The sequence below is a fragment of the Nicotiana tabacum genome, chromosome 1 (assembly GCF_000715075.1).
Source record: "Nicotiana tabacum cultivar K326 chromosome 1, ASM71507v2, whole genome shotgun sequence".
NCBI classification, from domain to species: Eukaryota; Viridiplantae; Streptophyta; class Magnoliopsida; order Solanales; family Solanaceae; genus Nicotiana; species Nicotiana tabacum.
The window spans coordinates 8,399,102-8,471,190 of record NC_134080.1 but is presented as its reverse complement, the minus strand read 5'-3'; the positions used below and the strand labels follow the sequence as shown (position 1 = coordinate 8,471,190).

The 72,089-nt window shown below is 34.7% G+C and overlaps 4 protein-coding genes and 1 long non-coding RNA gene across 6 annotated transcripts; 1 reads left to right on the top strand and 4 right to left on the bottom strand.

The window, feature by feature from the left end:
• Positions 1-441: 441 nt before the first annotated feature.
• LOC107824302 (uncharacterized) lies at positions 442-4,881 on the bottom strand. The gene is made up of 3 exons (XM_016651049.2): positions 3,622-4,881; positions 1,333-1,875; positions 442-796 (listed from the first exon to the last, which is right to left on the bottom strand). Exons 1-3 carry the CDS (start codon positions 4,528-4,530, stop codon positions 698-700), a joined length of 1,551 nt encoding a protein of 516 aa, XP_016506535.2. The 5' UTR covers positions 4,531-4,881; the 3' UTR covers positions 442-697.
• A 40,322-nt stretch (positions 4,882-45,203) lies between these two features.
• Positions 45,204-47,138, top strand: LOC107824303 (uncharacterized). 2 transcript variants are annotated; one of them, XM_016651052.2, is made up of 6 exons: positions 45,204-45,680; positions 45,764-45,878; positions 45,963-46,044; positions 46,142-46,193; positions 46,325-46,376; positions 46,465-47,138. In XM_016651052.2, the coding sequence occupies exons 1-6, from the start codon at positions 45,324-45,326 to the stop codon at positions 46,632-46,634; spliced, it is 828 nt and encodes a 275-aa protein (XP_016506538.1). In that variant the 5' UTR covers positions 45,204-45,323; the 3' UTR covers positions 46,635-47,138. The 2 variants fall into 2 exon arrangements, with proteins under 2 accessions (XP_016506538.1, XP_016506537.1); XM_016651051.2 differs by having other exon boundaries at positions 46,325-47,071.
• On the bottom strand, positions 46,560-48,021 carry LOC107824304 (uncharacterized). The gene is made up of 3 exons (XR_001656826.2): positions 47,883-48,021; positions 47,671-47,776; positions 46,560-46,990 (listed from the first exon to the last, which is right to left on the bottom strand). It is a non-coding gene; the product is annotated as an uncharacterized LOC107824304 (long non-coding RNA).
• Positions 48,022-53,591: 5,570 nt separating this feature from the next.
• Positions 53,592-53,924, bottom strand: LOC107824300 (uncharacterized). The gene has a single exon (XM_016651047.1). The coding sequence runs from the start codon at positions 53,922-53,924 to the stop codon at positions 53,592-53,594; it is 333 nt and encodes a 110-aa protein (XP_016506533.1).
• Positions 53,925-53,985: 61 nt separating this feature from the next.
• On the bottom strand, positions 53,986-55,024 carry LOC107824301 (uncharacterized). The gene is made up of 4 exons (XM_016651048.2): positions 54,949-55,024; positions 54,841-54,843; positions 54,148-54,758; positions 53,986-54,021 (listed from the first exon to the last, which is right to left on the bottom strand). Exons 1-4 carry the CDS (start codon positions 55,022-55,024, stop codon positions 53,986-53,988), a joined length of 726 nt encoding a protein of 241 aa, XP_016506534.2.
• Positions 55,025-72,089: the final 17,065 nt, after the last annotated feature.

Sequence of the window (72,089 nt, the reverse complement as noted above, 5' to 3'; positions counted from 1 at the left end):
CATTTTAAATGACTTTAGCGTCATCTACATCTTGTACCTTCTTTATATTGTCACATACCACTAGAAATCCTTCCATTTTGAGCACGCCTTACGTTATAGCATTGGCGTAACAGGTCAAATTGCCGTCATGTCACAGATTCGATCCGTGAAAATAACCTCTTGCAAAAATGCAGGATAAGCATGCGTACAATAAACCCTCGGCCCTTCCCGAACCCCGCGCATAGCGGGAGCTTAGTACACTGGGGTGCCCTTACGACATACGCTATACTGAAAAGGTACTTGTTGCCTAAGCATGTTTTGAAAAGATCCATTTTATACAGCACATGCATATAAGCTACCAGAAAAGGAAGAGGGAGCCAACACTAGGAAGGAAGAAAAATAAGACCTCTAAAACTAAATTGCAGAAAATTAAACTGAGAAGACTTTTGGAACCCAGAAAGGGAGATGAAGTTCAGAATTTTACTGAAAGAACTATGCTACACTAGTCGCCATATTAGGACATCTAGTATATACTTGGGATATTTTACATTGGCTCATCTTTTTTTTCTAAATGTAGTGGCTATAAGTTAAATTTGGATGGATCCAAGGAAATTTAACGTGAATTGAACAAATGAAGAAATACATTCGAGAATCAATTGAGAGAAAAATACACGGAGAGAAGGCCGAAGGAGAGGAAAGGCTCGAGAGTCGTACACTGTCATACTTCACTGACCTCACCTTCCCTACAGACACCGACATCCACCACCATGCCTTTCGCCTTTGATCGTAAGACTCTGCAGCAGTTCCTCCTTGGAGACTGCCAAAAATCAATATACACCAGTTTGAAGACAAGCAGTAGCTCTATCCAAATAAAATAACAAAAATGTGACTTCTAGCTATTTGCAAATGCAATCTTATTGTTCAGTTAGCTAATTATATTACAGGCAGAATACATCGACAGCCCCTTTGAAAAGCTTCTGCGTGTGTTCTCAAGCGCCCATTATGTGGATAAGTTAAACCACTTAAAATATGCCACCTCCTTTAATTATATATATCATATATAAGCCATTGTTATAACACAAAAAAAAAACAGTGTCCAATAAGAACACTTCATCATGTGTTCAGGTGCTCAACTGGAACAGTCCTTAGTTCGAGTGTCTAATGAAATATGCTAGCAGGTTTAAGGTGTTATTGATGTATTCCGCCTTATATATATATATATATATGTTTATCAGTTCAAATCAACCCTTTACAGGTATATACTTTTTCCTATATGATACCATACAACGTAGGGTAACATACATCTTTGATGATTTTGAAGCAAAAATAAGTGAATAAACTAAAGGAACTTACCCGATCCCATAGGTGTGGGTCAGGCTTCTTATGAACCTGAATACGATCAACAACAGCAGGGTCTGCCATCTTCCACTTGCATGCTGGATGAGGAACTCGATGACGAGTATACTGGCTAACTGTTTGGTTGTTGTAAGGATCCAATTTAGCATTTGATAAATAAAACACAAAAGGTTTTTGACAAGGGTTCCTCGCAACTGGTCTCGTGTTAAACGCATATGCAGTATAATCTGCTCTTTTATACCAATTTAGGAATGTCCTTGATGGCATTTCTATTTCACGGGGAGACAAAATGCCACGGAATATTTGAACTGCAAACCCCCATGATATCGACACGGTCCAACCATTAGTTCTGTCGTAGCAAATGGATTGTTGCATAAGACCAGCCGAGTCGAGCTTCATTGGAACTGTAAGACGCTGTAAAGCTTGCACTCGAGTCACATTGGGAAAGATTGGCTCCACCACATCAAGATGGTGCAATGTCACTAATGGTGCTATTGGATGTGATGCTAGAAGCCCGAATAAGTTCCCGTACACATCATACTGTGTTGCCATAATAAAGAAAGTCAGAGTCAGATAGGCTTTTATTTAAATCATTAACAAGGTACAAAGCACAGACACAATTACATCTGGACCAGCAACTTCCATGATGCAGTAAACAGAAGAATTAAAAGCTACTGTATTGTCGATAAATTCATAGACGCACAAGCCAAAAACCGAAACAAGAATACACAGATTAGCAGGTCATTTCTGCTTCCAGTGTCAAAACACAAACGACCCAATCTAGGACAAGATAAGCTCCGAACATGGCGACTAATTTAACTTCTTTACACCCTCAATTAAAAAAAGCAAAATCCTGCATTCACCAGCACAAGTACTGTGTTCCGCCCCTAATTACCCAGACTTGGTCATTAACATAAAAATATCTCCTCATAGACAACTCAAACAGAATATCAAAAGAGTAACAAGGAAAAAAACAATACAAGAAACCACATTCTTCCGAGAAAACGGATTTAGCTCAAATCTGCAAATTAAAGGAACCTTTTTTTTCCTTTTTCTTTCTTTTATTGGGAGAATTCACATAAAAATGTCATCTTTAAATTAGTATAGAAGTCTCCAAGCTTCTACTACCACTCTTGCATTCTTCTGTGGGTTTGGCACACATGTGACAATTGATACTGACTTGTCCTAGAATTCACAAAATTAACAGACTCCTCTAGTAACTTAGAGTTAGAGGCGGATCAAGGATTTAAATCCTATGGGTTCAATTTTAATGTTTTTAACATTAAACCCATTATATTTTTAAAGTTATGGGTTCATATCTATTATTTTTGCAATTTAATGAATTTTTACATAGAAATTTTTACTACGCGTCGAAAATTATGGGTTCAGTTGAACCCGTAGTTATTACACTACATCCGCCTCTGCTTACAGTAAGGGGACACACATGTGATGTCTTTTAAGACTCATTAAGAAAACCCCACTACCAATAGTGAAAATGCAGTACTCAACAATGTGAAATGTTGTCAGGTTTTGCTCCCACATTGATAACTATTTCTACATATTCATTGCAATGTGAAAATGGTAAACACAAATCATACAAATGAAACTTCAACGAAGATATATGCACTGAAAGTGTGAAGAATTTTACACCATTATCCCGATTTTAACCGGCTATAGCAGGTCATTACTCTTATTTTCTCGGGTTTCATATCAGACTTGCTATGAAGATTTACCTGTAAGTCAATTTAACCCAGTAAAAAATTAATACATTGATCGTGCATGAAACTTAAAACTCATAAAACATATATTCAAGATTCAACCTAAGCAAATGCAACAATAACAATCCATTATAATCACACAAGTGGGGTCTGGGGAGGGTAGTGTGTACGCATATCTTATTCCTACCCTGTGGGATAGAGAGGCTGCGGAAAATAGACCCTCGGCACAGGGGCGGAGGTAGCGTGGTAGCTACCGGTCCCGTACTTTTTGCTTAAACTCGGTATTTGTAGTGAAAAATTATTAAATATGTAAAAATATTTAATTGTCAACCCATTAACTAAAACGAGCTAGGAATTAGAATCCATAAGCTTAAAATCTTGGCTCCGCCTCTGCCAATAGAACAGTAACAACAACAGAGGCCAAAATGATAGAATCAGAAAAATAAATGGAAAAGGCAATATCAGTAATAAGTAACAATGGCACACACTAAGCAAATGCACTGTCGGCAAAAAGAGTAAAAACCCAAAAAGGAAAAGTTAAAAAACAAAAATAGGAAACCAAACTAACCTGATGAAAACCGAGTTCTTTAGTGAGAGGAACACCAAGTTCAGCCATACAAGCCTGCATTCTATCATCAGAACCATAAAGTCCAGGATACCTTTGAATACACTTATCTTGCATTTTCTCAAGAGCTTTAGCTAAAGGATAACTAATAGCAAATCCACCACCCCCATATGCCATACTATAAGAAAAATAAATATTCTGCAAATGACTCTCACTTAAACTCCCAATATAATAATACTGATTATGATCATACTTATTCAAAATCCTCACTAAATTATCAGTTACAAAAACAGTATCGTCATCTCCCATTACAAACCACCTCACATTTTCCATCCCTAACCTTAAAGTCTCCGAAACAATTCTTGATATTCTTATCGCCGACCGGTGACCTTGTCGGTTCGTGTACGAAAACCGGGAAGTATCGCCGGAGATTCTTAGCTCCGGCAACGCTCCCCGGTCATCTTTTACCGTTTTTACCGGTTTATCTAACCAAACAATACCTCTCATTTTTTCCTCCGGTTTCCACCATAGCTTTATATAATCTTTTCTTTTTTCCCACAACTTTGCTGACGCTGCAATGCCGAAAACTATATGTTCAAGCCCCGTTTTTTCTTCATCGTTAACAATTAAGGGCTGGATCGACTTAGGGGAATTAAAGGAAGAGGAATGAAGGAGTAGACTGTTACGAGTGAAAACGACGTCGTTGCTGTTGCAGGGTTTAGAGGAAACATCAACAAGCTTAAGAGTGTAAACAATATAAGTGGCAGAAACAAAAAGGATAAGCGACACCATTAATTTAGGCAAAGCTCTATTTTGTAAAACAAATGGTGACCCAGAAGAAGAAGAACTTCTCATCTGATGATCCCAACAGATAATTTTTTCTGAATCTTTTTCTTTCTGGGTCACTTTCATTCTCACTCCCTTCACAAAACCCAAAACAATAATCCCTCAAACTAACAATAATTCAGAAAAAACATATGGGTATATTTTTAGCCAAAATTTTAGTATTCCGGTATCAGTATTTTTCTGAAAATTTGAGAAGGTGACTGTTGGATCTGGTAAAAAGAAACAGAAGAAGAGGGGGTTATGAATATGTGAGTAAGAACTAAAGAGATATGGCTGAAAAATAGAACAGGGGTTTCAGAGAAAAAGGAAAACAACATGCATTGGGGAATTGCTGTTATCAAGAAGAAAGAGAGAAGAGAAGAGGCCGCACTCTTTCTGATTTTTCTCAGCTACAGCTAAGAGGGATAGAGTAAGAACGGAAGAGTCCTTTAGCCAAAGTTGTCATCTTTTTGTAAATTTTTCTAGTTTAACATAATATCATCAAAAAAAAAGGAAAAAATAAAATAAAATAAAACACATCCATGTCGAACCACTTTTTTTCATTATTTTCACTTAAGTACACATACTAAATTGACTCACCACTCATAATTATTTAATATTTGATGTTTATTAATTTAACTAATTAAGAGTAATATTGAGGAGAGCCTTGGAACATTGATAAAGTTATTTTCATATGACGTATAAGTTAAAGGTTCGAACTTTAAAGTAAATTACTAATATTTATATCAGGATATTGGCTCAAACCACCTTTGCCAAAAAATTATATTATGTATAAGGTAAAATATTACTTGATATTAATTAAAAATAGACTTTAAATACATTTATTGAATTTTTTGGCTTCGCCACTAGGTAAGATGGGTAAATACTTATCCACATCGGGTGTTTACCAAACTATATTAACTCACCATGGTTAATTAATTTAATTAGATGAGAATACATATAATTTATTGTGGTTAAATGATTGAAGTCCATATGCAAGACACGTATTATGTATCTATTGGTTTGGTGTAAACATTCGATGCGGGTAAGTTTTTATCGGTAAAATGCCTACATCATATCTTATTAAGAATATGGTGCTTTATCAAATACTGCATAAATATGGGATATTTTGTGCACTTAGCTATCCAAAAGTTCATTTAACACCATCATGCTATCGTGGTCACCACGCATAAAAAAAATTTAACACCACACATATTTCACTCTCACTGGTTTTCATACTATGTCTTCGCATTTGGACATAAAAATTGTGAAATTTCAGGAAAAAAAATTAAAAAATTAAGTATAAATAATATTTAAATATTAGAGTTGTGTTTGAATATAAATATAATTTAGAGTTATTTATGAATTTTTGTGAGTGATTTGAAGTAAAACTTTTAAAAAATAGTGTTTTCGAAATTTTTAAATTTTCGAAAAATTTAAAATTCAATTTCAAGTGAAATTTAGATTTTTTATTGCTAAACATTGATTTTGGAAAAAGTAAAAATATTCCAAAAAAAAAAGTGAAAAATCCTTTTGGCCAAACTGGCGCCTTGTGATTTCTATTTTCCACAATTTACGACCTCTGTTTCCTGCAAAAAAAAAATAGTAAAAATTAGAACAGTAGAGTAATTAAATATTTATCATACTTTTTGTCGGGGAACTCTCTCTCACACAGCGAGTGGTGCACTTTGTGTGAGCTGAAAGAGAGAGTTTCAACACTCTAGGGATTTAGATACGCAACTCGTGTCGTCCAATTAATAAATTCAGCGGAAAAAGACGTGGCAGTATTTGAGTATTGGCTACTGGGGTCGGTGGGATTTGATCTCTTGTGAACCCAACCTGCGGAAAAATAAATTTATGGACCTGACAAATGTCGGAATAACTTTATTAAAATAGAAATTTCTTCCGATTAAAAATACTCGTCTGAAAATTTCTGAAAATAGTAAAAATGCAAAAGGACGAGGAACGATTAGTTAATAGATTATGTGAAGCAAAGGCAACTTTCTTTCTTTTTTTTTTCACATGAAGGGTAACTAATTACTACTTACTCTGATTTGGTGCGCATATTAACTAAGTAGCGGTTTGAATATAAATTTTTGAAACTTAAAAAAAAAATTAAGTTATGTTGGAAAATAATTATTAAAAGTTAAAGTTTGGACATGCATTTTACTTTTAAAAAAATCTAAAATTAATCAAATTTCATGAACAAACAATATTTTAAATTTAATAATAATAATAATAATAAATTTATATTCAAATGGGAGCTCAAAAAATTTATAGGAGTTATATGATAAATTGGAATAAAAAAAATACATGGTAAAATTGAGGAAGTGTAACTAACATGCGTATATGTCATGTTTCCATAAGTTTGACGCAAGGAGTTGTGGGGTTTTCATTTCCCACAATAAATTCAGCCAACAAATAAAATTACTTATTGTGGAGCGAAGGGAGCAATTCATGCATTGGAACTGCTATGCAGTGTAAGGAGTGAGTGAGTGATCGTCGGGTTTTACGTGTGAATTATCTCATATTCGACCTCGCTCGAATTCTCTCACATTCGACCCCGCTCGAATTATTTCACATTCGACTCCGCTCGAATTATTTCACATGCGACCCCGCTCGAATTATTTCACATTCGACCTCGCTCGAACTACTTAACATTCGACCGCGCTCGAAATCTTCAAATTTCGACCGCGTCGAACGTTGATATCATCAAAAAAACCGGGGTCCTCCCCACATAGCAAAAAAAAAAACAACACAAATCAGAGATACATAGCAAAAAGAGAGTTGTTCCATTAGAACTGTCATATTACAATACTTTTTACAAAGGGCCCAAAGACGCCCTCACAAAAATAGCATGACAAAACAAAAATAAGTACAACAACTTTACACTGCATGATCCCCATCGGCGTACTCATCATCATACCAAGAATCGGAGGCGAGCATGTCCGCATCATCATCAACAACATCCCCGCCAGGCGTAGTGTAACCACAAGCTTTACGGGTCGTACGTGCTTTAACACGGACACCCTCGAGTTCTGCTTCGAAAACTTTCCCGTCAGCCTTCAGGGACTTATACACATCAAGCTGAGCCTCGGCGTGAACCCACATCTCATACAACTCCAGCGGCACAACGGGGTCGACAGAAGTATGAGATGTAGATGGTTGTGACTGTCGTCGTACTACCTCAGCCTTCGAAGCAACAACCTGATTGTTCAATCTGGACAACTCCGCCTCCAGATCCTGGATCGTCTCTTCTAACCTCGCCACCTTGAGAGCCGACATCTCCACCTCATTATCTCGCTTAGACCTACAAACACGGAGGGCATCATCTAAGGCTGTTGTTTCAGACATGGTGTCCATTTTGCCTTTCTCGGCACGAGTCAATTCCTCAACCTTAATGCTCAACTCACCCCTTAGATCGACATCCTCCGTTTCCCTCTGCCCAAGCTCGGCAGTTAAGGAGGCCACCCGCGCCTGAAGGTCGACATTCTCAGCCATCACCCCCTTGCTCACCTCGAGCTCATCCTCCTTGGCCTTAAGAGCCGCCTCAAGCTCGTCGCACCGACCGATGACCTTTATTAGCTCATTATCCCGCTCCTTTAGCTCCTCAACTTTCCTCACCAAATCCTTCTCCTTCTATTTAAGCCCGTCATGAAACAGCTGAATCTCGCTATCTTGGTTAAAGACGTCGGCTAGCGTTCGATGCTTAGTACGGTACTCTTTATACTTAGAGGACACCTTCTTAAAAATGGCCGTCCTCAACTCCTCCCGTCGGTCATGCTCGATCCCCATGATGAGAGTCTAGCATGCAAAAGAAAGAAGTCAGTATGAGCAGATTACGCATGCGAAGCAAATCCTAACATTAAAAAGCACTTACTCTCAAAGCCATGCCAGAAATGCTCAGCTATAGTTCTGCATCACTCTTCGTCTGTAGCGTCGTGTTCTCTGAAGCCCTGCAAGGGGGCAAATTACGGCACCACCCATTCAGAGTTAGCCAAAAGTTCATAGCCCACGAGAATGATTACGTACCGGTTAGGACCCTCCGTCCTCACCTCCTCGCGAGCATTCCTCTCCAAGAAGGCCTGTACCTCTTCAGGATCGATGTCCGAGCCAAAGTTTTCATCCTCCGCAGGTACCGCTCTATCCCTCTCCACCGCCGATGACGCGCCACCTTCTGCGGTCCTTACAAGCTCCTCATCGTCATGTACCCTCTCGGCCCCAGAGGGCCTCCCCTCCGCAACAGTATCCATCGTCAACATGACCCCTACGTCTGGTGTAAGTGCAGACGCCGCTTCCGGAACAATGAGCTTCTCTAGGTCAATATCACTGATGACAGCCTTCCCGAGCTCCATCCTTCGCCTTTTTCTCAATGGCGACTCCTTTCCATTAGATGACTCATCTACAAGATGATAGATAGGTCGGGAAGAGATCTCATCCCGCATAACAGTCTGAGGGGCGGAATCCCTCATCGACAGAGTTTGAGTACGACCTCCACGAACGGATTCGGTCAAAGCAAACTGCATCCCAGCCGATGCAATAGCTTGGCGAAATGCCGTCACTGGAGCCTTCTTCTTAAAAATTCGTCGACCTATCACCAAAAGAAGGTCGCATCAATGGGCAATGGTAAACAACAGAAAGCTTAAGCAAAAACAACACTTACCAGACGAGACCTTAGGTCCAAAACGCTTGTGAAAAGCAGCCCAATCACGAATCCCTACCATATGAGGCAACACGCAAGCCACCCAATCTTCAATGTCGAAGATAGGAGAGAGTACATGTCTTTCAGCTAAAAAACAAACCACGAGTGAGCTAAAAACGAAAGGACGATAGAAGATGACGAGCACACAATAAAAACACTTACGATTATGATTCTAATGCTCAGGAAACCTAGTCGGGTCCACCACCAAGTGCTCGGTCTTGTTAAAGAAATACTTGTGCCACAACTTCTAATTCGTTCTGTCATCCATCTCGACTACCAGCCCTTTAGTCCTACGATTTCGTAGGTGTATCATAGTACCTCTATAAAAACTAGGTGAAAATAAGTGCAGCAGGTGGCGAATATTAACCTTACAACCAGCCAAATCCGCGTACTTCGTCAGCATCAAGAAAGCTATATACAAGTACGGAGAGAGTTGCTCCATGCAGATGTTGTAAAACCGGCAAAATTCCTCCGCTAGAGGAAGAAGGGGAAGAGTATAACCGATCAAGAATGCGTAGACATAGAAGGCGCAATACCCAGGTCGATGAACCTCCATGATATCACCACCGGCCGAAATTATCTCGACATGGGGAGGGATGCAATACTTGGACCGAAGGTTGGCTATATGAGACGGTTTAGTCTCGAAGAGCACATGAGTGGGAGCAGGAGCAGGCGCTTTTGGAAAATCATTTCTGGCCAAAGGATTTCTAGGAACTATCTCCTCCGCGATAGGGAAGTTGTCATCGTCTTCAGCCACAAATTCCTCACCGCCGGAAAGAGGGGCCACCGATAACGGAGTGGCATCGGAAACTTCGTCATGAATATGAGGGGTTTATGACATATTTTGACAATAAAACGTATCCCGCCAAGCCCAAAGAAGAATATAACGATTGGGTAAGAAAGAGGAATAGAATCGAAGAAGCAGAATTTTAGTTAAGAAATTGGGAAAGAAGATCAAAGAAGAACAGTACTCATTCAAAGTAAAGGATGATGAAAACCTTCCGAAAAATAAAACCTCCACCTATTTATAAGGCTGGCTGGCACCAAAATCGAAGCAGCAATCCGACAATGGCACCAAAATCAAAACGATAGAAGCATAGGTGCTGTCTCGGGAAGAAGAATAATGATGGCGCGCATGGTTGTGATGTCATCCCACACCAGTCGCACCAATCACATCCTTACTCGCCACACCTCCTCTTTTTGACCTGGATTGCTTCGACCTAATTAATACGACTAAATTCCTCCTAAATGGATGATGATCAAGTCCGCTTCTCGAGGGCGTGCAAGATCACGACCTCAACAAGTAGAGGGACTAACTATATTGGTCAAATTTTGGCAACTAGGTAATTGTAGATAAGTCATGTCTAGGACGGAGTCGACCACGACATTGTGACGATGGGTCGTCCTCAGAAGGGTTGCTGCCGAGGACGAGCAACTGGAGTTATAATTGTAACAGTAGGATAGGCTTATAAGAGGAAGCTAGGAATATTCCCTTGGATATTCCTCACATTGTACTTTTTAGGGTTTCTTGGAAATATCCCTTATAAATAGGAAGAGGTAGAAAACAAAAGGGGAATCTTCTCTTTATGAGAAAAAGACATTATAAAAGGTAGACTCAAGAGAATATACGAAAAGTTGTCTTGTTCATTGATTATATTATTCAAGTGCATATTACTCGATCTTGATCCACAAGATCCAAAGATTCCATAATCATCTTCACTTCTCTTATTTCCACGTTGTTGTCAAGGGAAGGAATCATCCAAATCACACAATAATTGGGCAGTAGATTCCTTCTTATTACAATTATTGTCATCTTCTACATTTATTGCATATTTATGTTATCATATTATTAGCATTCATTGAATATAAACTTGATCTTTAACGCTATTAAACGTCGTTCACTACATCGATTCCTCAACACATTTGATCTAGAATTTACTATCCTTAACTAAGATTCATCCTATATCTCATCATTAATTAGTTTAACTAAAAGGTTCAATACTTTTTGGGTTAAACAATTTGGTTGAAAAAAGGATAGTGGGGTGACATCGAAAAATCTAAGATGCATTTCGAACAAAAGGGACATTTCTGTTCAGAATGTGAAAGGACTTGAGGAGTAAATAAAATGCAGCAGAGAACTTGCATTGGATTTTTTGAAGCTGTGCAAACAATTAGCTAATTGAAAGAAATAGAGGTGAAGAGAGAAAATAGAGGAAAATCGCAACAGGTGAGGCAAAACCCTAGTTTTGGAGAATAAAACAAGATTAGATCTTTTTGTGGGCGAATTGGAGGCTATTAGGTCGGGGCTGAAGGGTAGGGTAAAAGGGTACGTACATGGTTTAGGCTATGTAAAATCATGCAACGTGTCCTTAAAAATGGGTCTGTTGGACGAAGGGGCATAAATATTAAAGTATATAACAATATGAGTAGATAGTGAAGAATAGTATAACGGAGGGTACTTATAACTAATTTTTGATAGTACATGAATACATTTAGCCCTTTTCCGTATTAACTAAATAGCGGTTTGAACATATATTTGGTTGATGTCACACCTCCATTTTCCTACCACTGGAAGGGGTATAAGGGAGTTCTTTCCAATTTAAGTGACAATCGAAACGAGATTAATTATTAGAATCAGAGTCATCACTTGGAATAATTTATGGTGTCCCAAGTCACCGATTTAAAATCCCGAATCGAGGAAATTGACTCTAATTACGGTCTGCGAACACAAAAATCCCGGTAAGGAATTCTGTTAACCCGGGAGAAGGTGATAGGCACTCCCGAGTTCCGTGGTTCTAGTACGGTCGCTTTGATCATACTTGGCTTATTAAATTATTTAATTACTGATTTTATAACCTATGTACTTTTTCCTCTTTTAATTAAGAAAGTTATCTTGAAACGGGTCATGCGTATGTGTACCCGTTTGTTTGGCGCGTCAAAAATCATGTTACGCGAACGTGTCCACCATTTATAACGCATTATTACTATAAGAAAATTTGGCCAAAGTTGCGTGAATGCATATTCCGGTTTTGTTTTTAGGAATCGTAGTCATTTCACGCGAACGTGTCCACAACCGTGATAGTATATTAAACGCGCCTAAAGCAAGCTACGAACATTTGTTATTTTACATCTAGGTTAATGCGAGGGCCATATATGATTAAATGGTTGATGGCACATCTCGGACTATATAAACTAAATTTAATTAGTGGCCTATTAAAATAAATTTATTATTAAGAAGAATTTGATCGAAGTTGCGCTAACACATACTCCTAATTGATTTTTTTGGAACCGTAATTATGTCACACGAACATGTACACAATCACAACTGTATTTTAAACGTGCCCAAAGGCTTTCCTACGAGTGTTTATTTCTAACAACTACCTTGCTACCTTGATACATTAACCTAATAATAATGGCACATTCATCGAATCACACTAACGCTTCAACCCCGATGATCAGACCTACTGGAACACATATGAAACAGTGATCGAACGAAAATAAATAAAAGTGAAATCACACATTCCCTTTAAATTAGCGTCTAAACTCAAGCCTGCAGACAACTAAAACTAAATGAGGCATAAAAAAATTATGATATTAATAATAAGAAGAATAAGAATACTAATGATAATAATCATAATTGAATTAATCTACTTAAAAAAATTAACAGGTGTATAAACTCATCCATTTCGCTAATTTCTTTTATTATGTCACCCCATGGTCCTTTTAATTCAATCTTATCTAATGATATAATATATATGTGTGTGCGCGCGCGAGAGTGTGTGTCGGTTGACGCGTGGATCAGCTACCAGTTCGAGTCCGGTCCGGTTCAGTGAGTCAAAATATTATAGCGCGGCCAAGGCCTCTTAAATTAATGGGTTGATCCGGTTAGAATTTTGTGGGTCATGTGCCGGTTAAATTAATGACAGGTCTAGTGCTTATACGAATTATTCTTGTTCAATTTAATGTTTCTACAAAAGGAACGTGCTCTATTTATTTGAATTTTATTGTCAGTTCTAAAAAAGGCAGGCGTTAATGCTTTATCTAGTCTAGTGTAATGTGCTTGAAGCAAAGTTCAAATGTCTCTTATCGAAAAGGGAAAAAAAATAACAAAAACTATGAAATTAATACTTACCCAAGTATAGGTATTGGGATTAGGTTTTTATTTGGCAATATCGCTCATGGGAGAGAAAAAAGTCGAAACAGCTAAAACTATATATGACAGTACCGTTTTGCTTCTATATCTATCCAAACAATATATAACAAAAACAACAACAACCCAGTATAATAGACTTTCGGGCATCCTTCCCTCCAAGAACTTCCCACCTTGCTCTTGGGGAGACTCGAACTCACAACCTCTCGGTTTGAAGTGGGGGTTGCTTACCATCAGAGCAAACCCTCTTGTCTTAATTTCAGGAATATACCACCTTTTTTTTTTTTTTTAATCTGTTATTTTAATTTCAGGAAAAATGATTAAAAATGGATAGAATTTGAAGAATTAGCTCAGCAGATGGGTCGGTTCACTGTGTCATCTAGTCGAATAGTGTTTCTGTTGATAAGTGAATAAAATAAAAAATAAAATAAAAGGACAGCCAAAATTAACGTTGCTGTTGGGTTTTCATTTTCGTAGTTGTCCATATTAACTCTGGTATTGTCCTGTTTTGTGTGGTAACCAGGTAAAAGGAAAGGGGAAAAGGAACAAAAGTGAAAGTTTAATTATTCCTCTTTGAGTAGAAAATAGATGGAAATAAATAAGAGAGAAACATTGATTTTTCTGTTGGAATTACAAATATAGATTCAATAGAAACATTGATTTTTCTGTTGGAATTACAAATATAGATTCAATTAAAAAGAAAAGTTTAAAACTCTATTTATTTCGTTTTTCATTTTTCACGCAAACCACCGAAATTGTCTACTTCAAATCTATATATATATATAAAATTGGGCATAGACAAAATGATGTGGCATAGCTCTTTGGTCAAGAAACACATTTATCTTTATCTCTTTTTTTTGCTTTTTCCCTCTTATTTTTCTTCTTCTTCTTCTATTTTTATGTGCCTTATTTGATAACATCAAATGACTCAATAATTACTGCTTCACTCTAAATTCTCCTTATTGCGCATTTATCTCTTCCTCTTCTTCCTAACAATTATAACGTTTGAAGGTAGTAACAACTCAACAAAATGCTAGAGGCTTTAGACACAAGGTTTTGTCAGCTTCCCAACAAACTTAGTCAAAACTCATCATGTTCCATCAGGTAATTCTAAATTTCATATTTTCGCTACCTTTTATTGAAGAATGTTTAACAAATTTTTTTACATGCATCAAATTGGTATTGCCAATACGGGAAATTCTGCAACTACAGGTGTTATTATACCAAACAAAACTTTCAAACTGTGAATGCTCTCGGAATAGTTCCAGGTATCTTTCTTAAAAATTTCATATATATAAGATACACATATTCAATTTTTACCGTGAATAAATTTGGAACTGTTTAACCCAAAAAATAGTTTTCAAGGTCAAAGCAATAATTTTATATGACGGACCACAAGCAACCGATTCAATCCGAAAGATATAAAATTTCGTTAATACAACGTGATAGAGAAGTGAGAAATAAATTCAATGACAGATAATATAATAAAAATAAAGCAGAGAAGAAAGAATTCTTATTGAATGATCCTTGATAGGATAATGAGCTGAACAGAGCTTGAAGGGCCGAACTATGGCTAACTTGGGAGCAAGATGCTATGAATTACAATGTATAAAATTGTAGAGAAGAAAATTAGATTCCCTTGATGGTGGTAAAAGTATGTCTATTTATAGGGTTAAATCTAAGTAACTAGTCTCCTTGAATTATGGGTCCATTATGAGCATTTACTCAATCTATCCATTACTTTTGGAAAACTTGTAACAGTTCTATAAATGCTGGAATTCCGTAACTGATGAGTTAATTTCATAACTCATGAGTTATTCCGTAATTAATGAGTCAATCTCGTGCTTGTTGAGTCAATCCCGTGCCTGTTGAGTCAATCTCGTGCATGTTGAGTCAATCTCGTGCATGTTTAGTCAATCTCGTAATTGATTGCCTTGTTCTGACTGTTACAATCATTTATTGCATTTATTAATAATTGATTTGTAACTGATGGTGTAATGATGGTAAATCTCATATAATCCGGGATTAATTTATTCTTTCCTCATTTGTAATTATGAGATATTCTCTCACGCCTGATCTGGGCTATTTCATGATGATCAGTTCCGGGCTAACATGCACAATATGAGTATGTTCGGTCCCGGGGGTGTTTCACATATCATCTTTATATGTCATTCTTCACTTTTCTTCAAACTTTACTGACACATGTCGCCATTTAATAGACCCACATGGCAGTTTAATTTTTACTAATACAGATAGTCCCCCCACTTTCCGGTTACTCACTATGATGTGGCCGGAAAGTGGAAGATTTTATCCTTTTCATTCTTGCCTCTGCCTCATTGAAAACCTTGCCAGAAAAACCCAATAGGGACAAAAACCGGACGAAGGAAAAAAGAGTGCAGAACTTAGATATTCAGATGATAACTCCGTCGCTTATGTTCCTTTCGTCAATAATCGGTTGGTTTACCCCTGTCTTGTTTCGGGGTTTGAAGACAAATCTTTGCCTTATGTTTGCAAAGTTTGATATATATATTTCGACTTTATTTTCTGCCTATTTTAATATTTTGGATTTTTGTTTCACCCTTTAACTTTGCATTAAAAATGCTTCAATGCTCCGTTTTACCCTTTAACTTTGCATTAAAAATGCTTTAATGCTCCGTGACCTTTTTGAATAAGCACAAATTATAAAAGAGAGCCCTTTTATGAACGACACTTAATGAAGAAGACGTATTAACTTCATAATAGTGTAAATATACAAAAGAGAGATAGGAATTTTCACATGTTTTTCTTTAACAATGTTTTGAAGAAAGTTTTTGCATTTAAATTTCATAACATTTCACATGTGTTAGTTTATCGTCTATAACTCATTTTGCAACTATTTTTTCTTTTAACAGATTCGATATAAGCTTGCACTCGTAACTGTTTTTCTTTTGCAACAGTTTTTTTTTTAATTAGTACAAGGAGATAACTATTTTTGTTTACAACAGTTTTAAATATAAGGGTATGAATTTTTACCCATAACTATTTTTATTGACAACAATTTTCAAATGAATACAAGGGTAATACTTTTTTATCCGTAACTGTTTTCAGTTACAACAGTTTTTGAGTAAGTACAAAGATATGCATTTTTACCCGTAACTAATATTCTGCCTTTAACCTTTTTTGAAACATTCGTTTATATTTACGAATATGTTTTCAAAGGTTTTCGAGTCAGACTTGTGTTTTTGGCTCGTGACTTTGCTCTTAACGTTCGATTTGTTGGGTAGACCTTAGACTTGACTTGAATTTTGATTTTCCTAGTCTTTTTTACCTTCCATATATATAGTCCCCAAGTGTTAGAGCTTTGAAGTATGAAATCTCGAGCACTTGATTATTCCTTCCACGTGGTCCATTTCCTGAAAAGGAAAAACATACGGGACTCGGAGGTATATATTTAGATGATGACTGCTTAACCCCCTTTTTTTTACCAAAAGGGTTGTAACCTAGACCGGGATTAATACAGTGTTCCTCGTGTCTTTCGGGTCTAATATCATCATTTGGTATTTTAGAGAATTTATCCGAGTACTAATTTTCTTGGCACTTTAGAAAATTATTTGAGTACTCATACTTAGTCTTTTAGACTTAAAATATATATTTGGATGCATCGTTACATGTGCGAATAGGGGTGTCAATGGTTCGGTTCGGCCGGTTATTTTATAAAATTTGTACCATACCAGTTTTTCGGTTATTCTATTATGTATAACCAAAATTAGACTTTTCGAAACCGTCCCAATCATGTCGGTTTCTCTTCGGTATCGGTACGGTTCGGTTAATTTTCGATATTTTTTTTTATATCATGTAAAATTCACCAGTAGAAGTAGAATGCAATAACATACATTATTTTATTGGACTTAGCAAAACTATCTAGACATTTTTACTGTTTAAAGGGTGATGAATTAAAAAAAAAAAGATGGCTAGAGTATAGATCCAGCAACTATTCTACAACAGCGTAAAAGAAATCAAACAAAGGCAAAGAAAATATAAATCACACGAGTTGAAATATATACCAAGCTGGGACTCAAGAATAAAATCTATAGAAGATTAAATATTCAAAAAGATAAATCCAAATTATATGAAAGGAAACATATTCAATACATTGTAGTTTGTTACTCATAATCGCTAGAATACTTTGTGTCTTGCTAATAAAGATACTTGAAATAACTTAGTTTAAGTAGAAGTAGCATAATAGATTTTAAGAATTAGTATTTTGAGTTTAATTACTTGTTGGCTTGTAATAGTTTTCATAATTCCAAGGCCCAAAGAAAATTTAATGCATTATTACTTTTAAACTTACTAAATAAATATATTTTCAACATGTAAAATTTATTCGGTACGGTTCGGTATTTTTTCGGTTTATTTTTATAAAATAAAAAACCTACCCTAATTATCGATGTGGTTACAGATTTATATAAAAACCTACGGTTTCTTAAAAAAAAAACTAAAAATCGGTTCGGTGCGGTACGGTTTGGTCGGTTTAGTCGGTTTTCGAATATCCATTGACACCCCTATGTGCAATGTTGTACCTTTGGGTGTCTAACTTTTATATAAAAGAGGGCTCTTTTATATACTTTAAGCGCTATGAAGAGGACGTCTCCTTTTACTTCATGCGTAAAATAGGATCGATTGATCCGAGTAGACTTTTAGTCTGAGGGAATATTAATCCCGGTAGGATTTACAAGAGTATTAACCCCATTAAAATTTGTGGGAGTATTGACCCGGTAAGACATTGAGTTTGAGGGAGTATTGATCCCAAATAAATATATATCTTAGTAGATTTATCCTGAAGAGACATTTAATCTGATTGAATTTTGAATCTAAATTTGAGTATATGAACATACTTCCAACTAGAGAGGGACACATGTCCGAAATAATATTTGAAATTTACGGGATAATCGATCCGAGTCATAATACAATTAGCCATTAAGAAAGGCTTAGATATTTAGCTTGAATGGTCATTGTTGGACCGAATATAAATTGCGTGTTTGTTCAAAGTGAACTTTATTCTGGTGGCTTATTTTCATACATTTATCTTGACTTAGATGTGTTTGAAGTGTTTATGCTTGATATGAGTAATACAACTAACTGAGTTGAGATGGTAAATAATGTCAGGTCAAACTGACTAATCTTCAAGTATGAGTAATCTCCCTAGTGTTTGAGTTTTGAGGTATGAGAACTCAAACATTGGGATCATAATTTGATAATCCGCGGTTTAATAGTCCTCAGTATGATAGTTAATTTCGATATTGATGGACTTTTAGATGGTCCAGTTCCAACATAAGGACAGTACCGAAGCTCTTTTTATCAAATACTTTGTACTCTGGCCGGGAACTAGGGAGGTTCCAAAATGTTGCCGAGGATCATGCCATATCTTGATTTGAGCTATTCATACTGACTTTGATGAGTTTTTGATTTGAAGCCTTATTATCGGAGTAATTTTCACTACTTTCTTTATAAATTTCTCGCATCATATATTTTGTTTGTTTGGTCCATGTGGCATTTTAGCTTTTGGAGCCTTGAATATTCTCAAATATAATTCTCCTCCAACAAGGCAGGTAGTACGGGATGAGACACACTCAGAGTTAGCGAGAACATGCTTATCTTTGGGTAAAGTCTCATTCTGCAAGTAATAAATGAATTTATTTTGCCAATTCCAAATTAAATTAGTCAGGCTTACCTCATTTTCATTCTAATTGATGATAGATCAGGAGTCGCCTAAATAAGAGATGGCTCGATCCCGAGACTATTTGATCCGGAAACGATGTTTCTCAATAAGTGCCCGGAGTTGCTTTCTAAGTCAGTGATATCAGCAGTAGATCTGAGACTAACACATTCGGCTCGATTTTCTTGGGGTGTATAGTTTTCTTGGATTTGATCAATCGTTAAATCAATATTTTTGCTCTGAGTCCCCAAGCTAATTTAAGCCCTGTAGCATATGCTTCATACTCGGCTTTGTTGTTAGTAATAAAATAACTTTTATGAATTATCTAACTACTTTCCCTGATAGGCATTAAGCATTGTCCCTAACTCGAAAAGTTTAGTACTTGTGGACCTAATTGTGTACAAGGTCCAGATCCCGAGAATTATCCCAGAAATAACATGTTCGGGTAATATGTTCGAGCTAAGATTAATCATGAAATCTGCTAAATTTGTGATTTTATAGTCGTACGTGGCTGATAAACAATATAATATTCACTTAGTTCGACTACTCATTTAGTTAGCCTTCCTGACAGTTCATGTTTATGCAAAATATTGCGTAATGAAAATATAGTGACTACGGGAATTGAATGACATTGAAAATAAAGCTTTAGATTTAGGGCAACTACAATTAATGCCAACTTATCAAAATATAGATATGTAGTTTCCATATCTAAGAGCATTTTATAATAGATAGGAGAATATGTACCTTTATCTTCTTGAATTAAAATTGCATTTACCGAGACATTCGAGACAATTTGGTGTACCAGCAATCATCTTTCTCCTCAGAATTTTGAAAGTAATGATGCGTTGTTGTTAGATAGCATGATCGGATGATTCGACTTTTCGGACTAAACCGATCTTTGGAAGTTCTGTAACTTTATCTTTTATTATTTGACTCTAGTTTCTTCTTTTGCTTGACCGGATTATACCGCGGCTCAATATTGAGCATATAAACCTTTACCTCCGATGGTACACCTGTTATGTTAGCATGGAGGCAAGCAAAGCAATTTTGTTAGCATGTAAAAGTTTAATCAACTTACCTTTAAATTCGGTGTCGAGTCTCGACCAACGCAATCCTTCCTATTTGGGAAGTCAATGATAATTTCTAGTTCTTCAGCATTTGACCTCGTGGCTTCTGATGCCTTTGATTCAATAATTGATTTCGAAAATATTTGTATAATTTTCCAAGGTTATTAATGAACCTTCCTTCCTCGTGGTCTATTCCATCCCGCAGCTATCTCTTCTTTTTCAGTTGTTAGGTGTGGTATCTTTGTAAGCAATCTCGTGGGTGTTTTACCCATGTTCCTCCTAAACTTCATTCTTCTCCTATGAAATTTTACAATTTAGCAAGGTAATTCCTTACCTGTTCGGGTAGATTCGGATCTTTTCCAGCCCGTGAAGAAAATCTCGTATCTCTTTTGCTCGGACCTATTTTTAGATTTTTGCGTTTAGATTCAGATCACCCAAGAATCACATCCACTTGATCTCCGGACCTGTTTTTGACTTTCAATTGAATGAACGTGTCTTCCTCTATTCGAAGTTTTGTATTATATCGAATGTAAATTTTACTCCTTAGTTCCGGGAAGGTCCGACGTTATTCTTCTGACTCTTTCAGTCATATCCAGAATCACCCTGGTTTGGTTTTCGAACCTGTTTTTGGACACTTATTAGTGTCGATTCGACTTATCGTGTCTTCGTTTGTTTAAATTCCGGTGCTGCAAAGGTTATGCATATCATTCTCGCAGGATAGATAGGAATTCCCAGAGGTGTTCTATCCGCTCGTTTTGTTCCTTGATCTTTTTCTGTAAGGTTTAGAACTAAATTTTGCAAATTAAAATTATCTAATGTATCTGAACCTCGTGTTCCGGAACTGTTTCGTACATATCCGTTATAATCAGTTCTGGTACAGATAGTTGCGGTACCAATATATCGATGTACATTCTCTATTTTTCTCTGCTTGTTACTTACATATCATTATCATGACTATTCTTTCCTTTTTATTCTGCATGGTACGCCATCTCCAACTTGGTTGTCCTCAACTGTGTTGATTGGTAAATTTCGGCCATGATGAAGGTTTAAACTGAAAACAAGCGAATATTAACAAAAAATGTTACTAATGAATAGCAAATTTGCTTGAGTTCCCGGTAATAGAACCAAACTGTTTAACCCAAAAAATAGTTTTCAAGGTCAAAGCAATAATTTTATATGACGGGCCACAAGCAACTGATTCAATCCAAAAGATATAAAATTTCGTTAATACAACGTGATAGAGAAGTGAAATAAATTCAATGACAGATAATATAATAAAAATAAAGCAGAGAAGAAAGAATTCTTATTGAATGATCCTTGATATGATAATGAGCTAAACAGAGCTTGAAGGGCCGAACTATGGCTAACTTGGGAGCAAGATGCTATGAATTACAATGTATAAAATTGTTGAGAAGAAAATTAGATTCCCCTGGTGGTGGTAAAAGTATGTCTATTTATAGGGCTAAATCTAAGTAACTAGTCTCCTTGAATTATGAGTCCATTATGAACATTTACTCAATCCATCCATTACTTTTGGAAGACTTGTAACAATTGTGTAAATGCTGGAATTCCGTAACTGATGAGTTAATTCCGTAATTAATGAGTCAATCTTGTGCCTATTGAGTCAATCCCGTGCATGATTGCCTTGTTCTGGCTGTTACGATCATTTATTGCATTTATTAATAATTGAGTTGTAACTGATGGTGTAATGATGGTAAATCCCATATAATCCGGGATTAATTTATTCCTTCCTCATTTGTAATTATGAGATATTCTCCCGCGCCTGATCTGGGTTATTTCATGATGATCAGTTCCGGGCTAACATACACGGTATGAGTATGGTCGGTCCCGGAGGTATTTCTCATATCATCTTTACATGTCATTCTTCACTTTTCTTCAAACTTTACTGACACATGTCGCCATTTAATAGACCCACATGGCAGTCTAATTTTTACTAATACAGGAACATTATTTAGTATCATATAAACTAAATAGTCTTTAGATGAAAGTAATACAAATTTAATCAATTGCTCACCACCAACTTATTTTTTCATTCTTTTTGTCGTTCTTTTGGAATCTTCTTTTTCATGCAGGTTATTTATCTGTTTGTAATTGTAGGCGTAGAATAATACTACAATGGATGTAAATCCATTTATCATAATTTTTTATTTTTTGGTAATCCATTGATGTTTTATTTTTGCCTGACAATAAATGTTCCCAAGTGTTGTTTGATCTATTTTATTTCTCTTATATGGTGGATGTCATTTTATTTATCATGTTTTTGCTTTTTGGTAATTCATTGATGCGTTGCGTTTGACAGGTAATTATGATTTTTAATTGATGTTGTTCTTTATTGTTTCATTCTTCTTTGGGATCTTAGAAGTGAATTTCCAATTTGATTTCTAATGGTATGAATTTTCTTGGAGTGAGAGCATGTTTTCATTGTATTATAAATTTTTATATCAATTATTTTCTATTTCTTTTTATGTAATAATTAATACTTCCCATTCCTTCTATTTTGGAATATATATAATTGTATTATAACTGTAGTCAAATAATTTTGTGGGCCATTACAAAGTTATTTTTAGTTGGAATTTTTACATTCCTATGCCACATAGGAAACCTTATTACCCCCAATATTTAAGGTTTGACTTAATTACACTTAGTATACCAAATTACCAATTCTATACCATAGTGTATTTTAAGGGTACAGTTAATGCAGCATATATCCCTCCTTAATTTAGGGTACCGTATATCCCGCCCCTCCCACGTTTCTCTCTCCCAAACCCTCACCCACATTTATGTACTGTTATTAAACATAAAAATTTATGATTATGGAAATATAGATTTGCAGCATATTGATGTAGAAACACTTAAATCTTACATTGCAATTAGGAGCTACAATCATTCAAGTTCTTGGTTACTGCAGTCAATTACCTTTAAAAATCACTTGAAGGAAAGGAAGTACATTTTTAAGGTTAAATCACCGAATTGCATCAAATACTGGATATCAATAAGTTAATTTTTTCATATAGTCCTACCAAAAAACTTGAGCTGGTCTAATTGATTGATTAATTAGATTCAAGAATATTATCAATTGACTAGTTTTAATGAGTATTTCATATCTTTAAAAATCACTTGAAGGAAAGGAAGTACGTTTTAAAGGTTAAATCACTGAATTGCGTCAAACACTGGATATCAATAAGTTAATTTCTTCGTATAGTCCTACCAAAGATCTTGAGCTGGTTTAATTGATTGATTAATGAGATTCAAGTTCCCGGTGAAAAATCTTGTGAACTGCAATCAATTACCAATACTTTATTTCCCAAAAAAATAAAGACAAAGAAGCTCGTGTTTTAACTTCAATCAGCACCTGATTTGAATTTTCTATTACTCTACATCGAGAATACAAATAATCTACAATTTATCTACAAATTATCTACAAACTGGGTATATTGAATTTTAATATCCCAATTCCTATTCAATTGTAGCTTAATTAAGATTTTCGACATAATTGCGTTTTTTGCAGAAGATTTGTAGAAGTTTTAGTCGTTTTTGATTTGTGAAAACAGAAAACAATGCATCTACAATCAGATACAAATAATATACAATTTATCTACAAAATATCTACAAACTGGGTACATTGAATTTTTATATCCCAATTCCCATTCGATTGTAGTTTAATTGGGATTTTCGACACAATTGTGTTTTTTGCAGAAGATTTGTAGAGGTTTTAGTCGTTTTTGATATGTGAAAACAGATAACAAAGCTTCTACAAAATTAAAATACAAATAATCTATAATTTATCTACAAAATATCTACAAACTGGGTACATTGAATTTTTATATCCCAATTCTCATTCAATTGTAGCATACTTGGAATTTTTGTCATAATTGCGTTTTTTCAGAAGATTTGTAGAAGTTTTAGCCGTTTTTTATTTGTGAAAACAGAAAATAAAGCATCTACAATCAGAACACAAATAATCTACAATTTATCTATAATTTATCTACAATTTCTGCAATATGTCTTCTTCTTCTTCTTCTTCTTCTTCTTCTTCTTCTTCTTCTTCTTCTTCTTCTTCTTCTTCTTCTTCTTCTTCTTCTTCTTCTTCTTCTTCTTCTTCTTCTTCTTCTTCTTCTTCTTCTTCTTCTTCTTCTTCTTCTTCTTCTTCTTCTTCTTCTTCTTCTTCTTCTTCTTCTTCTTCGTCGAGTTACAATCTGAAATTCAGTCAAAACCAAGTTTAATGTTCACCAAAACCCCTCAAAATTGAGATATAAACTCCAAACCATATTCCCGATTATTTTCAACAACACCCAATCCAAACAAATAATGATTTTTGAATACCCAAATTTGAATTCAAAGCTTTCGAGCTTTTTAATGGTTGTCAATTGTGGAATTGCCGCTCTCTTTTCATTTGCTTTGTATTACTGAAATTTGCGATTGAGAAATAGAAAGAGATGTAGAGAGAATGTCGACGAACTAAGCTTTTGCAAAACTGATATCTACAATTTGATTCGAATTTGTTGACGATTTTTTTTTTTGATTTGTGGCTTAAGGAAAAATATCGAAGTACGGAGCTTTTGCAGAAAAGAGTCTATGTAATTTGATTTTAAATTGAAGATATAGGATTTGCGTTTCAAATTTGATCCAGAGGTCGCTAAATCAATTAGAATATTCTATTCCTGATTTGTAGCGCGCCTAATTAGGAAGGAATCAGCTCCTAATAATTAATATTTAATGAATGGTATAATAATTGTAGAAAAACTGTGAACATGACGGATAAATATGAAACTATGCACATTTTTAGTAATAAGGTTTCATATATGGTATATGAAGGAAAAAGTCTCTTTTTAGTTTTATGATCCAATCTTTTTTTTTTTTTAACTTATGGGGTGTTTTTACACATTAGAGATCTATCTTTTACACATAAGAGATTTATCTTTTACAAAAAAAAAATCTAATTTTTTTTTTAATTTCAACTGAAAAAAGCCGTGAAGGCCCATCTCATGTATTTTATTAAAAAGTGTAAGCAGAAACTTAGCTTGAATGTGGTGGAGATGGAAGTAAGAGGTAAATGTGCCGTTATGTTCTTTTGGTTAAATTGGAAGTGACTGAAAAGTGATGTGAGAAAAATTCTTGGATTTACTACTAATTAGTTGCTTCTGGGAAGATTGTGAAGGAAATTAAATGTGTTACAAGCAGGCATTGTACGTAATATGTTGTTTTTCCCGACTTTTTAATAGCCATTTGGACATAAGAATTGTAAAATTCAAAAAAATGGTGAAAATGGTATTTGAAATTTAGAATTGTGTTTGGATATAAATTTCAATTTGGGTTGTTTTTGAAGTTTTGTGAGTGATTTGAGCGAAAATTTTGAAAAACAGTTTTTTGCAGTTTTTCAAATTTTCGAAAACTTCCAAAATGCATGTTCAAGTGAAATTTGGAAATTTTATAAAACAAACGTTGATTTCGAAAAAAAAGGGAAATTTTTTGAAAAAATCTTCCATCAAATTTTATGTCCAAACGGGTACTTAGTTTCGTTGCTTTTCGTTTTATTTTCCTTTATTTATTTGAATAGAAGACAAGTTCATCAAACAAAAGTTCTAATATCTAATAAAATTTAAACACATCAAGTCCTTAGATCATGTATTATGAAATATATAAGACTAAGGGAATCATGTATTAATCTCTCTCCACAAAAAATATGATTTTCCCCTTAAAAGTTTCTTTTTTCATTTTTAAGAATATTTGATAATAAAAAATGTAGTTTTCTAATCTCTAACTTTACAAGAACATTTATCTTGTGATTTTTTTCATCAATATATAAAATTAGTTTTTTTAGTCATACAGCTGAAAAATTCTATCTTTAATTCTTAATAAATTTATAAATAAAATCCTTTCGAAATGGGTTGCTATTTCTGAAATCGCGCAAAGCGCGGCAGATTTCCTAGTTTCTTTTATAATCATGATAGCTGTATTATGCGTACTTTAACTAATTACACGAGAGCAGTATTTATTACCTTCCACCAATATATAAATCAATATATTTATATCAAATGTTGATGTAGGACAAGTAACAATAATAAATTTAGTATAATTTTACAAGCGAGATCTGAATATTACGGTGGGACAAGGTAATTTAAAAATGGATTGACCAACTCCTCTCTCTCTCTTTTATAATATTGTTTCCATTATTTTTCACAAGGTTTATCAGCAGAGGTGGATGCAGTGAGAGAGTTACGGGTTTAATTGAACCCGTAACTTTTGATGCGGCGTAGAAATTTATATATAAAAATTCATTAAAATTATAAAAATAATAGATGTAAACCCATCACTTTAAATATATAACGGGTTCAATATTAAAAATTTTAAAAATTAAACTCACGGAATTAAAATCCTAGTCCGTCTCTGTTTATCAACCCTCTTTTGGAAGTAGGAATTTGATACGTGTCAAGATCTACAGCTTATAGCATGAATATGTTTCAATATAATTATAAAAAAAGATCAGTATGTCACGCACAAGAGACCAAATTATTTTTTGAAGTCGAGTTTTTCTTGGAACTTTAAACCTTTTTTTCTCCTGGCATCTTCGTCTAAATCGTGGGAAAAACACATGAATTTCTGACTACCTTAATTCAATTAAAATAAATAAAAAAAGCAATAGCTCTGTCCAGAAATGTGCTGGACAAACAGTAATTCGACATGATACTATCGAGATAAAATCTAAGTGCTAAACCTTATTTAGATTCAATGGGTTTTTTGAAAGAGTATATCGATACAATTTTAATGAAGTTAAGTCGTTTGTCGACCGATAAATTCATCCCCAATTATATTTAGCCTCACTAGTTAAAGTCAGTTATCCATCGCCCTTCTTTTTTTTGTGGTCAACTTCTATTCTGCTTGTAGAAAATTCATCAAGAAAAGGTCATGACCAAGTTAAACTAAAGGTCATCAAATTTTAGATTTACTAATTAAATTTTGTAGGAATTCTCTAGGGTCTGAGGCAGAATGACTTTTACGATAAAGTTTAGTGACTTTTAAATAACAAAAAATAAATAAGTAATTGTTGTGAGCATTAGTGGCATGACCTTCTGTAATGAATAGACAAACTTCTTATTATATTAATATGAACTAGAACTCAATTACAGATTCGGATAACAATTCAATGCTAACTACTGAATTGTAATGAGAAATACTGGAATGTGAAAGTAGCTAAGGATTAGAAATAAAGAAGGGGAGATGAGAAGCTAAGACTTAGAGAAAGGGGTTGAGAGGAACATATATTTTTCTTCACAATACGCATAATCCATTCTCTCTAACTGCTAGTCCTTTTTAACTATTTTTTAAATGGACCTGGATCCCTCATCCATAAAATAAAAGAGATTTTATACGGTTAAACATTTCTTCAGAATTATTTAAAATTCTGGATCCGCCTCTGGTGATGAGATGCCGGTTTAATAGATAGAGTGACTGAAATGCAAATACATGATAGTCAAAATTGTAAATTAGATAATCTGCTAAGGCTGTGTAAAAAATTTAAATTATTGCCTAGTTATGTTTTTTCCTCAAATTTTACTCAGCCCAATAATTCCTACGGTCTCATTTACTACTTCTAGCTCATAGGCCGTTATTGAAATGCAAATACATGATAATCAAAATTGTAAATTAGATAATCTGCTAAGGCTGTGTAAAAAAATTTAAATTATTGCCTAATTATGTTTTTTCCTCAAATTTTACTCAGCCCAATAATTCCTACGGACTCAGTCTCATGCACTACTTCTAGCCCATAGGCCGTTATTGAATGAGCCTGATTCACAACACCTTCAGTGAAATTAACTCCTTGAAATAATTTAGGAGTTTAATATATTTTATGGCTAATTGAAGACGAAGACGAAGATAAATGATAGAATGCCTTCACAAACTTCATACCTTTTCTTTTGCTAAAAAACCGTTGTCTATTGCAATTTGGTGAGACAAAACAATTATCACATTATGTATGTGTATACGTGTTCGAATATGTAGTATGGGACCTCTACGTTTCTACATTTCTTATTAACATGTGTAACTAATTCAATCATATATGTCTCCGTTTACATAAGATCATGATAAGTGGGCTAATGAAACCAAAGCAGTGCTTAAAAGGTTTCTTCAAACTATTTAATATTGGGCTTTTGGGCCATGCTGAGATGAGTTCTCACCATTTTAAGGTTTTTTGCTACTATTCATGAATACAGTAGCGCGAATACGACGAATATATTGCCGTAATAACTGAATAGTTGCTATAGGAAGTAATTATTGTTAGCGGCCATAGCCATTGAGGAGAGATGATGAGATAGTAGATTGAGAGAGAATGAAGAGCAAATTTGAGGAAAAAAATCTGAGAATGCAAGTTATCTCTTTTCCATTATCTGTACACTGTATATATATGGTAAATTAACTAACTCTTAACTTGATAACTACTTATTCAACAACCTAACTATAGTTAAGTTTACTAACTAACTAAGGTTAGTAATCAGCTTGTATCTTAGTCTAGCTAACACTCTCCCTCAAGCTGATAATCTGAACAAGTTCTCTACCCCAAGCTGGTTCAGTAAGTGATGATGTTGAGCCTTCCCTAAACTCTTGGTAAACAGATCTTCTAATTGATCTTCAGTGTGAATATGCTCAGTTTGTATTAGTCCTTGGTTGATTTTTTCTCTAACAAAATGACAGTCTATGTCAATGTGGTTTGTTCTCTCATGGAATATAAGATTAGCTGCTATTTGTGTTGAAGCTTTGCTGTCTGATATCATCTTCACTGGCACCTGGATGTTGACTCCAAGTTCCTTAAACAAGCCTACCAGCCATGTAATTTCTGTTGCACATGCAGCCATGGTTCTAAACTCAGACTCTGCAGAACTTCTTGAGACAATGTTCTGCTTCTTGGACTTCCAAGATATCAAGGACCTTCCAAGCTTGACTAAGTATCCAGTGATTGATCTTCTTGTTTCTATGCATGCTCCCCAATCAGAGTCACAGTAGGCACTGAGCTGCTCAGTATGTCCTGTAGGCATGATCAATCCCAAACCAGGAGCTTCTTTGATATACCTCACTACCCTTAAAGCTGCTTCCATATGAGATACTTTAGGAGAGTGCATGTATTGACTTAATACCTGATCTGCAAAGGCAATACCGGGACTAGTCATAGTTAGATACAACAACCTTCCAACCAGTCTTTGGTACCTGCTAGGGTCTTCAAGTAGTTTATCCTCAAATGATTCCTTATGATTGATACATTCGTAATACATCACTGATGTAAGTTTCTGGTTCAACTCTAGTAGAGTATTAGCTGGTTTAGCTCCACCTAGTTCTGCCTCAGCAATTAGCTCAAGATCATACTTTCTTTGGCTCATGAAGATGTCCTTTTTTGACCTTGCACATTCAATGCAAATGAAAAACTTTAATTCCCCCAGGTCTTTCATTTTGAACATCTACTATAATTTACACCTAGTGTCACTAATCATACTTGGATTATTACTAGTGATCAATAAGTCATCCACATATACCAAGACTATGACTACATCACCTGCAGTCTTTTTGGTGAATACAGAATAATCATAGTGACTTTGTTCAAATCCCACTGACACTAGTGCTTCAGTCAGTTTCATATTTCGCTGCCTAGGAGCCTGCTTGAGACCATATAGAGATTTGTGTAGTTTGCAGACCTTCTGATTCTCCCTCTGTCTAGTAAACCCTTTAGGAATTACCATATAGACTTCCTCTAGGAGATCACCATTGAGGAAGACATTATGCACATCCAATCTGATATATGAATCATTGTTTTGAAGCTGCAAGTACAATAATGGACCTAACTGTGACCATCTTAGCTACTGGTGAGAAGGTTTTACTGTAGTCTAAGCCTTCCCTTTGACTATAGCCTTTGGCTACTAATGTTGCCTTGAATCTCTCTATCTCCCCAGATGCCTTATGCGTGATCTTGAATATCCACCTGCAACCAATAAGTTTCTTTCCAGGAGGCAGATCCATAACACTCCAGGTGTGGTTATACTCTAAAGTTGCTATCTCCAATTTCATAGTTTCAACCCACTGAGGATTTCTGTCTGCCTCTAAGAATGTTTGAGGTTCAGTGCATATAGAGTAAGCTGATAAGACTTGACTGTAAGATGGAGATACGTGTGAGTAGGATACATGAGCTGAGATTGGATAGGCACATTTGGATCCTTTTGAGTGAACCACATAGTACTGTAGCCATATAGGTGGTCTGTTACTTCTAGAAAATTTTCTAAGTTTATGTGAACTCAGAGGATCAACTACAGTATTTTCACTTGTAGTTGGAACTTCAGTTGTATTTCGAACATGACAGTGATCATCTTCATTGACATCTACTGAAGTTTTTGGTGGGGACTGTCTCACACTTGGAGGAACTGTGAGAGGATGAACTAAGTTGTCAATAGCATCAGGAATAAACTCCAACACAAGAAACACAAGATTAATGATTTGCTTTATATGCTTGAAATGATATATGTCTTCCTGAAATGTAGCATTCCTGTTGACTAGGAATGTTTTCGAGGAAAGATCATATAGAATATACCCTTTTTTGAGTGGACGAATATCCCATGAGAACAGAAAGAATTGCTCTGGATGAAAATTTGTCATTCACTTTAGGACTGGATGCATAGCACAAACAACCAAAGACTCTTAAGTGATTTAAAGAGGGAGGATGCAAATAAAGCATCTCAAAAGGTGTCTTGTACCCAGTTACCTTGGATGGAAGTCGATTGATGAGATAAACAGTTGTAGTTACACATTCTCTCCAGAATCTTAGAGGGATAGAGGCTTGAAATCTGAGAGACCTTGCCATCTCCAGAATTCCACCACTTCATTTTGTTGTAGAGTGTATACACAGGAACTTTGATGCATGATGCCAAGAGTAGTTAACAAGGATGTAAATTCATTGCTGAAGAACTCATTTCCATTGTCAGTTATCATATGCTTTACATTAGTAGAGAACAGATTCTCTACTTTTGCCAGAAAATCTCTCAGCACTACCACAACTTCAAATTTAGAGTTGATAAGGGATATCCAGGTATATCTAGAATAGTCATCAACTAGAGTGTCAAAGAATCTTTTTACATCATAGGTTGGCACCCTATAGGGTCCCCAAATATCAAAATGTACTAATTCAAACAAAGACTTGGTAGTTGAATTATTTAGAGGAAATGACAGTTTTGATTGCTTAGCTAAAGGGCATACATAACAATATTCAGTTGAGCAATCTTTCACATCACTCATTAGATTTAGCCTCTTTATTATATTTATAGGAGCATGTCCTAACATCTTGTGCCACAGACTACTAGATAGGAGGAAAATAGAATTTGAAATAGTACTAGAGCTACATTTAGACTCAGAACTAGAAAAAGAACCAACTGTGCTGAGACACCTTCCTTCAAATAGAATTGAGGAGTTTTGAAGACTTTCTCCATGAAACATATACATTCCATGATTCTCCCTACCAATCCCCTTCACCTGACTACTGTAGAGATCCTGAAAAATACAGAAGTCAGGGAAGAAGGCAACCAGGCGATGAAGCTCCTTTGTGAGTTGTGATACAGAAAATAAGTTGTACTTAAAGTCTGGTATGTACATGACATTAGATATAGTCTAATCCTTAAGAACAATAGCCTTCCCTTTATGAGTAACAGACACCACTTCTCCATTTGGTAAGTGAACTATATTTTTATTTTCTTTGTTAACGGTACTGTGTGAATTAATCATGTCAATTCTAGAAGTCATATAATTTGAGGCACCAATGTCTATGATCCAGTTTATATTGACAAAGTTGGTCATTAGGGCAATCAGAGTACCTGTTGCAACCAACCTACTGGATGATCCCGGAGCTTCCTCATTTCCTTTTGACAACAACTGAAGAATTTGCTGGTACTGTTCCTTAGTAAACAAAGCAAGAGCTGAATGAGGCTGAGGAGGAGGTCCAAAGCTGGGAGCCTGCTGCTGTGGATAGACAATTGATTGTTATGGATACACATAGGAATTTCCTCCTTTGTTCTGTTGATATGCAGCATTGGATTGAGGTAGTGCACACTGTTGTAGTTGAGAGTGCCTGTGAGTATTTTCTCCTACAACAAAGTCTATACCTGAGGCACCATTAGTATACAAACTAGGAGTTGTAGAACCTTTCTTCTTGGACTTGAAATCAGGTGGATATCCTATGAGGTTGTAGAATTTTCTTTGGAGTGTCCCTTGCAATGACAGTCTTCACATTGAATCTGATTCTTCTTAAACTTGTAACTACCTCCTGAGGTTCCATTTCCTCTGTTGCTATACAATGTTGTGCTTTCTATCCCTTCAGTAATTAGCATAGATTGTTGATAGGTTGCAAGACTTCTCTAACTCTCTTGATCAATAAGTAGTGCATAGGCTTTGTTGATGCTAGGTACAAGAGACATCATCATAATTTGGCTTCTGGCTTGGGCGTATGTTTCATTCAAACCTACCAGAAACTGCAGTACCCTATTAGCTTCAAAATGCTGAGAATATTTCTTAGATTCAGGGCAAAGGCAACCAGGACAAGGCATGAGTGCATCAAATTTATCCCACAGATCTTTCAATTTTGAGAAATAATCAGCAATTGACATGGTTCCTAGAGTAAGACTATGGATTTCTCTAGGAAGATATAAGACTCTAAAGCCATTGACTTTATCAAATATCTCCTTGAGATCCTCCTAAACTTTATGAGCATCAGAAGCATACAGAACACTACTCAATAAACCAGGTCTAACTGCATTCATGATCCATGATAGAACAACAACATTAACTTTTTCCCATTGATCATGCAACTCAGGTTCAAACCTAGTTTTAGGAAATCGACCATCAACAAACCTAATTTGCTCTTACCTAAAAAGCCAATTCTCATAGCACGACTCCATAGAGCATAATTGTCCAATCCAGTCAGCTGAAGTGAAATCAATGTGCTTCCTGGAGTATCGGTTGGTTGTAAGAACAAAGGGTAATTGTGATCGATTATTGGAGAACTCGTGGTGCCTGTGCCCAAATCACCGTTTCCAGTGTTAGGAGGAACAGGTACACTACTCGAGGGACTCAACTAATCTCCAATTGCCATTTTCTTGTAGCAGAGTACTCGTAGATCAACTGAATTGGGAACAAATTTTGCAAAATTCTCTCCCAATTCACAAACCCTAGCTCCTTCTAGCTCAGACGAACACTATGACAATTCAACTAGACATTGTTGAATTGAGGTTTCTGAGATGACCGAAGCAGACTAGAGCTGCGATGAGGACATACGCCGGTGGCTCTGATACCATGTTAGCAGCCATAGCCATCGAGGAGAGAATGAGATAGTAGATCGAGAGAGAATGAAAGAGCGGATTTGAGGAAAAAAACTAAGAATGCAACTTATCTCTTTTCCATTATCTGTACACTGTATATACATAGTAATTTAACTAACTCTTAACTTCCTAACCACTTATTCAACAACCTAACTATAGATAAGTTTACTAACTAACTAAGGTTAGTAATCAGCTTGCGTCTTAGTCTAGCTAACAATTAAGTATATGGTAGCTATAGGAAGTTAATAGCCACTAAACAATAGTGATTTCTGAAAATTCCTCTTTAAGGTTTGTGCTGCAATCAAGGGGGGAGCTATATGGTTTGAATGACATCTAATTGAGTCTCTTTTGTCGAAATAAATGTGTTTAAAAAATTATTGAATTCCATGATATGAGGGAAGTTTCTAATGTAGTGGCAAAGGTGACTCAAAAATTTGCTTGAATTCCCATGTTATATAATGCTTGTTTGATAAAATGACTTTTCAGGAGCTGGTATGCTGGACTTCTTAGTTGCTGGATGTATGTTGAAGTGGGCTTGTTAGATGCATGATATTGCAATAAAAAATGTACTCTAGCTAGTTTTCTTGATGTAATTTTGAGCCCAATAATGATAATCATTATAGTAGTTAGACGTACGCAGATATTTTTGTAACCGTGGTTGGTTTTTGTATTACATTATCGTTTGGTAGGGTATATAAGAATAATGCGGAATAAGGTGTATTAGTAATGCATGGGTTAGTAATGCAAACATTAGTTATGCATATATTATTTCTTATCTATTGTTTGGTGTGATGTATTAAAATTATAAATGCATTACATAATTTTAAAGAAAAATAGTTGTTTACGAAAATGCCCTCCATATTATCTAGCTTTAAAGGACTTTTAAAGACAATCTTGTCTTTAACCATACTAATGCAAGCATTAATGTCCTTGGTATTACTAATGTCATGATTTTCTATGCATTACTTATACATAAGATAATACCAAGTATGATTAATAATTAATACAAGTATTAGTTATACACAGGTTAAAAAAATATACCAAACAAGGTATTAGTAATGCATAGAACTAATGCTTGCATTATTTTTTCTAATACCTCCTACCAAACGACCGCTTAGTCTGATCGAATGATACCACTTGATTGAAGACGTATTTCAAATATGTATAGCACTAAATTACGCGTCCGATGACACTACTTTGATTGAAGGTGTCTCTGGCATTGGCAGCTGAACATAAATTTCACTATTGCCTTCTCAATCTCACCCAATTGTTTTCAAAAATTACCTGATTATTTTGGAATACGTAATTTATAGTTTCAGCTTACTTTGTGGTCAGCAGGTCTTTTTCTTTTGTTGTTAATATATCTAAAGCCAGAATATTTATCGTATATTAAATATTTATATCATCCAATATGAGAACTGAGAACACACAAAGAAGGCGTGTGCAACTGTTAATTTTCAGAAATCAAGATTCTTTTTTTTTTGGGATCAAAGAGATCTTTCTACATAATATATCAACATTCCTAACAGAAAATTATTTCATCTCTCTAATAAGTTACAGGGCACAGAAAAGGAAAATAAGAAATGAAACAAATACTACCATTTGTTTAGATATTTTCAAGATTTCTATTTCTTAGCTTTTCCTGATAGAATGGTGATGATGATGATGTGAAGAGGCTTTTGACAGCACAGAAATGATGGAATGAAAAGCATTTGCTGCAATTCTTGATTTTATTTGACCTCTTCTTGGTAAAGCCTTTGTACCCCTAAAACCTTCAATTGCTGCTTCAGAATCTCTATCAATCTTGTGATTCATGATTTCAAGCTCAAATAATTTAGTTCTGAATTGGGATAAGATTGTTATGAGATGGTTTGCTTTTGTTTGAGCCAGTTGGGATCCTTATATAGTAGTGTAGTAACTTAATCCAGACCAGGAAAGAGAAAGTTTTGTCTGGGAGAGGTTTATTTGTCATCCATAGTGTCGGTTACTTGTTCACGTGAATCCAGTATCTTCGTTCAAACTCTGTATATATATTAAGAAATCTAATAAATATTTCGTTACGATCCAAACCCATAGCACATATTGTTTGCTTTGAGTCTAGGTCTGCACTGATTTGTCCTCTTGGGCTACACCACCTCGAGCCCCAAAAGCGCGTGTATCATGTGAACCGATGTGAGATTCGTCTAAGGTGACATATACACTATTTCTTCAGAAGCTTACCAGACTAGAAGCCTGCCAGTCCTGCTTACCCGCTCTCATCAGCCGGTCCTCCGTCATGGACATCACATAGCTAAAAGCATTTGAATGTGAAATCCATTTCTATAATCGTATATTAACTTGAGATCGCTATAGGAATTCATAAATTTGAAATTCTGGATCCGCCCTTAATCTTCAAATGATTTTAAATTGGCGGCGAATTCAGAATTTAAACTTGATGGATTCAAGCCTTTATATTTTAAAATTATAAGTTTTGGATATAACATTTTAATATAATTTTAGCAATTTCTTGTATATTTATATTTCGTGTTAAAAATATTGAATTCAATTGAACCAGCAAATATAGTTTTGGACTATAGGCAGGGGGTTGGGTAGCATGCCAGAAGGATTGTCTGACTATCAAGATTCCTTTCTCCCCAACTGGTGGCATCTAGAAATTGTTAAATTATTTATTTATTCATTGACGTAATAGCTGACAATTTTTTTTATACGTATAATAGTATAAGCCTGACTGAGAAGAACTCGTATGGATTTGACAGATGTACGAGGCTGTTATTAGTATACATTCTGGGTTGTCTGGTTTTTATTTGCTACATTAGACAGAAAGCATGCGGCGGACAATTGAAATAGAAATCTATCGTCTAAGATTTTTTGCTGGTTTTGATTTTCAATATACTCTATTGACAGCTTGGCAATTCAATGGATATACAAAAATTTGGTTATCTTAAGAAACAATTCTTCATTTTTTAAGTGTTATAATTGAAATTGAAACAGCCTAGTCATGACTTGATTCTGTTGCACATGGTCAAAAAGCTTGTCCCCTGTTGCCAACAGAGAATTGTAAAATATTATAGTCACAGAAAAAAAATTCAAAACAATTTACCAATTGTTATAAAACAAAGACCGTAAAGTAAAGACAAGTATATAGAGAAACTGATATATTATTCGAACTCAAACTGATGTACATAATGAACTGAAATCTCTTCTATTTATAGAAGAAAGGAAGCTGCTCTGTAAGCTGCTATTACAAGCTGCTGTGTAAGCTGCTACTACAAGCTGCAGTGTAAGCTACTATATTTATCCATAACGGAGTACTGAATGGATAAGCGTATTATACCCGGTATGGATAATCTTCTACCGGGGATAATGTTTATCCATAACTGGGTACTGAAAAGATAAGCTTATTATACCCGATATGGATAAACTTCTAATGGGGGTAATGTTTATCCATAACCGGGTACCGAAGTGATAAGCTTCTTCAGGAAGCTTATTTCCAATATAGTACTAAATAGATAACATATTTACGGTGGAGTCCCATATGGATAAGCTTCTTCAGGAAGCTTATTTACAACGGAGTACTAAATGAACATCCATAATATAATATATTTATAACACTCCCCCTTGGACGTTCATTAAAAGATAATGTGTCTCATTAAAACCTCACTAAGAAAAACCACGTGGGAAAAAAATTCTAGTGAAGGAAAAAGAGTATACATATTTAGTAATACGCATTGTTAGGTGCCTCATTAAAAATCTTATAAGGAAAACCCCATGGGAAAAAACCTTAGTAAGGGAAAAAGAGTGCATCGCGTATTTTACCCCCCTGATGAAAACCTTGTTTCAAATATTTGAGTCTCCGCATTCCAATCTTGTATACCATCTTCTCAAAAGTTGAAGTTGGCAAAGATTTAGTGAATAAATCTGCTGGATTATCACTTGAACGGATTTGTTGCACATCAATATCACCACTTTTCTGAAGATCGTGTGTGTAGAATAATTTTGGTGAAATGTGCTTCGTTCTATCTCCTTTTATAAATCCTCCCTTCAATTGGGCTATGCATGCAACATTGTCTTCGTATAAAATTGTGGGTCTTTTCTCACATTCCAAACCACATTTTTCTCGAATAAAATGAATTATTGATCTCAACCATACGCATTCCCTACTTGCTTCATGAATAGCTATTATCTCAGCGTGATTTGAAGAAGTAGCAACAATAGATTGCTTTGTGGAGCGCCATGATATGATAGTACCTCCATATGTAAATACGTAGCCGGTTTGAGATCGAGCTTTATGAGGATCAGATAAATAACCTGCATCTGCATAACCAACAAGGTCTGCACTATCTTTGTTAGCATAAAACAAACCCATATCAAGAGTTCCCTTTAAATATCGCAATATATGCTTAATCCCGTTCCAATGTCTCCGTGTAGGAGAAGAACTATATCTTACTAGTAAATTAACAGAAAATGCTATGTCAGACCTTGTAGCATTAGCAAGATACATTAGTGCACCAATTGCACTAAGATAGGGTACTTCGGGACCAAGGAGTTCCTCGTCCTCTTCTGGAGGTCGGAACAAATCCTTATTCACTTCAAGTGATCGAACAACCATTGGTGTACTCAATGGGTGCGCTTTGTCCATGTAAAAACGTTTTAAGACCCTTTCTGTATAGGCAGATTGATGGATAAAGATCTCGTCTGCTAAATGTTTAATTTGCAGACCAAGACAAAGTTTTGTCTTTCCAAGATCTTTCATCTCAAATTCTTTCTTAAGATATTCAATTGTCTTTTGGAGCTCTTCTGGAGTTCCAACAAGATTTATGTCATCAACATAAACAGCAAGTATAACAAATTCTGATGCCATTTTCTTTATAAAAATACATGGACAAATAACATCATTTATGTAACCTTCTTTCAGCAAATATTCACTAAGGCGATTATACTACATGCGCCCAGATTGCTTTAAACCATACAAAGATCTTTATAATTTGATCGAGTACATTTCTCAAGACTTTGAATTATATGCTTCGGGCATTTTCAATCCTTCAAGGATCTTCATATAGATTTAGCCAAATAAGTCATATAGGTTAAGACTTGTATCTAAATGGTACGACATCTTCAAGTGTCTGGACTGCTAGTCCGATCCTCACAATCGTTTACAATATTGTGCACTATATTGTATTAAATGTATCGTCGACGATCATTTTGTGTCAGTTCCGAAGCGACATAACTTGTGGAGATCTCATCACTTTCTTTATTTTCAGGTACCTGAACTTTTCCGGGAGTTTCATGAAATGTTATGTCGTGGGCTCTTCTAGAGCATATTTCCTCCTCATTATGATCATTTTGATCATTAGCTCCTACTATTTTTCAAGGATTGTTACCTTTGGAACCGATTGGTCTACCACGCTTCATGCGTACAGTAAACTCTATCCTTCAGGGACTTTAATTTTAATAGGAGCATTTGCAGCTGAAATATGATATTTAATTTTAGATCAGCAAATACTTCTGACATTCGACTTGAATTATCTTCTAAGTGAGGATCATGATAATTCGATTCATATAGCATATTTTTCAACTGTTTATTCCATCCCCCAAATGTTAGAAAAACTAACATATATCCCCAATCATCTTTGGAAAACATATCTTTGTGTATTATGGTAGAGAAATTAATCATATACCACGCAACAAAAGATAGTAAAAATATTTGGTTTCTGATCCTAAACCAATTGAAGGGAGGATTTATCATATATTGTTGATCTGATGCATACAAGTGCTGCTATATGCAATTTAGAAAATCTTAGACCAACACATGAAGCTTTGTTCTCATAAGCAATGGTTTAGACATTAATAGGAGGTATTCAGTGCTAAACCAACTTGGATATAAACCAGCATTATCAAGATGAACTGTCTTGATTTCATAATCTGAAAATTATGCTCTTAATCGAGAAAAGCAATTCCAAATGCCAAACTGCAGGTTGACAATAATTACACATGTAACCATCTCATATATGCACCTTTAAGTGGTTCACATGATAGGTGACCCATATTCACCTTTTATAATTTCAGAATCAGGGGTCTTAGTCCCAACTTTAGCTGGTATAATCAATTCATTATGAGAACAAGCAACACATGAGAATTCCTGAAGAATCTTCTAGTTCTTTAGTATATGCTTATCTGAATTCTCAAATAGCTCATTTAAAAATGGCAAATGAAAACTTCAAGTTTATCATGTCATGTGCTATCTCTTAGTAAACTTCTGGTTTACTATGGCATAAACTTTTGCTTTAGTAAACTTCTAATTTACTGTGATACATGATATAGTACAAATTAAAGAATAAGGTAGGTAACTTCTCACATACATATTATTTTACCCCCTATGATTGTGGAAACATGAAGATTATCAATCTTCCAATCATTTGTAGTCTCAATATGATAGCCATTTGTATTAGTAAACTTCAGGTTTACTACAACATATGTTTTGACCATAATCATATAATATGAATGACATATTTGTATATAAGCTCTTCGAGAGCCTTAATTTATTATCCACAATCTAATATTTATCTGGCACTACTGGTGTCATATATTCTTTAGGCAAACATTTAGCTCTTCAGGAGTTATTGATACATTTTGTACTATCAAATATTGCTCGGACACTGCTGGTGTCATGAGAGAAAATCACAATCAAATAAACAATGTAAAACAATTGTTTAAGCACACGAAAACTCTTCTTCATAATATTTTTCCACTTCATGAGACAATTTCAACTGTGTTACTTCTTCAGGAGCAAATTTAAAATACGAAATATTGAGTATATATTCTCTCAATTATATTAACTCTTCTGGAGGTGAATTGTAATGTATTCACATCAAGAGCGCGTTCATATTTACTCGACTTATTAGTATTGTCACATTCACTTCAGGGAATGGATTAATGTTATCAAAAGTTCTCATCCTTCAGGAAATCGAACATAATTATCTGAATGCGCATTAATCACATCAAATTGTGATGCCTCAACCTCTTTTAAAATATTTACTACTTCAGGAGCAAATCGGGGCGTGCATTTAATATAGAGAATATTTATGTAGCTTATCTTCAATTGTAACTATAGAAAGCCTAAATTATCACTTCTGGTGATCATAGACATATACCACTTCTGGTGGTTAACAAAATATAATTACAATGAGATATATGAAATATAACTACTTCTGGTGGTTGTATATTTCTTGCAAACTCTGCTAGAGTTTAAGTTGATCTAATAATATTATCCATATTCTTTAAAATGACATAAATAAGATATATTATAGTAAACATCATTATCAAATCATAATTTTTCTTTATGTACAACAATTACATAACCATACTATCTATTACAAATAACAAAAATTAAAATATTTACATTTCTACAGATTCACCACCGATTACATGACTTGTTTCTCCTTCTGGGAGTGCAAAGTAATCAGCTACATCTAAATGCATGAAGTCTAAATTATCTTCAGAAATAAAATTTGCTTCAGCATTTTTCTCTGTCTTCTTCAGGGAGACTTGATAAAGCTCAACCAGGTGCTTTGGCGTACGACAAGTACGTGACCAGTGTCCTTTTCCTCCACATCTATAGCATGCATTTTCTACATTTGGCGCTTGCACCGCTTCATGCTTTTGTTCCTTCCTTTTCCACTGCTGGTGGTGAGGAGGCTTCTTTGGTGCATTATTATTACCATGATTGGGGTTTCTTCCCCGACCACGACCATGACCACGACTGGGGCCACGACCTCTTCCACGTTTAGCTTGGTGGAAGTTCGTCTCATTCACTTCAGGGAATGGACAAGAACCAATAGGTCGACTTTCATGATTTTTCATTAATAGCCCATTATGTTGCTCTGCTATAAGAAGATGTGAGATAAGTTCAGAATACTTTTTAAATCCCATCTCTCGATATTGCTGTTGCAGGAGCATATTCGAGGCATGAAAAGTGGTGAAAGTTTTCTCCAACATATCATGATCAGTAATATTATCACCACATAATTTTAATTGGGAAATAATTCTGAACATAGCAGAATTATACTCACTGATAGATTTAAAATCTTGTAGCCTTAGATGAGTTCAATCATAACGTGCATGTGGAAGAACGACCATCTTCAGGTGGTCATATCTATCTTTCAAATTATTCCACAGTATGACTGGATCTTTAATGGTGAGCTATTCCATTTTCAGGCCCTCATCAAGGTGATGGCGTAGGAATATCATTGCTTTGGCACGGTCTTGGTTTGATGCCTGATTTTTATCCTTGATGGTGTCTGCCAGACCCATCGCATCAAGATGAATTTCAGCATCAAGCACCCAAGACATGTAGCTTTTGCCCGATATATCCAGGGCTACAAATTCAAGTTTAGAAAGATTTGACATTATTTAGGAAAAGAAAGTTCTTACCTCAGATACTTTCAAAATATTTGCTCGAGATGGTAGAGCTTCGTGCTGATAACGTGTTATAAAACAAAGACTGTAAAGTAAAGACAAGTATATATAGAAACTGATATATTATTCGAACTCAAACTAATGTACATAATGAACTGAAATCTCTTCTATTTATAGAAGAAAGCAAGCTGCAGTGTAAGCTACTATAAGCTGTTGTGTAAGCTGCTACTACAAGCTGCTGTGTAAGCTGCTGCTGTACCAGATATGGATAATCTTCTACTGAGAGCAATATTTATCCATAACGGAGTACTGAATGGATAAGCTTATTATACCCGGTATGGATAATCTTCTACCGGGGGTAATGTTTATCCATAACTGGGTACTGAAAAGATAAGCTTATTATACCCGATATGGATAAACTTCTACTGGGGGTAATGTTTATCCATAACCGGGTACCGAAGTGATAAGCTTCTTCAGGAAGCTTATTTCCAATATAGTACTAAATAGATAACATATTTACGGTGGAGTCCCATATGGATAAGCTTCTTCAGGAAGCTTATTTACAACGGAGTACTAAATGAACATCCATAATATAATATATTTATAACACATGGGAATTTGTGGTGGATTAAGGATCAGTAATAGTGTATGCGGTATGCCTAACATAAAAAAAACAGAGACGGATCCGAGATTTCAAGACGATGAGTATACTATTGTAAAGAGGTGAATTTAAAATTCATATATGACGGGTTTAACTTTAGGCTCTTATCATTGAACCCATAACACTTCTAAAAACATTGGATCAAAATTATATTCTTTTAAACTTTTAGTGATTTTCACACGTGCGCGCGCGCATATATATGATCCGTGTTAAAAAAAAGACCCGTCCGGAGTGAAATTTGAACCGCTAATTTTACTAGGTTCACCCAATAATTATTGTACTACCAAAATAATATTCACGATAATAACAACAAAACAATAATATAGTACTGAGATACGATAATCAACAAGAATAGAAAGAACAACAAAAACACATATTTAATATAGAAAACCCTTCTGAATAAGGGAAAAAAACTACGGGCCCGAGAGGAACAAAGTAATCTACTGTAATGAAGAATTTTACGCTCCATAATCCCGAATAAATACTTCAAGAATCACTATACACTAAACACACTTGACCATTATCCAATTTTCACCCAAATGCAATACAAGTGGTAATTCTTCACAGTATATTAGTGGAACGACTAGACTCAGTGCACTTGATTTTGTGCTTCACCATTATCATTCCCCAAAATGCAATACCAAGTGGCAAGCAATTCTTTATAGTATTAGTGGAAAAGACTATCTTTTACAGTTGTTGGCATTTCCTAATTTCTATTTATGATTGTGATTGAAGTATCCTTATCAACTTTACCAACCCTGGAAGGCTAGAACCAGAAACCAACCTCATGTTTTACAGAATTGCATGGTTAAAAAGAGTCCACAGCTGCCCAATTTTAATATCTTTTTGCTTCTTACCGAGGTACATAAATACTTTAATTATAGCTACTTGTTCACACAATCCTACAAGTTCAAAAGAAATAAACATTGTTCACTCAGCTTCGTAGAACATGGTCTATCCGTATAAGCATGAATAGCAGGTTAACGATCATCAGGAAAATACTCGAACTATATCCGAGAATATTAAACAAGAACTCAAGACATAAAATATTGCAACGGGTAAAAAATTTATTTTAATGAGCATAAAACCAGCTTTTTTGTCGTTTCACTTTATAGGATAGGCCGATAGGGTCACAGAAAAAAAAAACACAGAGCCTAAGAAGCAAGTATGATGAATACAATTTAGTCGTCATCTCCATTAGCTAACAATATACTCATGTATTTAAAAAATGATTAATAAGTTGCCAAATATTGTACACACTCAACTAATTGGTTGACAAATAAATTGCACGGATTTGTTAAGTTCATATATAGTCAACTAATGATTTGAAAATAAACACTAGAGAATCCTCATAGGGAATCTTTATGGTCAAGAAAAATTTAGCTGTCATGCCTCCCTACTGACTTACCTAGTGTGATGAACCTACTACAAAAGGTTGCTAACAAATTGTCCTTTTGTCATTAGCTACCCTATTAACGTAGCTACAAAGAAAAAGGGCGCTGTTTCTTGAATGAGTAAGCAATGTTTGTGCTTTATATATATACTCCTAATTCATGCAATTGGATAATCAAAACACTAATAATCTTCACTTGTTTCTTTTCAAAGAAAGCTACTAAACCGCTTGTAGAATAAAATCTTGTTCATATGGCGCCTAGAGTAAATCATGTAGCAGCAACTCCTCTGTTGTTTGACAAAAAGATCAATGGGCAAAGACCACTTCCTAAGAGAGGGCAAGTTAAAACAAGGATAGCAGCCATGGCGTTGCATACGCTGGCGGCCATATTCACCATGGCCGCCACTCGACGTTCAAATTCCGCCTGCAAATCCTAGTCTTGAGGAGCTAAGGATGATCATGGCTCAAAAAAATGTGTGACATATGAAAAGCATGAATAATCCTTTATGCGCGAGATAGCAATGACAGGAGGTTGACTTGTCAATGTCGAGTGACCTCAAGGCTTTTAGAGAGTTTTGTGTAGTATTAATTTCATTGATTTCTTGTATTTAGACATCTTTTCTTCCTAATCTTGCAGGAGATTGATAAGTCAGAGTCGATGGTCGAGTGACCTCAGGGTTTATAGAGAATTTTGCATAGCGTCATTTTCGTTGATTTCTTATATTTAGACATCTATTCTTCCCCATCTTCTGACAAATTTCCAGTGTCCATTTTCACCTAGTAAGCGAAGTTCAAATATAAAGATTAAATCATGTAACGGAATCTGGCCTTCTCTTATTTTTTTGGAAAAAATGACACTATATAGGCGCTCTCAAAATAATTAACACACACACATACATATTATATACAAATACTATACACTTTTTTGACTACCGAATGTAAATAATTTCTGGAGCAGGCTAAAAGTGAAAACCCCCCTCTTTTTTTAAAGCTTTTGCCTATCCATTTGCGTAACATCCTCCTCAGAAACAACTCATACGACACCACCGTCTTTTTTGGTTCTTTAGTCATCCAGTTTATGAAAAAGATTAAAATAACATACTTTAAAAGGAAAAAATAAAATAATAAAGAAGAGGATAAGAAAATAAGCAGAAAATAAAAACCAAGAAATAAAGAAACCTCATGTTATCTTGTACGTACATTGTTACGAGACCATCTTGAAAACTGCTAAATTAGGGTCTATACAAAGTAGGTACCTTAAGTACAGAGCAAGGCAGAGAACATCAAGGCAACAATTTTAGGGAAGGAATAGGTACACCCCAACAGTTCCTTTCCTCAATGCCAAGGCATAAACCAAAGTCTTTACACTTTCTCAATCATGGGTTCATAAATAGATTATTATAGTTTCTATAGTGCTGCTATATCAATTAAAAATGGCATTTTCAGGCCAACTTCTCCAACATATTTTATGGTCCAAACCAGAGTTTAGCCGTAGCCGGAGCATTCCTCTGTTAAAGACTAACCATGAACCAGTTAAAATACTATCACAACGAAAACTTGATATACGAGGCATCAAGAGAAAATCTAACTGTTTGGTTACATTTTCAATGTCAAATCCTTTTTCAATGTCACATCCTGATAATGACACAAGTCCGTGTTCTCCATCCGACACAATCAAGAAATTCTACTCTAGTATCAACAACAATGACCTGAACCAACTAGCACTACTCATATCTGAAGATTGTTTCTTTGATGATTTCTCCTACACTCGACCATTCAAAGGGAGAAAGGTAACCTCAATCTTTCTCTCAGAAACATGAAACTATAGTAACTTTGTCTGATTCTTGAAGCTCCTATTTGCAAATATATGCAGGAGGCTATGAAATTTCTGGAGAAACTAACCACATGCATGGGTAAGAACACAAAGTTCTGCATTGAACAAATATATGAGGGAGTTCATCTTACAACTGTGGTAAACTGGCACTTAGGTAAGGCCAAAATCACTTATTTCTCACGTTTAGCGAAAATGCATATAAATTGAAACTTGAGAAACTATTTTTTGGTAAATGCAGAGTGGAAGAAGAAACAAGTTCCTTTCACTAGAGGCTGCAGCTGCTACGAGTTATCAAGAGATGGTGAACAACTAATTATAAAGTAAATTTCAAACTTTTCTGAAGCCATGTTAACTTTTAAGACTATTACTTTGTCCTCCGCACAAGTACTAAACGTTCAGAAATGGCAATTTATACAGGAAAGCTCAAGTAATCATTGAATCACCAATCAAACCAGGAAGCTTCGCTTTGGTATGAACATCACCAATCTTCTATATTTCAGAAAAAGCGCAAATTATACAATCTAATTCATCAATATGAAGTCTTTGTTCAGTTCCTATTTCATTAACACACATGGTGTTCATGTTCTCGACAAAAAGCAGGACGTGTTCCAGAATGTCATTTCAGTATTTGATACTTTCCCTGAGGCAGCATGTATGTTGATTTCTTTAATATTCTTTATACTTTCACTAACAAGAGAACGAAAATATTCTGAACGGGGCAAAATTTTTTTCCTACGCAGGGTTGTTCTTGATGAATCCCCAAGTGGTACCAACTATCTACAATATGGTTCTCAAGCCAAGCATAGGTCCGATTATTGCTTGGTACCGCAAGTTATGGAGTATCACAGTCACCATTCTTACACTTATCTACAAGTTATTCCTTTACATTATAGAGATGTTCCACAAGTAGAAGATATGCACAGCTTGCCAATTCAAGAAGCTGGACAACATTTCAACGACTTATTTTTCCTACATAAAGATAGTAGACAAAGATAGACTTCACATTTAACAAGACTCTAAAACCTTCAAAAGTTTCTTACTTCTATAGGCAGAAGAAAGCATATGGCATTAACCATGTCAGCTGTTAATCATCCTTGCTATCTCGTCTCGACCATGATTCAAGCAATGAAAGAGCAACTAGAGGTCCAAGGAAAGGAGGGATTGGAGGTGGCCTGCTAAAAGCAACAAGGGGTTCAATGTTCTCCGCCTTCATTTGGGCTTCTCCGGCATCATCATTTGCTTGCTTCTTAGGGATCATTGTTCCAACTGTATCAATGTCGCCATTATTCAGTTTATCAAAACGAATACAACAGTAAATCAAGTAGTCAAACACCAATATCTTTAACTACGATTTTCTTGTACATTTGTAATAACAATTCTATCTTTATCCAAATTAATATGACACTCTTTTTAATTTGGAATGTTCCCAAAATACTCGTCACAATTCCAGTGATAATATTATTTTATACAATTTTCCAAAGATTCAAGAATTCAAATTCATTTAAATGTCATATTTTAAACATTTCCGCGCCAATTTTTCTACCAAACTGACTTGTCATACTCACTCTGTTCCAACTTATGTGACGCAGTTTGATTCTGCAACAGGTTTAATAAAGAAATGAAGACTTTTGAAACTTGTAATCTTAAACTGCCACAATATTTGGGTACATAAAATTAGTTTAAAGTTAAATGATTAAATTATATCCAAATATAGAAATATGTCATTTCCTGGAATGGACTAATAGGAAAATAGTGTCACATAAATTGGAACGTACGAACATATTAGTTAGACATATTCTCTACAACCACTAATATAATATAAGTCAAATTAACATATAAACTTGTATCTAGAAAAAAATCTAAATAAAGTGGAGTGAGTATTTGTTATGTACGTAATTTTATAATTAGTGCTCGTACATAAAGAAAGCATAACATTGAAAAATTACCCAATTTTCCTCCAGCTGGAAATATGGTTTTGAATTTGGTTAGAGCAGGAACTAAAGTTTCCGTTCGAATCATCGGTTCAATTTTTATTACCCTTTCACCAAAATCCTGCAAATCATGGAAAAAAGGTGTGAAAAATAAAGAAAATGTTGAATTTTAGATAAAACGGGGAAAACCCATGACTAAAAGATTGATGAAATTACAGAAACCGTACCAGAAAATCTTAAATTCTTTCGTCCCAAAAACTGATCCTGCGCCTTAGTAGAAGAGAAATGTCAGCAGTTCGAAGGTGGTCGGATATTGTGAGAACAAAAGAGTTGGAGAATCTTCTTGAAAGTTCAAATGGGCCTATTTAAATATATTAAGAAAAATAATTAAATGACTATTTTATCTAGTGTGAAATCAATTTCTAAGGGGTAAAAATGACGAATGACATTTCACTAAGGGCCTTCGTACTTTTAATATAGTACTAATCTTAGGGTATGCGCGTTGCGCGTGTATCCTATACTAATAAGTATAAAATTTTAAAGAAACACATAAATAATAATGTGCTTGAGTTCTAAAATAAGAAAATAAAAAACATTCGAAAATAGCCCATATTTGAAGCATTTATCTAGCTTAGCCCATATTGTATATGTTATGAAATTTACTTTTCACCCGGTAGCCACAACTTAAAACAACGGTTTTAATATTTTAAATTTCAATTTCTCTGTTTCTCTTTCTCTCTCTTCCTCACGCTTTTCTCAGAGACGACGATAACCGACCTCCATTGTTAGGTTCAAGTACTTTTTCGAGCTTTCAATCTTATTTTCAGGTAATTTTCGTTTCATTTTATGCTTTACCACAATTTTTGTTTTATTTTTAATTTTTTTCTTTTCTGATTATGCCTATTTTCTTACAATGTTGTTATGTTTTTCGTTTGATTTTGTGTTCCTTCTATCTTCGTTCTAGGAACTTGATGTTTCAGTTTGCATGGTTTGTTATTTTGCCTTTTAGGGTAGATTTTTTTTTGTTGAGTTTTGTTACAATTTGGGAAAATTGGCCTCTGTTCTGTGTTCATGGCCTTTATTTCTGGTTCACTTTTGAGTTTTGTTACAGTTTGATTTTTGTGTTTTCCTTCAGTTGTCTTCACTTTTGTTAAAGCTTTGTTTGTTTGGTTTATTATAGAAAATGCGTTCAAAAATACTTGCTTCTAAAAGCAAAATGAAGGTTGCTGGAAAAGGCGTTAAGTTCGATTATGCGAAAAGATTGAGGGAGTTGCCCTCAAGCCCTGATTCTGAAGCTAATGTAAATGTCCAGGCACCAGATGATGATTTTGAGTCTCTTGCTCCTCCTAAAAATTCGCAACAAGAGAGCAGTCAAATGACTCGTTCGCAAACGAGGAATTCTCCTACTCCAGTTAAATCATCGAGGGACTTACCCTCAACCCCTGCTTCTGAAGCGAATACGTATGTCCAGGCTCCCGATGATGATGATTTTGAGTCTCCTGCTCTTACAAAAAAGTTGCAACAAGAGAGCAGTCGAATGACTCGTTCGCAAACAAGTAATACTCCTAGTCCGATTAACATCGTTAGAATAAGGAGTAAGAAATGTGGGAGACCTGAAAAATAAAAATAAAAAGCTGAAAGTTGATTTGGTTAATGAAGATGATATAGGCCCCAATGTTAAACCAAAAAGGAGAAAGATCAAGGCCGATTGTGAGAGTGGTCTTGATTGCATATCGAAAGAACAAAGGTTTGTTATTCGCTGCAAATTGAATGAGAGAAAAGTTACGTTGATGGTATCCCCTGTGTTGCTATTAATTTATACATGCTTATACAATTTTATACAAAGTTATACAACTGTTTATACATCTTTATACAAGTACTGCTACACTGATTTATACATTTTTATAAAATGTTTTAGTATAGTTTTTGTTCCTGATCTATTTCTTGTTATTTTTTCATATGCAAGGTTGGGGACTTCTATATACAACTAGTTGATCATTTCCACAACAGGATTAGTTCCCATACTGAAACTAATATTGTGAGCATTTTGAAGCAATGTTTGACTGACATGCAGCTTCAAATGTTCCGTGCTAGTTGTTTTGGGTAATTCTTGGACCTCCCTCAATTTAAAATTCAAAATCAACTTACTCATTGTATATTATTGAGGGAAGTCATCCCAGGATGGGAAAGAGAGTTGTGGGTGAAAATTAATGGGTTTTTGCTGCGTTTTGGCATTGGAGAGTTGGATGTTATCACTGGTTTGAAGTGTGTAGAAGACGACACCACTTTCTGTGATAAACCAGATGTTAATAGGTTGCTAAAAGAGTACTTTCCAGGAGATGGAAAAAAGGCTATAACGAGGGGGCAACTTCTTGATCGCTTCAAGAAAAAGGACTGGAAGTCGGATGAAGATGCGTTCAAGATGGCCTTGATGGTGTTTGTCCATCATTTCAGATTCTCAGATGCCAATAATCATGGTATCAACAAAGATGATTTTGATATTATTGAAAGTGGTCAATATCAGACGTATGCTTAGGGAATTAAGTCATTTGAAGATATTTTAAAGACAATGAGGGACAGACAGTGTGACTATTTGACAATGTATAGGCTTGGAGGTTTGCCACTTGCATTACAAATATGGTTTTTTGAGTGTTGCTCTATGGTTGACAAGCATCTAGCTGTTCGCGTTGGCACAAATGTGCCACGTATTCTTAATTGGAAAGTGACTGAAACTCCAACATATGCGGATTTGACTGGCGGGGTGATCATGTGTAGTATCGACAAGGTAAACATTTTGTACCATAATACTTCTTCATATATGATTTCAGTTTTTCTGTATGTATATTTATGAATATGTCACAATTTCCTTTTTCTACTATTGTAATCTAGTTTTTCTTCTTGTAGTTGAACTATAGGAACATTTCCCCTACTCGTGAAGAGATGTCAACTCGGAACATTGACACGTTTTTTGAAGTTAATGCCTATGATATTGTATCAGGGGAGGTGTTTGTGGTACCTGCCTTTCACACTGATGATTCTGTCGTTGCATCTCCACCTTGTCCTCAGAATATGGAGCAACAGTCTAAACGACCTTATCCTCAGAATACGAAGCAACAGTCTAAATGACCTTTTCCTCAAAATATGGATCGACAGCCTAACCCGAGTTATGATCCGTTGGTGCGCATTGATCTGTTGAATGCTGAAGTTGAGAAGTTGAGGAGTGCTGTTGGAAAGGTACTGGACATTTAGCTTTTCTGTAGTTTATTAGTACTTTTTGTATATACATGGTTTTTTGGTTATAAATATGGTTGTTGATTTGCTTTTTTGTTTTTTTTGTTGTAGTTGACTTATAGAGTGACGACACTCAGCAATTATGTAGCTTCTTCCTTTGAAAAAATGTTCAGTTTTCTGAATATGAAGGAAATCAAGCAAACGAGGGAGGATGTTACTGATTCTAAGGTAATTGTTTACTGATAAAACCAAATCACTCAACAGTTATGCCTTCTCTGAATCATCACTCAACATGCCTTCTCTTTCTATTGTTTTTATTAGATTCCTCAGCGCGTGTCTGATGATAATACATCTGGTCTCGGCGATTTTGATGTCTATCAATATGATGTTGTTCCTAACTTTGTCAATCAAGTGAATCAAGATAATGTGCTAGCTGACGAGGGAGTTACTGATGGTGTTGATCATGGTATTTGTTCTGCATTTTATCTTTTTTGTCTGATTTTTCTTTTCTTCAATTTTTTGAAGTTTTTTATTATGTGTTTTCTCTGTCTAAGGGACAACAGGTGATGTCAAGGGTGACACATTTTGGGATAACATTGACGATGAAGATTTAGCTGCACTACAAATGTCCCAAATTGTGCTTCACAAACAATCCATCATAGACGTAGAAGATGATTACATTTCTCCTGAACAGTCAGTTCGACAGAAAATACCAGGAAAATAAGCCAAATCTCCATATTTGCCAGTTTTTTATTCGGGGGCATAAGGATCGGCGCACAAGCTCATTTTTGATATCAAGCATCCTTTCACGATCAAAATTGTTGATTTTGATCCATTGTCGCCATTGGCTAAAGAGTTTTGCGCGTTTGTTAATAATGAGATAGATACGAGGCGAAGGTATCTTCACTTTCTTTAATCTTTCATGTTCTGATTTTATACTTGTCAATGAATGTAGTTCTGATTACTTTTTATTTTTTGTGATTTGAAGTGCCAAAAATATATATCCCAATGAAGTAAATAAGCTTGCGGAAGCTTTTACTTTTGGCTCGTGTCATGTGAACACGAATGATTAGTTCCACTCACTTGCATATTGTGGTTGACCTTTGATTGACACGGTATTTAATCAATTTCTGTTCTAATGCCTTTTTTTATTTGTTGCATATCTTTATTGTTTGAGACCCCCATCGTGTATACATAGCTTTGTATAATCACAATATAAGATTGTATAACCTTGTATAAATATATATACCTCTGTATAATAGTATATAAATTTCTATATTTAAAAAATCTGGCAGTGATGGTTGTTTTGTTTTATTTCTTGTCTCAGTACTTGGATGTCCTCTTTTATTATTTGATGAAGAGGGGTAAATATGGGCCGAGTGTTGCCATGCGGTTTACTACAACCGACTTTGCCTTTGGTAACAAAATTAACTCCATGTATAAAGATTTCAAAGTGAATTAAGATCCTTCAATGATTCCTGAAGGGCATGAGATAGAAGAGTACATAGAGGATATTATTGTGATGCAAATGTACAGTGGCACATTGTTGACCATGTCTTATTCCCTATCTATGTGAAGCGCGAAAGAGCAAAATTGGGCCATTGGGTTTTGGGATTGTTTACGTTCATAGATAAGTGAATCCACATCTATGACTCTAACCGTGGAGCTATTAATGATAGACTTGCTTTGGATGCTGCATTACCTTATGCAATTTTGATACCTTACTTCTTGAAGAGTTCTGATTTTTATGTCGAGAAGAAGGACATTAATTGGAACAATGGTGCATATACCGATAGATCCCATTCTGATGATTTGCAGATTAATTTGGTTAATAATGTGCCCCAACAGATCAAATGGTAGGTTAATCTCAATTGTTTTACTATTTTACTATTAGTGTACCTTTTTTAATCTGATTTATTTCTTTTTAATTACAGTGATTGTGGTGCTTTTGTTGCTGGTTTTGCTAAGTATTTTATCATTGGTAAGAAAATTCGAAAAGATAATTTTGACATTGAGACACTTCGCACCAGGTGGGGATCTCTGTTGTGGGATTATGGAAGGAAAAAATAATAGTCTGGTGCAATTAGTGGTGATGAAATCACAGGGAGACTTTTCAGGAAGAGGACGAGGGGACGACCGAAAAAGTAGTTCTATTTTTTCCATTTTACTGTAGTTTTTCTATGTATCAGGAGTTGTTGCCTAGGTTTGTCTAAGTACTATTATGTTACTTGTGAGATAACCTTAAAGGATATTATAGATGTTTTTATTTTTGTGTAATTTGTGGTAGTCATTACACATTGTGGCTTGTGAATGAATTATATTTTAATGAATATTTCAGTTGCTTTTGTCCTTTAACAAAGTATGTATTTTCATTGTGGTTAAAGTTTTGTTAATGTAGCAGAGTTTATACATATGTATACAATAATATACATAGTTATACAAACTTATACTCTCATTTATACATGTGTATACATATAATACCAATGATTGTCAGCAGTTCTGTTTTGTATTTCTACAATCTATCAATATATTTAGTGTCATTAAAAATAGCAAGACACAATTATTGGATAATCAAAACATGTATAATGAAACATCTCAATTGCCTGTGAAACTTAACTACTCAACATTTGTAATTCTATTGTTTGTGAAACTTAACTACTCAACATGATAACAAATGTAATAGTAAGTGTTATGTTTTCAACTATTTATTTTGGTCGATTCCTATATATTTTTCTATTGTGACCACCTTCTCCACACATAGAACATGAAAATGCCCTCTTAGACTCTTTTTCTGAAGCAGGTTTGAGTCTTTCCTTTCTTGGCCTTCCTGCATTCCTTCTCCCTTTAGGTGGTAGGACCACATCTTCCATCATCTCTGTTGGGATTACCCATAAACTCTCATCTGGCATCAGATTCACTGGAAATTCATAAGTTCTAAGGAGTTTATCCTTCTTGTAGTAAAAAGAGCAATACTGGCCAGGTTTCAGCTGCAGGTTCTTCAAAACCGCCCAAGCATGCGGACATGGAAGTTCTTCCATTTGAAATTTTCTGCAACTGCATGTTCCCTCTTCAAAGCACACTATGTTTCGCCTTACCCCTTCAAACACAGTATATAACTTCCGTAGAAGGCCTCACCTGCAAAAGTTTTTTTTTTAAAAGTTAAAGAACATTATACATTATTATACAGAATTATACAACCTTATACAAGCAGTAAAATGCAAGTCAGCAGTGCCAAGCATCCTTATATTTGATTCATTTTACCGTCATTTGCTCCGATGCAATCAGATTTTCCCGAAGGAGTTTGTTGTACTTTTCGCCAAGCTCTGTAGATGTCTCCATTGCACTTTTTCTGTTTTTGTTGTTCCACTGTTGTGGCAAATTTATCATGTACTCCAGCAATCGCATTACTGGTAACTCTCTAGCATCCTTGTTTGCTGCATTAATTGACTTTGCAATATTGGAAGTCATTACCATCGACCTTTTCACTTTGGAATATGCCCTAGACCACCTTTTGTAGCCAATTTCGAACAAGTAAGGCTGCACCCTCGGATCAATTTTGCACATCTCTGTCATATGGTACTCAAACATTTCTATAGTGTAAGCTCTAGCCAAAGCAAAAAAGATATCCTTCAATTGTTTGTGATGTTTCTTGAATGTGTGCTTTACATTCTGCCACAAGTGAAACATGCAAATACAATGTGGTACTTCTGGGTACACAGCTTTTGTGCAATTGAAGATGCTTTCATTTCTATCTGAAACTATACACATCCCTTCCCTAACTCCAAAAGTACCCTTTATCTGGACAAAGAACCACTCCCAAGATTTGTTATTCTCCGAATCTACAATTGCATATGCAAGTGGAAGGATTTTTCCTGTTTATACAAAATAGATATTAGGATTCAGATAATTATACAAATCTTATAGACAGTTATACACAATTATACAACTTTATACCAACTGCAAATTTTATAAAAACAGCAGTTGTGAAATCCTATACACTTTTATACATGAAACTACAACATTATACAAACTGCAGAAACAAGGTAGATGCAGTCAACTCACCAGCTCCATCCTGTGTGCAAGCAGTCAATATGGTACCCTTATATGCTGCTTTAAGGAAACTTCCATCTACAACCATTATCGGTCTGCAATGCTCCCAGCCCTAAGCATCCATCTTCTGATTTGTGCATAAAGAAAGCATCCATCTTCTGATTTGTGCAACTTTGTAACTGTTCCTGGATTTGTTTGCTCCAACATATAAAAATACTTCGGCAACTCCTTATATGAATCACTCGGACTCCCTCTTATCATTGCCATTGCTATCTCTTTAGCTCTCCATGCTTTCATGTAGCTCACTTCAATCCCGTGTTGCTTTTGTATGTCCTATATTATATCATTTGAGGTGTAAACTTTTTTTGGATTAACATACTTGTCCTTGACTATACTAGCAATTACATCCAAAGTAGCTTGACGTTGTGTTAAGTATATTTCACCATAGTCGCATGTGTGATTACTATTGTAACTTCTCACTTTGAATATGTTTGCCTTGAAAACGACAGAAGATTTGAAACTCCAAGCACAATTGTCATCCATACACATAAGGTGATACCTAGGATTAAAGATCATCAACTTCTAAATACACTTGTATACAAAAATATAACTACATATATACTAATTTTAATACCTATATACAAATATATACTACTTTATACATATTTATACATATATATAACAGAATATACAATTATTTACATACCTTATTGCGCTTGATCTCTTCACCTTGAATTGGAACCTCTCGCGTACAGCCAAGTTCTTCATCATACTGACAACTATCTCTTTATCCTTACAAACTTGATCTTCCTCAACAAATTCGTTCAATATATCATTTATTATACCCGTGTTTTCACTAAATTTCGTATTTTCAATAAATTCGATATCAATAATCTTAGTGCTATAAATTGTGGATACATCTCTAGAATTTGAACTTGTAGCAACCAAACAGCTGGAACTTGTAGCAACCACACAACTAGAACTTGTAGCAACCAAACGATTATCATAAATCTCTTTCACTGTAACAAACAAGGGATATTCAGTGAAATTCAAATTTTTCTTTTTTAATTCAATATACACCTTAACACCTGTATCGTTGTAAATCAGGATCGGTGGCAAACCAACATTTGGGAGAAAGTTAATCTCTATTGTGTTTAACTCACGATCAATCCTAATCTGTTCCGAAATAGCTGCAACTAAATTGTTGTTGCTGAATGTTGACTTGATTATTACACAATCGCTGACGAAATTGATAAACTTGTTTTCTTTCCATTCACCACTATGAAGAACGTAAACTGGAAAAATCTCCATCGAACAAAAAATTAAAATCAAAATTGCAGCAAATATGAAAATTGCGCTGATTTGCAGCAAAAAAAATTTCACTTTTCGTGTTTGATTTGTTGTTAATTCGAGATGAAGTAGAAATTCTAGGGTTTTTGGAGCTGCATTGATCGCAAGATCTCGTTTTTTTAGTATTTGGGGAAGAAGATTGGAAAGAATCAGAGAAAATCCAGCTGAAACAAAGAAAATCCCGCTTCTTACTCCCCAAAAACGGAAATAACACCCCTTTTTTCGGATATGGGCCTCTAATTTTTGGGCTACTCAATTGTAAATTGAAATATGAGCTATAAAGTTGAAAAGGAGGCAACCCAGTTGTTTTAATATGAAATTTTCCCTAAATAATAATGCACTTAATTTTAGTTCGATGAGATTAAATTATTTGTTTAAGGTAGAATTAGTGTGGCAACAATTAGTTAAAGAGAATAGAGAAAAGTTGTTGAGAATATTATATGACATATTCAGTAATGGTTAAAGCCATATATATATATATATATATATATATGTGTGTGTGTGTGTGTGTGTGTGTGAAGAAAGGAATCATAAAGGTAGTAAATAAATAAAAAATCACAACTTAAATGAGATAAAAATTTGAACATATGCCTACGGAAAAGTCTCTCTCTATATATAGAAGAGGGAATAGAAAAGGTGACTTACACCTCTTTTTGGCCAAGGATCCTATTTATCTTTTTTCTCTTTTTTTTTTGGCTTTTTCTCTCATTTTTATATAAGTAAATTAGCTCAATAATGACTTGACTCTCCATGATTGTCCAATTTTATTTTACTCTTTAAACTATTAATGTGTTTACCCACATGAAAAAGGAAATATTTACCAACAGTTGTATTCCAAAAATGACGGTTACGATTCCACCGTTTCATAAACTTAATGCTTACTAACTATTACTAGTATTAGTACCCGCACGATGCGCGAATAATTAAAAATACGATCTACACCATAAAGTTTTTAATATGTTAGTGTTAATACCATCTTTACAACCAAACATTAAAAATATTTTAAGACTCCAGTAAAACTTTCATTCAATCTCCTAATAAATGTTCAATAAAAAATACTGATATATACTATACAACTTGTTTGATATGAATGGTCCACGAAAAATAATGATACTATACAATTTGTTTGATATGAAGCAAGTGCTTAAGAGAACTTTTTGTAGCAAATGCTCATGATATATTGCAGTGCATTTTCCAAAAGTTGTCCTCTATATTGAGGCAATATATTATGTCAAACATTAGCTTATTCAGAATCAAAATGTATGCGGCAATGCATATGCAAAAACTAATTTCCTGCTAAGGCTCTCTCTTTATTATTGTCTGACATTTGTGGTAATTGAAACTTTTTTACTCTTTCTACCATTCCAAAAGCTTTTTCTATTAGCCTAACACTATCTAAAGTCAAAGCTGAGGTAGAAAAAGGACAGGTCAACTGCGGAGAGCTGATAAATTCAGTTATTCAAACCATAGATAAAGACGGTGGAAGGGTTGATTATGCTGAGGTGAGAACTTAAACAATAATAATATATTTCATATGGATATAAATAATAGAATACCAACTGAGAACTCAATTTGTTCCCAATATCAAAAATTGATGAAACCCCTATAATTTTCAGTTTCAATATATGCTTGCTGGTCTTTATTTCAGATTGTTTGGTCCAACCACAAAGTTTTTCATAAAGTACAATCCCATTTCATGTATTTTTATTTTGAAAATACGCATAACATCTCTTCCAAATAGTTGCATGAATTCGATCTCCCCAAAATAAAAAATGCGGAAAGAAATTTAAGTTAGTAAAGTGCATAAGTTGAAAAAATACATCACAACTCAAAAAAAAATAACAACATGTAAAAGAGTATGCACCTTTTCATCTTGAATTAATTCAATTGAATTAGAATTTTCGGGTTTCTCTCGGTTTGGAATGTGCCATAATCTAACAACACGAACCTTCAAATTCCAACTCATTTTGGACATTGAAATTTCGCTGATATAGTTATAGTTTGGAGCCATACTTTGCAGAAGTTTGTGTGAAAGCTAAACCCTAAACAATATAGAGAAGCCAACCCTAAAGAAAAATTGCTTAAATAAAGATTTTGTAAGGAAAGGCTATCATAGTAAATCAATTTTTATGTATATGAAATCCTAATATTTAAAAGGGCATCGGTAAATCAATTTGTATGTGTGAGTTCTGAAAAAATGATACGAATCTTTCAGTTTTTAGCTTTTGGCATTTTTTAATTTTCAACGTTTTTTTTTGTGGTTATTTAAAATTTGTTAACCACCAAACTTTATTTTTTCTTGTCTTATTCCTTTGTCCTCCTGTTCGTTTTTTTAATACTATTTCCTTTAATATAATATAAATGTAATATTCAAAATATTTATTTAATTATTTCTTTCTTAAAAAAGAATACATACCATAACTGAATTATACACAAAATTTAATTAAAAATACCTATAATAATGTATATTATTCGCAAATAAGGTCAGATACAAAGCTTGTACTAAATATAGAATTATTATTTCAACTTAAAATTAATGTATAAGATACAAAACGAAATTTTAATTGATTCTTTCTCAAAAAGAATACCTACTATAATTGAATTATACACAATATTTAATTAAAGAAACCAAAACTCATAAATAAAAAATGTTCATTTAATTATTTTTTTAAAAAAAGAATACCTACCATAATTGAATTATACACAAAATTTAATTAAAGATACCAATAATAATGTATATGATACCTATATTAATGTACATATTGTTCACAAATAAGGTCAGATACAAAGCTTGTACTAAATTTAAAATTATTATTTCAACTTATAATTAATGTGTAAGATACAAAAAAGAAATTTTAATTGATTCTTTCTCAAAAAAGGATACCTACCATAATTGAATTATACACAAATTTAAGTAAAGATACCTATAGCTATAATATATTTGTTTGCTTAATGAAAATTGCATCCCTCTTTGTGTACGTCCAACATATTCTCAAAAAGAGAACATTTTTAGTTTAAAAAAGAATAAATTATACACAAAATTTAATTAAAAATACTTATAGTAATGTATATGATACCTATTTTAATGTATATTGTTTGCAAATAAGGTCAGATACAAAGCTTGTACTAAATATAGAATTATTATTTCAACTTAAAATTATTGTGTAAGATACAAAATGAAATTTTAATTGGTTCTTTCTCTAAAAAGGATATGTACCATAACTGAATTATACATAAATTTAAGTAAAGATACCTATAGCTATAATATATTTATTTGCTTAATGAAAGTTGCACCCCCCTTTGTGTACTTGGACAGATTCTCAAAAAGAGAACATTTTTTGTTTAAATGTTAAAATAATTGGCTTTGATTAATTAAAGAATAAAATTCAATTTACAGAAAATCTTGAACTACTACTTTCATTAAATATTTTCCATTTATAATCCAAATATTTTATGTTGTCTTAAAATTGCCAAGTGACTTCATTTTAGCTTGCCACTTGGCTTAACCACAATGCATACTACTCTCCTTTTAATATAATATAGATGTTACAAAAATAGTCTATTACTTAACTTCCACCCTTTCATATTCAGCATTTATGAGGAACAATAATGAATGCTAAAGATTCACATCCGACATTTATAAGGTATTAAGGTCCTTCAACGTTTTTAACATCAATCCCATATTCTGGTGGCTAGCGATGATGGGATTGTTAGCTTGATGAATAATGTTCTCGAAAAGAGAGTGAAAACCTCATCAGATGTCTAGTAAGTTTGTTCATTAACTTTTAAATTATGCCATACATTTTTTCTAAAAAAAATAAAGAAAGAAAAGTGAATAAAATAACAATACTTTTGTATTTTCTGCATGTGGGAACTGGCTGCTTAATTCTTTTTTTCATACCGTATATGACTAATAATATGAAGCCAATAATATATGAGGTTATTTTTAAGAACTAAGTTATGCTGTTGCTTTTCAGGGGGGAGTGTCTTTTTCTTTATGCGATATATAATCTGTGAGGTTATTTTTGTTTACATATTTTTTTAGTTTTATCATTCGGTATCGGGAACTCAAATATTGATTATGTATTATTATAAGGGAAGACGGAAGCTACACTGAAATATAGTTTTCCTGTAATGGAAAGAGTAAGCGAGAGGTTATTTTCTACTTCTTGAACTTCTAATGCTTGTGGTCGGGGGAAGAAATTCAAAAATAGCCATATTTATAACTAGTCGTTCAAAAATAGCCCAGTTTCAAAAGTAATAGAAATTTAGCCACTTTTCATGTAAAGATAAATCTGAGCGAAAACACTGTTCAAAATTCGGAAAATATGCCAGTATACTCCAGCATATTATACTGGAGTTCCAGGATAAGTATGCTGGAACTCCAGCATAATATAATGGAGTTCCAGCATAAGTACACTAGAACTCCAGCATAATATACTAGAGTTCCAGCAAGTATAATTGTCCAGTATAATTTACTGGAGTTTGGAGTACCGGTGCTCCAGTCTCCAATATATTATACTGGAGTCAGCAAAGTATACCGGTCCAGCATAATATGCTGGAGTTCATACACAGGTACACCGAACTCCAGTATATTATGCTGGACCGGTCTCTGTTCCAGCAAAATAGTGGCTATTTTTCATTGATTTCGTAAACGCTGGCTATTTTTGAATGACCAATCCGAAAATTGGCTATATCGTGCTATTTTTACTGTGGTCGGTTCACTTCAAGCCTCAGCAATATTGTAGTTCTTTTTGTGTTTGATATAATTGGGTATATGGATTAGGTTTTACTTTTTTTTTCTTTCATTATGTGTTGTCGTCCTTTTTACTTGTATAGAAAAGAAGATATATATTTATAATTTATATACATACACATTAAATGTCAAAAATATCACGATTTAAATTTTGTTACACATACAACACATAAACTGATCATTATTCAATGTGTGTTGTCGTAATACATATATAGTAAATGCCAAAAATATCGTGACTTAAATTTTGTTACACATACAATACTTAAATTGATCGTATTTTTTTTTTTTAAATAATTTTCTCTTTCTTTACCCATCTTTTAAGAAAAATTAAAAATAGTACCACCTTTAAAGATATACATTTCAAGTATCTCTAGAAGACCAAAAACTCTTACGCAGTGAAAAATTAAGAAAAATTATAGAACTAATTGTAGATAATTAGAAAATAAAATTTAATTTATTTAAATTTTAAATGAATCTTAACACATTTCTTATATTTGGGTATTAGAATAGAAACACTACGTATATTTAAGTTTTACTGACCGCACGAAGCGAGGACAATTTCACTAGTGTTGAAATAAAAGAGGAGAAAGAATGAATATGGGGGCACAATTGGGTCTTTTCAAGTGCTCGCTTAAACTTTACTCCTATTTTTTTTCTTTTTATTCCATGGACCAGTTTGTGAAGATTCGGCAGTGCAACTATCATCTCTTATCCGATTTATGAAAATAAATAAATTTGTACTAGCTAATTTTGTTTTACTTAATAATGCTTGTTTTAAAAATTTTTTCACAAGAACATCAATTCAAATCACTAAATCATGATAAATAGTAGATTGAATTAAATATTTTAAAGTTTCTTTTTTGCACATGAATTAGAATAAAGAGTTATAGCTATTTCACATAATTCAAAATAAGTAAATAATTTACATAAACAAAAATATACTCATTGTTGTGTTACATCAATATACTTTGTTGTTTTAGGTCCAAAAGCTTCTAAGATATAATACTGCAATCTAAAATTGGAAGAAAGAAAGTACAAGAAATAGATAATACCAAGTTAAGAATATAAAAAGAAATGAAAACCAGAAGCAAAAAACACCGATAACAACAAACATATCAAACTATTGATATAGCAAAGTAAAAAAAAGACAAAAAAAAAAAAAAAGAATCCAAAACAAGACCTTTTTTCAAATTGAAGCAACAATCAACCATGGATTATGAATGCACCACAAAGTAAAAGATAAGAAAATTGACTCTTAAAGATATAATAAAATCATTAAGCATAACTAAAATCCAAGTTAATAAATACAAATATGTCATAGTTCCTGTCTAAGAATGCTTAGTAAAATAAAACCATACAATCGACAAAGTTCCTGTTGACTAATATTGTAATTGACTCCAAAGCCCTAATAGGAGGATTAGCCGTATATAGTTTGTTATAACATACTTCAAATAAAAAAAGGAATTCTTATAAAGTAAAATCTTATTTGATTTTAAAGTGCTAAATTTAGGATTTTTTTACCTAGTTCAAATAAGGAAAAATGTAGTAATCACAATTTTAGTTGTTTTTAATATCCTAAATATTAGAAAAAAAATTATTAAATGATTATTTTGTCCGGTAAGAACTCTAATTTTAAAGGGTTAAAAAGGCGATCGATATTTCACTAAGGGCTTTGGATGGTTGTCCCATTGTATTGTATCGTATTGTTACTTTAAATACGATGTTTGTTTTGATTGTTACTTAAATTTTATTGTATCGTATCGGTAAATCCGTCGTTACGTAACGACGAAATGTGCCACTTTATGTAACGACCAATTTGGTGTGGTCGCATCGTTACCTTGTCTTTTTCTCTCAATCTCACCCTTAATTATTATTAATAATTTTATTTTATCATTTACCCTACTTTTTTATATAATAATATTACCTTGTATCATAATTTTTCTTTATAATATTGCAAATTTATTCTTCATGTTGCTGGTGTGTGATATCGTGAAACGATGGCAAACAACACAATCTATCCAAACATTGTGTTTATCAAACAATAAAATACATTACGACACGATACATTATGAAACGATACGTACAACAATCCAAACAAGCTGTTAATTCATGGTCATATACAATTTATCAATTATATACAAATTCATTTTAAATGAGTATCCCTTGATTGTAACCTTTTAATTTAGTAAATCTCTTTAAACCTTCACAATTCCTTTCTTACCCACAGAAACCCAATCATAGTTCTTCTAAAGGATTTTCCTCTTTCTCTCTTTGAAACCAACCCCTTTCTACATTGATTCTACAAGGTTTTTTCTTCTAAAGCTCATAATTTTCTCAAACAATGGGGAAGAAAGGGATTAATTTTTTAGCGATTTGAATTTTGCCATGCTGGAGTTTGGAACTTTACTGGGCTTCCCCTTTTCTTATTGGCATTCTGATGGTGGGATAGCATCAGATGGATATTAATTATTTGGCTCGATTGTTTGAATTGAAATTATAAATCAATAAATTTTGAAGGTGTTTGACTCTCCACCATTGACAACCGGTAAAAAGCTTTGAATTCGAATTTTCAAAAATATTTTGTTTAGATTGGGTGTTATTGCAAACGATTGGGACTATTCTATGGAGTTTATATCTCGATTTTGAGTGTATTTGATGAAGACCAGATTTGGTTTTTGCTGAATTTTCAAATTGAAATTCGAAGAAGAACCCTTGACATACAATATACATATAAAATTGTATTAAAGTTGAATAATAGTTGTAATAAAATAAATCAAAAAAATAAATAGTGGGTTCCTTCGTTTCTATGGTTACTTATTAAACGGTGAGGTCTTCTCTATACACCAGAGCCTTTACTTTATATTTTAATTTAATGTTTAATTAACTAGTTAATGTTATTGGGAACTTGTATAGTTCACACTCTTTGGATCTCCCATGAATTATGCAGTAATAGATCTTTTACAATCAGATCTACCTATACAGTAACATTATTTAATTATAAAAATTTGCTGGGTAGCTGGACCCTCTTAGTCTGTTCTTGCCAGAGTGGGAGCAGAGATATAAGGCGCCATTTTAGGATTTCATTTCCTAGTACCATCGCCAAAATGAACTCCTGCCTCCATCATCTCTTCCAAATTTATGTTTCAATATCTCCTTGTCATTTCTTCCCACACCCCCTCCTTTTTTTAAATTCTTTTTCAAAAAAAAAAAAGAAAAGACGAGGAACCCTAAACTGAAATAAATAATTATTCCGATGGAACCTTCTATTCTACCGTAGATTGGACGTAGATACACGACCCAAACCATTATTTTTTTCTATTAATTATTTTTTTTAATTACCAAAGAAAATAGCCATGCCAAATGCAGATAGGATTTCACTTGACTGTCCACGGTTCCATTGCGTGTGCTCGGGGTAGAAGTTTTATATAAATGTATCACCGTGCTATTAAGTAGTTTTATTTAAGAGGTGGAATAGAATAACCCGATTAAAGCATAATGATCATGCATCTGTAATGCAGTATGTCCCATAAAAGGTCCCATTTTGTACTCTTTCCCGGAAGTCGATGATTATTCACAACAATTACCTTGATACCAAAGAAGAGTTCGACCCAATGCTTTACTTCTGTCCTAGTTGATCCTGATTTGATATTAGAAATATATTAATTTTTTCTCAACAATCGAATAATTTTATCTGTAAATACTTCGTATTTGGTTCCATCCATAAATCGATTTTCTTCCCTATTAGTTATTGAGTATGAAAATTAGAAATTAGTTATATACTGTATGAGTCGTTGTATTAAATTTGTAATTAAGTTATAAATACTATCTTTCACCACAAACAAAATATATATATAAAAGACATATTGTATAAAATTTGTATGAACATTGTATTTTAAGTTGTATTTAACTGGGTAAGAATGATGTTCGAAAGTTGTAGATAAATTGTATACTGTATAATTAATTTTAAGAAATTTATTTTTAGTATGTATGTTGTTGTAGATATATCAAATTTGTGTTAAATATGTACAGAATTTATTTTTAATTTGTATGTTGCTACATGTTACACCCCATATTTTTGTACGTAAAAGTACGCCATAAGTAAATTGATGAAAGCTCAGAAATGAGATGTTACATCCTTCATTTTTGTACGTTAAACTAATCGTCGTAAGTTAATCGACATAATTTCGAGAATGAGATTATTTTGAGATTATCAGCATTATGCTATTTCAAACAAGTGATGGGTAAATTCGTGAAGGTGAGAGGGTAAGCAAATCGAAGAAAATGAATTTCGTCGGAGTTTGACATTTTGGGATAAAATACGGCCCGAGCTAAAATACTCGGTATTTATGGACTAGTGTCATACAAGGTACCACATGGCCATGATAGAAAGGTGTATAAAAAGTATTAAAAGTGAGTAGTATTTTAAGTAATTTGAGATAATTCTTAATTATGTGGATAATTGGTTAATTATTAATTTTTAATGGGAAATTAACATGTAATTAGAAATTTGTGGATAAAGTTGGATGAACCAACATGGCAGCAAGATTTACTCAAATAAGTGACTCTTAGATCACAAAATAAGGTGTCATGTTAGGAGCCTTTAGGCCAAAGCTTAGCTATCCTAGTGGTACCAACACCTAAAGGATTGAGATAACCCTTCTAATCACCCAAAATACTTTGCTCTCGTGTACTAAATTAGGAAGGAAAGCTTCATCAAGGTTCTTGAATTGCAATAGCAACGTAATGGTTTCAAAACACTTCATACGAAGACCATTTTATACTATATAGCGTGAGATTTTGCAGTTTTAAGGAGTACAGTGCAATCTTTCTCAAGAATATCCTACAGATTTTCCCTACTTTGATCCGCCGTTACGTGTTTTGTCACAATTAACGGGTGTTAGAGGATTGTCAAGAGAATCGGCTCAGGTATGTTAAGGTCATCCCTTCTTTCTTTTTGGCATGATCTATACGACACAAACGAAACGAGCAAATGCACAACTTCCATAAATGACTCTATTCATAGAAGTATTAGAGGTGCCTATGTTCTTGAATTCTCATAGGTCTTATTATTCTATTGTCTGTTCATGGGTCTCAGAAAATACGTAAGTTGACAAAGTTTATTTCATGATATTAATTAGAGGTATAATGGTCTTATGACGTTCCGAGAGATTTTATTGACGTACTTCTCATGCATTGCATTCATTTATATTTGTACATTGATCCATGACCAGATGACGTTATATACGCTGTATATACATGTATATGGGAAAAAGTTACGATGTTATATACATACCACTACCTGATCAGCTGGTATACGTTGATGATTTTTCCCACAATGGCCGAGATGATATGATGGGATGCCCTCAGAGGCTTAATGATAGTATGAACGCATATACCTATGCTTGGTATGACATTTATACGCGTATGCATGACATTATAAATATTAATGATTCACAGAGTTACTCAGACTTACTTGTTGAGTCTTTTACTCCATATTTCTCTCATGTCTATTATTTACTGATTTTTATTTCTTACATACTCGGTAATTATTTTTACTGATGTTCTTTTTTCCTGGGGACACTGTGTTTCATGCCCGCAGGTCCCGATAGACAGGTCGAGAGTCCTTCAAGTAGTCTATCAGCTCAGTGGAAGATGTTATTATGCTCCATTTGCTCCAGAGTTGCTTATTTGGTCAGCATGATTTGGACATGTATTGTTTAGTATGGCGGGCCCCTGTCCCGACCTTTATGGTATTTATCTACTCTTAGAGGCTTGTAGACATATGTCATGTACGTAAAAGATTGTATGGCCTTGTCGGCCTATGTTTAGTGTACGAATGATCATTTTGGTATTATAAGCCCGTATGTCTTATGTATAAGTTGGTATTACATGTTTTATTCTAGTTATCCTATGGCAGCCTTTTCGTCTAATTTACCTATGATAGCATGATACGAAAAGATACGTTATGTTGGTACTTGGTTAAGTAAGTTACCATTTACCCATTGCAGCCCAGCGGTTTGGGTCGTAACAAAAGTGGTATCAGAACAGTTTTGTCCTAGGGAGTCTACAAGTTGTGTCTAGTGGAGTCTTGTTTATGGGTGTGTTGTGCACCACACTTATAAGCAGGAGGCTACAAGGCATTTAAGACTGCCACTCTTTCTTTTTACTCTAGATCGTGTGGTAGAGCTCAGTTGTAAGAACTCAATTTCCTAAACTTTATCTTATTCATAATACGACGATGCCTACATCCAGAAAGACGGTTGGTAAGTATAGCTGTGGAAGAGTTAAGTTAGAGGAACTCGATTTTTGCATTATGCCTATGATGGATAAATATGAGGTATTCAGTAGATGATGTGTGTACTAAGATGTGTAAGCTTCTTGATAAGGATCGCTAAGGCAAGAATGTCTATCCACTCTTACAGTAAAAAGATATAAGAGAATCGGAAGGTAGACACAAGTTTCAGCAAGTAAAAGAAGCAAGGTGAAGAAGGGCACGAGGTACCCAGTTAATGAAGATTAACAATATTTACAATTCAAGTAGAGAAATATAAGCATTTTGAGTTACCTTCAACAGTAATAGAGGTATGTACAATTGGCCACACCGATCTCAGTTACGTCCTATGAGAGCTAAAAAATATGGTTTAAGAGAAGGACGAGATATCAGAATCCGGCTGGGATTAGAATAACCCAAAAATGGTGGATGAATTGTTTGCGTTAGTTGAGATTTTCATAGGATATTTCAAATGTGCTAGTAGATGTCCTTGTGAGACATCGAGATGGTGCACTCTAAAATAGTACAACTAGATATGAGTACTACAAAGATAGGCATTGGAAGCCTTGAAGGGATAAATATTACCTTAGTATGGCTCCCATCCCTAGTAAAGAAAGAATGTTAGGCAATTTGAAGAGCCAATGGATGGAGCAAAAGGAGCTAAAAGCAAAAGAATGTCTTATTCGAGTTTTCAGAATAAGGTGATAGACAGAAATATTAGCAGGGAGAAAAGACAGAGATAATAAAGCATTATAAGTAAGATGTGATTCATGGGTGACTGATAATTTAGGATTTTAACATGTTTTATGCCCCTACTCGCCTATGCTTTGATCATATATTGTTACAAAATAGTCCTAAAAGGCTTACAAGTTGTGCTTGATTGCAGATTTTATCGACAAAGTGACGAAATGTCAAAGATTGGCTCAAAAAGGAGTGAAACCTGCTCAAATATCAAAGACCAAGGAATCTAAGAAAATAAGGCCTAGTGCGGACCGCGCAAAATGGAATGCGGCCGCACTAGGTGGTTCAGAGAGTTGGTGATTCAGGCTAGAAGAAGCGCGGCCACGGCACACATCTCGCGGTCCGCGGTGAAGGTTCCGCGGCCGTACTACTCTTTTGTGTGGTCCGCGGTCATGAGATTCAGAGAGATGAAGTTTTTAAAGCCAAAGCCATGCGGTCCGTGGTCGTCAGTGCGCGGACCGCACCAGCTCCTTCCGCGGCCGCGGTCCATTCTATGCGGTCCATGGAGTCCAAGTTCAGAGAAGCAAAAGTGAACCCAGTGCAACCACGGTTCATTTAATGCGGCCCGCACTGACCCCGCAGGGATATTTTTGTCTCATTTTTCCAGCCTAGTATAAATAGAACATTTTACCATTTTTTAGGTATTAAGATAGATCATTTGATAGCTGCGCCCGTGAGACCGACTTTTGTAACCATTTTTGGCAATTTTGCTTTACATTTACAATAGATTCTTTTAGATTAATTTTAGCAATTAATTAATATGCTTAGTTCTTCATCTATTTCTTCAATTTTTTTTATCTAGAATGAGTAGCTAAACCCATTAGTTAGGGTTGTGGCTCAACCCTAGTGTGGGTAATTGATGGGTGTTGCCATCTAGTGTGAGATTGACTATGGGTGTTTGCTATTTGGGTTGGTTTTATGTTTTAATCTAGAATTGGTAGTTGCAAACACTGATTCAAGCCTTGTGGCCTTAATTCTTCTTGAGAAAGAGAATCTATGACCCCAAAATTAACCCAACAAGGGATTGGGATGGACTCATGAGAAATTATAGTCCCAATTAACATGTTAAACCTCGAGAGAGTAATTACCCTACTTGAACCTTAGTTGCTTGGTCTAATTTGCCTACCCATTTGGTCTCGAGAGAGTCAATTGGGCAAAATCACTCTCTCTACCGAGAGGTGTGAGAGTGGGTAAAATTATGCAACAGTTATAGTATAAGCCCCAATTATGTCAATCGAACCTTAGTAACATCTACCCGTCAATTAGCCATCTAGGTAGTGTCACGACCCAAGTGCCCTTCTTCCCATTAGAGACAACTTAGCACTATTCTCGTAGCATAATTTAGAGTTACTCAATAGTTTTATAAAATTAGTTGTAATTCGAAAACTCAAAAATGTTTGAAGTTACATTAGGAGTACAAACACATCTCTAGGATAGACAGACAATCCAACTCCACTTCTAACTCCCTGAGGAAATCGATCCCGACCCTCATGTTGGGTAAAAGCTATTGCGACCTACTCTTCCTACCTTAGTGTAGCGTCGAGTTGGCTGTGATCACTTTTTGGCGCCGTTGCCGGGGAGCTTACGGTGTTGACTATCTGTTTATTTAGTTTTGTGTTTTGCTTCTCTTTTCTTCTTGTTTACTAATTTTATTTTGTCGATCAATCAGGTACAAATGGCTCTTAATGCAAATGACCCTCTTGGCAATGTGATAGCGGGAGAGGAGGTAGCAAGATGGGGTCTTACCTCAAGTTCCACGGAGAGGCCGAAATGCCAATGTAAATGAAAATGAGAACAACAATATTCCAGACCCTCCTCTGGCACCGCCGAGAGTGGCTCCCAGAGTTTTACCAAATCACGGATATGCCAGTGCTATTGTTCCTCCTCGAATTCGGGCATGGAACTTTCAAATCACAAATGTTATGTTGACCTTGCTCGAGCAAAGAGGGTATTTCATGAGCTCCTCCGATCAAAATGCCTACAAGAACTTGAAGGGGTTCGTAGATACATGCTGGGGTAGCAAGTAGACAAACGTGTCCGAGGATGCGTTGAGATAGAGGCTTTTCCCGTTCTCTCTTCGGGGTAAAGCATTGGATTGGTTAGAAAGGCTCCCCAATCATTCTATTACAACATGAGATGAATTGGCAGACAAATTTATTACCAAGTTCTTTTCTCCAAGTCATATGGCAGCTCTTCAGGATGAAATTCTAGTTTTTAAGCAAGAGCCAACGGAACCTTTGCACGAGATATGGGAAATATATATAACAATGGTGAAAGGGTACCCTAATAATGACATGATCTTGGCTATGATTCAACAAACCTTTTATCGGGGGATCAACACCACGAATCAATGCATTGTGAACCAATTGGCCGGAGGGAACTTTATGAAACTTTCTTACCAAGAGGCATGTGATGTACTTGATGAAATGGACGACACCTCTTCGGCATGGCAAAGCCGAGCAAATGTGCCCTCAGGTGACCCTACGGTAATCCATTTGCACAAGGAATTGCACGATCATGGCCAAGCCATCGCCGAGCTTTCAATAACTATGAATCAATTGGCAAAGACACAATTGCAACAAGTCCAAAATCTGCGCCAAATCAATGCAATGGAAGGTGTTTCTATGTTGAAAAGGAGGCAAAGAGGACAACAACCTCAAGGTAATTATGAACAATATGACAACAACAATGATGGTGGTGGTTATTCAAATGAGTGCTATGATGATCAAAGCGAAGAGGTCCAATATGTCAACAACTACCAAGGGAATAGAGGTAACTCTTCAAATCAACAATGGCGTCCTCAAGGAAATTGGGGCAATCAACAACAAGGCGGAGGTAATTGGAATAACAACAACCAAAACAACAATTGGGGTAATAACAACAACCAAAACAACAATTGGGGTAATCAAAGCAACTAAGGGAATTGGAATGGTAATAATAATAATTGGGGCAACAACAACAATCAAGGAGGGTGGAACAATAGCGAGAACCAAGGCAACTGGGGGCAAGGCTTTCAAAGGCCCCCCATGTACCAACAACCGAACAATCCACCCCCTTTCCTTCTCAAGGTCCGAGTTCTTCCGGAAGTGATATGGGGAGAATTAAAAGCATGTTCGAGCAAATGATGAAAAAGAACCAAGATTCAGAGGCCCAATTAGCGTCTCATAACACATCTATCCAGAACTTGGAGGTGCAATTAGGCCAAATCTCTCAAGCATTGAATACTCGTCCCAAGGGTGCTCTACCAAGTGATACAGTGGTGAACCCGAAGGGTGGAAATAATAATCATGTGATGGCGGTTACAACAAGAAGTGGGAGAGGTGGTGATATGAATGCCTCAAAGCAAAAGCAAGTTATGGATGAAGATGTTGAGTTGCGGGATGATGATGTACCTTTGATTGTTGATGATGTGGTTAATCAAAATGTGAACAATGATGTGCGGATTGATATTGATGATGAAGCCGAGGTAGAGACTCAAGATGCTGTGAACCCGTCTAGGGAACACGTGATTGACATGCCCGAGCCGGTTGTACAAAAGGCCAAGGCACCTTTGCCTAGGCCACCTCCACCTTATCCTCAACGATTAGAAAAGTAAAAGAGTGACAATCAATTCAAAAAATTCATTGACATGATGAAGAGTCTCACAATCAATGTGCCTTTGGTGGAGGCACTTGAGCAAATGCCGGGGTACGCTAAGTTCATGAAAGATTTGGTAACAAAGAAAAGGTCAATGGAGTGCGAAACAATTAAAATGACTCATCAAGTGAGTGCCATAGTGCATTCAATGGCACCCAATCTTGAGGAATCCGGAGCTTTTACTATCCCTTGTACTATCGGAAGTGCGGATTTTACCAAGGCCCTTTGTGACTTGGGAGCAAGAATAAATTTGATGCCTTACTCGGTCTTCAAGACTTTAGGAATTGGACAACCTCTACCTACCTCAATGAGACTTCAAATGGCGGATCGATCGGTGAAGTGACCGTTAGGCATTATTGATGATGTGCTTATCCGGGTGGATAAGTTTATATTACCGGC

Coding starts and splice junctions, on each gene's coding strand:
- LOC107824302 (XM_016651049.2), bottom strand. CDS start 4,530: ATGAAAGTGACCCAGAAAGAAAAAGATTCAGAAAAAATTATCTGTTGG. Junction 1,876..3,621: donor AAGAACTCGGTTTTCATCAG/GTTAGTTTGGTT, acceptor ATGGCAACACAG/TATGATGTGTACGGGAACTT. Junction 797..1,332: donor ACCCACACCTATGGGATCGG/GTAAGTTCCTTT, acceptor GATTTTTGGCAG/TCTCCAAGGAGGAACTGCTG.
- LOC107824303 (XM_016651051.2), top strand. CDS start 45,324: ATGGCATTTTCAGGCCAACTTCTCCAACATATTTTATGGTCCAAACCA. Junction 45,681..45,763: donor GACCATTCAAAGGGAGAAAG/GTAACCTCAATC, acceptor AAATATATGCAG/GAGGCTATGAAATTTCTGGA. Junction 46,194..46,324: donor AACCAGGAAGCTTCGCTTTG/GTATGAACATCA, acceptor GACAAAAAGCAG/GACGTGTTCCAGAATGTCAT.
- LOC107824300 (XM_016651047.1), bottom strand. CDS start 53,924: ATGGAAGAACTTCCATGTCCGCATGCTTGGGCGGTTTTGAAGAACCTG.
- LOC107824301 (XM_016651048.2), bottom strand. CDS start 55,024: ATGGTTGTAGATGGAAGTTTCCTTAAAGCAGCATATAAGGGTACCATA. Junction 54,022..54,147: donor TTGCATCGGAGCAAATGACG/GTAAAATGAATC, acceptor AAACTTTTGCAG/GTGAGGCCTTCTACGGAAGT.